Genomic DNA, 70,729 nt, shown 5'->3' with positions numbered 1-70,729 from the left:
GTTGAAACATTCACAAGTGTGGATGGGAATAAAGAAGGGAGGAGGCTTATGGGAAGGACTTGGGGAAATATCAAAAAAAGTCTGGGTGACTAGGTAGTGCAGTGGATAAAGCACTGGCCTTGGAGTCAGGAGGACCTGAGTTCAAATCGGGCCTCAGACACTTAACACTTACTAGCTGTGTGACCCTGGGCAAGTCACTTAACCCTCATTGCCCCACAAAAACAAAAAAACAACCAAAAAACAAAAAAAGTCTGGGTGAGCAAGCTTGGTAGGAAATAGGGTGGACAAAGGATTATGGGAGCAGAGATGTTGAGTTGGGTGGGATCTCAGAAGCCACCTGGACACCAGGATGTGCTATGCCCATGTCCTCTCCTCTCTGGAGGGCATTTGGTTGATTTTGTAAACCAAAAGAATGGAAGGTGTCCAGGATGGAAACTTCTGTTGTTTGTTTAGGAATAGAGCAAGGAGCTAGGCAAAGGGTATTTAAAAATAGAATGTAAACCTATCTTTTTGTCTTTGTATTCTGCTGATTGGCACATAAGGTAGGGATTGGCCCTGGGATGTCACTGATAAAGGGAATTTCCCGATGACAAAGTTCCCTCTACCGATATAGGCTGGCACTTTTCTCTGCAACCTATAACCTTAGAGAATTGCTCAGTCACTCGGTCAGATATCTCAGAATTTGAACCTGGGTCTTCTTGGCTCCCAGGTCAGCTCTGGCCTACTCCAGACACAGAAGACATGATTAATAAATGCTTGTCGATTGATTATTTGTGCCATGGAAATATTAGTAGAAGACTCTTTGTTCATGTTAGGGTTAGAGCTCAATCCTGGGGGCTTATTCACTCAGCACGGCCCCTCCTCTCTCCCCTCAGCTCCATACTCACATTGTCCTCTAGGTTAAATTCCTTCTCGCTCACTACAGGAGAGCTGGGCTTCGACTTGGCAAAGTCCTTGAAGCTGCTGGATCGTTGTAGGGAGAGCTAGAAGAAGCAAGAGAGATAGGGTCATGAGCCCACACAAGCGAGCTTCCCTGGGGCCATCATTGGAGTCAGGCAGCTCAGGATGGAGAGCTGTGGGTAAATGGTGCCCTAGGTCTAATTCTCCTGCAGGCTCTTGCCCAGGCCCCATAGTAAGAAGGAAACTTGGTTAACCTCAACACCTGGGAAACCATGAGTACTGATCAGCTTTAAGGTTTGTGAAATGTTTTACATATATTATCTCACTGGATCCTCACAACAACCCTGGCTTGTTAGATAGGGTGCTGTCTATGTGTCCCTAGTCAAATCACTTAACCTCTCAGGGATCTAAGCAATGCTCCCACTGGCAGAGAAGGAGCTGTCCCTGCATTGGGAGGAATTTCCTCCCCTGGGAGCTCCCTCTGCCAGTCAAATCACAGGGCCAATCCCTATCCTTAGCCCTTAAACTTCTTCCTAATCTGGCTCCAAAGTAGATTTCCAGGTCTTCCCCATTAGAATTAAACTTCTTGTAGGCACGGACTGTGGTGGGTTTTTTTGCCTTTCTTTGTATCCCCAGCACTTAACACAGGGCTTGGCACACAGTAAGTGCTTAATTAATGCTCGTTGACTGATTACACCTCTCTCCCCCCCATTCGTCCCAAATGGCCCACTAGCTATTCCCTATAGGTGCCAATCTTTCCATTTTCCATTGCCTGGCCATTGCCTGGGCCTGGAACCTTCTCCCTCCTCACCTGGGCCTCTTAGAAAACCTCATCTTTTCAAGACTCAGCTCAAGTGCCTACTCCTACAGGAGGCCTTTCCGGAACCTCTCCCTCCTCCCAAGTACTTTGTATTTTTTTTTTTTTTTTTAGTGAGGCAATTGGGGTTAAGTGACTTGCCCAGGGTTACACAGCTAGTAAGTGTTAAGTGTCTGAGGCCGGATTTGAACTCAGGTACTCCTGACTCCAGGGCCGGTGCTCTATCCACTGCGCCACCTAGCTGCCCCAGTACTTTGTATTTTTACATGTTTTGTACTTACTCATCTGTGTACATGTTCTTCCCTCCCAAGAGAAACTAAGCTTCTTGAAGACAAGGCCTGTTTCATGTTTGACTCTGCCTTCTCAGCTCATAAGCTTGCTTTTTTAAAAAAATGGTTGTTGAATCGAATTGAATTAATCAAAGAAAGTTAATTATATATTACCATTAAAGTTGTAACTCTAGCTACCATCAGTACCAGCTAGGTAAGCTTAGCTTTGGCCAACTAAGTCAATTTGGGAAAATTTGTTAATGTTACACTTCTTAAAGAACAACAGCGGAAGGTTTGTTCACAGGGGTGGCACTCACAGGTTTGAAATGCATTATAGCTGCTGGTCATAGAATAGAATCCTAGACTATCAGGTCCAAAGAAGGGAAAGGACTTGGCCAAGGACACTTAGCCATTAAGCAGCCAAGCTGGGATTTGAATCTGTGTTCTGTAACTTGAAGCCCAGTGCTCTTTCCGATGCCTCCTACTTCCTTTCTGGTCCTCAGCAGGGCTAATTTCATGGCTGGAAGCTGATGGAGCCTGCCAGGGCCCAGGACCCATCAGGATGGATGTATTAATTGCTTTGTCATTGCTGTTCAGTTGTGTCCAACTCTAGGTGACCCCATGGAGTTTGTCCATGGGATTTTCTTGGCAAAGATGCTGGAGTGGTTGGCCATTTTCTTCTCTAGTGTGTCCCCATTTTGTGGATGAGGAACTGAGACAAATAGGGGTTAAGTGACTAGCCCAAGGACATGCAGCTAAGGCCAGATTTAATTCAGATCTTCCTGACTCCAGGCCTGGCTCTCTGTCCACTGCACCAACCTAGCTGCCCTATCCAATGCTAGGTTAAGACAAACTGACCTTGAGCTAGGATAGGGAGAGAATTCTGGAGCAAGGGGAAGTTTAAGGCAAGGCAAATTAGGAATAGACATGACTCCAAGAGGTCTCTTACCGCAGTGGGAGCTCTCATTTCTTTGGCAGTTTGGGGTATCCAAAGCCATTCCTACCCAACAACCCTGGGAGGCAGGTAGGGAGAGTATTATGGTTTCCATTTGCTAGATGGGGAAGCTGAGGTACCAATCTGCCCTCAGATCAGAACTCCCCCAAAGTCACAAACTGACTAAATGACAGAGCCAGGATTCGAATCCAGATTTAGCTCTCCTTCCATGTTTAGCATAAGCAGCTAAGATGTGGGGATGGCAAAATTACCAAAGAAGGCTAGATTCTAAACTCCAGAGGGGGGCTGAGACCCCACCCCTAGCCCAGGCAGGAAACCTCATATCTTCATCCAGTGGGACAGAGGATGAGGGGTTCTCGTAACTCATGACTGAGTGTCCCACCAGAAAGCCTGGTGGGCAGTCAGAAAGAAGGGGATCCTCTGTTCCAGCTGGAGGCCAAGCAAGAAACCCAGCAAGGAGTAGCTTGCACTAGCAAATCCAAGGTCCCACTGCCAAAGAGACTCAAAGTACTTGCCTGTTCACTGACCCGGAGGGGCTGAGGGGAGGGCAGCACATTGCAAACCTTAAAGTGTTATGGAAATGGGCGCTACTGTTATGAAGCACAACAAGGATAAATGTTATTGCAAACAAATGTGGTAACTCGCTGTTCCTTTTCCTTATTTCTCCCCCACTTTCATGCCTTTCTCTTGAATCATTAGGATGTAGCTGCTTTAATGGCTTCATCAGATCAGAGAATGCCAGAATACAAGAAATGGATGGGAGCTCAGATATCATCTAGTCCTGCTCCCTCTTTTTGGAGGGGAGGAAACTGAGGCCCAGAGCAGAGGAAGGGACTTGCCTAAGGTCACATAGATAGTAGGGAGCAGTGCTAGAAATCCAAGCCAGGTCTTCTCTACTCAATTGAAGTCAACAAGCATTTATCAAGCACTAGGTGGCACAGTAGATAGAGTGCTAGGCCTGGAGTCAGCAACACCTGAGTTCAAATGCTGCCTCAGATGCTCACTAGCTGTGTGACCCTGGGCAAGTCACTTTACCTCTGCTTGCCTTAATCTACTGGAATAGGAAATGGCAAAGCACTCCAGTGTCATTGCCAAGAAACCCGCTTTCTATGTTCTACAGAGTCACAAAGATAACAATAGGGATTCTGCCGTCTTTGGTGCTGGGGAGACAAAGACTGAAATGAAACCGGCTGTACCCTCAAGGAACTTCTGTTCTACTGGTGGGAAACAACACGGACACCGAGAAGTCAATACAAAGTATGTAGAAAAGAAATCCAAAGTTATCAGGAGGGAGCACTAATGACTTAAGGATTCTGGGAGGCAGAGGTGAAGAGGGAGAACATTTGAAGCTTAGGGGACAGTCTGGACAAAGGGACGGAGAAGGGGGTGATGGTGATGATGATGATGGGTAGAGGGAAATGTGTGTGTGCATGTGTGTGTACGTGTGTGTGTGTGTGTGTGTGTGTGTGTGTGTGTGTGTGTGTGTAGAGGGGCATGGTGTGTGATGAACCTGCCCAGGTAGGTTAGAGGCAGCTTAGGAAAGGTTTAAATGCCAAGAGAGGAGGAGTTGATATTATGTCCTGGAGGCCAAAGGAAGTCATGGAGTGGTGCAGTCAGATCTGTGCCTGGGAATAGCACTTTGGCAGCTGCTTGGAGGCTGGATGGCAGAAAGGAAAGATAGGATTCACAGTGCCCTTGCAATAGTCCAGGCAAGAGGTGATGGAGACCGGAATTAGGGTGGTTGTGGTATGAGGGGAGAGAAAGGGAGAGGCAGGGGAAATGTGGACGTGCAATTGAGAAGACTTGGCAACAGAGTGCATGGGGGTGGGATAGAGAGAGTGAGGAGCTGGGAATGAGGCTCAGATTTCAAGCCTAGCTGACTGGAAGGATGGTGGTGCTAAGGGAAGGAGGGAACTGAGGAGGAGGGGAGGGCTTAGAGGGAAGAATAATGAGTTCTGTTTCGGACACGGTGAGTTTAAGATGCCTGGGCTAGCTAGGTTGTGAAGTAGTAGAGTGCTAGATCTGAACTCAGGAAGACCTGAGTTCAAATCCAACCTCAAATACTTTCTACTTGTGTGATCCTGGGCAAGTCACTTAACCTCTGCCTACCTGTTTCCTTATCTGTAAAATGGAAGTAATAGTTCGTACCTACCACCCAGAGTTGTTGGGAAGATCAAACGAGCTAATACTTGCAAAGCATTCAGCACGGTGCCTGGCACATCGTAGGTGCCAAATATAAACACTTGTTCCCTTTCCTTGCCCCATGGGACATCCAGGTGGAGATGTCTAGAAGGCAGTTGGAGATACAGAAGTGAAGCTAGGGCTTCATATATAGATGTGGGAGTCCTCTACGTTGAGCCGATTACGTTAAATGCATCAGAGCTGATGAGATCAGAAGAGAAAGAGGAAAAAAGGAGGAAAATGGAGCCTTTGCATACACCCACATGGAGGAGGCCTGGTGTGGGTGAAGATCCAACGAAGGGGACAGAGAAGGAGCGGTCAGATAGGTAGGAGGGGACAGAGCCACAAAGACCCAGAGAGGAGAGAAGATCCAGGAATGAGGGGTGACCAACGGCGTCAAAGGCCACAGAGAAGTCAAGAAGCCTGATGACTGAGAAGAGGCAAGGGAAGAGAGGGAAAGGGGGGGTGGTCTGCATGGCTGCAGTCCAGGTTGGGGAACTCCCTGAGGAGGGCTTGAACTGCCTGAATGGCAGAGTTGCTATTTATAGGTAGATGAGGCCTATTGTGGTCTCAGCAGTCTCCCTCTCCCCTCCGGGAGCCCTGTCCAGCAGTGCTGAGAACGGCAAGCAGGCTAGAGAGATGGCAGGGAGCCAGGAGTGGCCTTTGTTGGGCCACTGGTAACCTCACCTCCCAGCTTAGGCCTCTAATCGCTTCCCTTTCCCTCCACCTCTTCCTGTCATTAATCTGCTGTCTCTTGGGGCTTTGGGGTCCATGGTAGGATTCAGGGGAAGGGGACAGAGAGAGACTGGTTCCCAGACTCAGGTAGCCATGAGATAGGCCAGGCACAAGGGTGAGGGCAGCAGATGGCCCTCCCACCCTCCCTCCATAGGAGGTGGGGCTTCAAAAGCTTTGTCCCCCTCTCTCCAAGGTTGGGGAATCTCCAGAGAAGGGGCTCAGTCTCTTGCCCCTAACTCTTTCCAAGTCAGGGAGACAAAGATCCCAGCATGCCCTAGGGCCTATGGTCTCTCTGATTTAGGACTCTGGCTCAGCCAGTTTGGATGAGGCCAAGGAAACCCTTCATGAGATGAACTTAATAAAAACCAAAATAGCCAAAGTTAAAATAAAAAAAATAGCCATAGTTTATATAGGATTTTAAGGTTTGTAAAGTACTTTATAAATATGATCTCATTTGAGCCTCACAACAACCCTGGCCTCTTATTATTCCCATTTTTTGAATGAAGAAATGGAGGCAGACAGAGGTTAAGTGACCTGCCTAGGCATCACACAGCTATTAAGTATCTATGGCAGCATTTGAACTCAGTTCTTCCTAACTCCAGGAGGAAAGAAAAGGTCATCAGATCTAGCTATTAGGATATCATTGGTAGTAATATATAATCTATATCAAATAGCAAGCATGCTGCCCTCAGGAGTGGGGAGAGAAGGGAGGGTAGGAGAAAAATTTGGAACTCAAAAAATATTGAGAAAAATTAAAAATGAGAATAAAAAAAGATATCATTGGTGATAGTAGTATCAGTCAACCAATGATATGGGGATAGAGATTGAAAGGGGTCTTCTAGTTTGAGTCTATGAGTATTGCCTGTGGGCTAAGCCTGTCAGCCAGCCTTCTACCTGGCCCCTTTTTATGAAATCCTCCTGAAAGATCTCATCTCCATCCTTCATTCCTCAGTTGCCTTCTTTTCATCCCAAAGCACTGAGCATTTCCCTCTCTATGCTCAGTGCCTTTCAAATCATGCTCAGTTTCATAAAAGAGGTCAGAGTTTAACCCCTTCATTCGGTAACTGACAAGGGAACTGAAGCCCAGAAAGGAGAAGGGACTTACCCAAGGTCACAACAGTAGTGAGTGGCAGAGCTGGGATGGCCTTCTGGGAGTTCCTGTCTCACTTGGCCCTGACTCTGGTTGGATCCCCAGGCTCCTCCCCCCATCCCCCGTCTTCTTCTCTACCAATCCATGTCTTATTACTTCTTCAAAACCACCTTCTTTAAATAGTCTAAGGTCCTCCTGCTATAGGAAGCTTTGACTTGACTTCTGTGCCTCTAACCACCATTGCTGTTTGCCTCCTCAGCCCATTCACGCTCACTTTGTACCACCTTTATTGATTGGGCCTTTGCTGCCTTGTAAACATTCCTGACTCTCATGGGGTCAAAGGATCAATTGATCTCTCAATGGGCATTTATCAAGGACTCACTCTGTGCCTCCAACTTTGCAAAGCTCTGGGAATGTAAAGGAAGAGGGAAAGTTTCCCCTTTCCAATAAGCTTCCATTCTGATGGAGGAAACAAGAGAGAGAGAGGAGGGGGAGGAGAGAGAGAGAAAGAGAGAGATAAGGAGGGAGGAGGGAGGGAAGGAGGGAGAGAGGGAAAGGGAGAGAGATAGGAAGATAGAGAGATAAGGAGAAAGAGAGAGGGAGAGAGAGATAGGGACATATACACATGTATACATACACATATATAAGTATATGTTGTGTATGTGTGTATATATTATACATATACATACACATGCATACACACATCTACATACATATAGGTGTATGTGTAGAACTAGATCCACCCCAAGATACGTGGTGAATAGCTGGAAGGGAACCTTAAGTGGCAATTGGGGGGAGCAGAACAGGCCTTCTGAAGAAGGTCAAAGGTCGCTTTTGAACTAAGTCTTGAAGGAAGCCAGGAATTCTAAGAGATGGAAGTGAGGAGACAGAGCATTGCAGGCATGGGTGATAGCCAGTGGAACCATGGGAGATGGAATGTGATGTGTACCGAGGGGCAAGGAGGCCAATATGCTTGGACAGTAGAGCAGGTAGAGGGGAGTAATGTGTAAGAAGACTTTTGGAAAGGAAGGGGATGAGTTTTAAAGAGCTTTAAATGATAAACAAGAGAGTTAATATTTGGTCCTAGAGGTAATAGGGAGCCATTCAAGATTATTGAGTGGGGAGGTGACATGGTCAGACTGGTGCTTTAGGAGGATCACCTTAGCAGTTATGGAGGATGGATTGGAGCCAGGGAGTCTGAGGAGGAGAAACAAATTAGGAGACTGTTGAAATAATCTAGGTGAGAGGAGATGAGGGCCTGTGTGGATGGAGAGAAGGGGGCATGTCTAAGAGATGCAGTGGACGTGGAAATGACAAGACTTGGCACTTGGCTGGTTCTGGGGGGTGAAGGGAAGGAGAGTTTTCCTTGACCCATCCGCTCTGAGCAGTGGGCCCATCCAGGCTTTGAGTTTCCTCATTTCCCCTCAAATCACTCAGAAAGCCCTTTTTCTTGGCACCCTTTTTGTTGTCCTGAGCTTCACCAGCCAGCCTCAGGGGATTCTGACGCACGGGCTTATAGGACAGTGCGGTGTTATCATCCAGCCTCTGCTACCTGTCCTTGACGCCATCTTCTCCCTGTGCTCTTTAAAAATCGAAATGGGTTGCTAAGTTCTCTTCACATACGTCTGGATCTCTTCAGATCCTTGTTGGATTTCAGGAACACAGATGTGATTTCCCACCATGGGGGGAGAGGGCTGCTGTGGGGGCTGGGAAAGCGGCTGCTGGGTGACTCTGGGCAAGCTACTGCCTCTCCTGGTGTCCAGGCTCCCTTCTGAGTCCCTAAGCTGATTGGCTAGCAGGAGTGGGGAAGGGGGGAGCTTGCACACAGGTAATTCCCCACCTTGATGAAATCACAAATCAGGACAAACCACCAGCAACAAAACTTTCCAGAACAGGCCAGGCTCATCCTCCCAAGTGAACCCCCACCACCACCTTCCAGTCCCCTTGAGGGGAGAAAGGAGGAGGACTCATGCTGGTGCCCAAGACCAACACCAGCTCTAGGGGCCTAGGGCCACAGAGGACCAAGGGTGGGGTGGGAAGGAATGAGGAAGCACTCCTGGAAGACTCCCCTGCACACCAGCATGCACTTTGACAAGCACATATCCATCATTCTTCAGTCTTCATTCTACCCTTGTCCTCATAGGGGAACAGGGGCCCAGAATAAGGAAGTGCCTCACCTAAAGTCCCAGAGCAAGCTGGGGGAGAAGTGGGCCTGCAAACAGGGCCTCTGGCCTCCTGGGCCCATCACGACATTTCTTTCTTGGGAAAGTCGTCTGGGTACGAGTGAAGGAAAGAGGAAGGAGGGTGGAAGCAAAGGGTCCTTCGGCCCCAGAGACCCCGGCATCCATTCCCCAGTTTGGAGGTGGGCTCTGATTGGCCAGTTGATGTGGGGGCAGAACCCTGGAGGCTAAGTGAGGGAGCCAGGTGTCCACTGTGCCCAGGGACTTCAGGGCCTGATGGTATGCTACAACAGGGAGAGCTCAGGCCTTGGCATTAGAGGATGAACTTTGAATGTCAGCTCTGCTACCTCCTAGCTGTGTCACCACGGCCATGTCACTTCTCTTCTCTTGACTCCCTTTTCCTCATCTATAAAATGAGAGAGGTGTACGAGATGATCTCTAAGGCTCCCTGTAATGTCGTTCTAAGGACTCAGACATTCGGTTTTTATGCTCCCTCAATCTCTCTGAGCCTTGGTTTTACCATCTTTAAAATAGGCCTACTAGACCCTACCTTGTCTGCCTGCCTACCTTCCTGCCAGGCAGGGCTGGAGTGAAGATTCAAAGCATTTATCTGTGTAAAGCAAGCAATGGGAGCTGTTATACAAGTGGCAGGGAGGGCCTCGATTGCCTCCAGTTAGCTCTTTCCCACTCTTTGTCCTCTGGTTGGGGGCCAGGCCCAGGTGTGACTAGAAGAGTCTCAGCTTCTCCTCACCCCAGGGGAGCAAGCTAGGGGAAGTGGTGGCTTCAGAGGGAGAGGCAGCCAATGGCAGCTCTGCTGGGTCTAACACCTGGGAGAGTTTGGATGAGAATATAAAGTCCCCCTCACCCCCCTTGCCATCCGGTGTGGTAGAACCTCAGAGAAAGAGACACCGTTCAATGACAAGTGTACAAGCCGGAAAACGTCAGCCACCCCCGTCCCATCGACCTGAGGACCCCTCCCCCAACACACACACATACACAGACACACACTCCCACACATAGACATATACCCCAAGCAGGATTCACACCCCAGTGCCCAGAAGCAGGTGGCCCCAGTCACCAGCACAGCCTCTCTACTGCTCCACAATCCTAGCAAGCTTTTTCAGTGAGGATTCCAATTCTCTCCTAGAATTGGATTGATCTGAGAATCAAGTTGTGGAAGCATGGGATTCCAGAAGACTGGCAGAGAATACAGGCATGGAAGCCTAGAATTATAGGATAAGATCAAAGAATAAGGTCAGGGAGTCCCAAATCCCTATAACAGAGTCCTCGACCCTAACCTTCAATCCTGGAGCTGGGTGACCTCAGGTCAGTCCCTCTCTCTTTGGGCCTCAGTTTTCTACTCTATTAAATGGGAGAGTTAGACTAGATGGCATCTGAGGTCCCTTCTAATATTGATGTTCTAGGATTTGAAGTTCCTTCCCCTCTCCAGGCCTCATTTTCTCCTTGTAAAATGAGAGGGTTAGACTGGATGATCCTTTCCTGCTCTGTCATTCTGTGACCCAAAGTCTTTTCCTGTCTCTGGATCTCAGTTTCCTCCTCTGTAAAATGAGGGGATTGGGTTAAATGACCTCTGAAGACTCTTTTTACTCTGAAACTTTTGTGGTTCCACAAATAGATCATCTGGTCTAGGCCTCTGCCTTCAGAAAGGTGAATGTCTAAGCTATTTAAGACAGAATCTCCTTTTCCTGACCTTCAAAATCCCCCCTCCTCCTCACACTATATAACACGTGTGCATTCACATGCATACATATCACACGCACACTCACACACTCACACTCCCAAATACCTCTCCTAACTCTCTCTGAATCTCCTTTTCTGTTCCTCTCAAACTCATACCCATCAATCAGTCAACACGCATTTATTAAGCACCAACTATTTGCTAGACCCTGTGCTAAGTACTGGGTATACAAAGAAAGGGAACCCTTCCCTAAACCCATACCTGCCCTCAAAGATCTCCTCTTGTAATGGACCCTTAAGCTTCCTGGTACTGAGCATCTCATGGAATGTTCTAATACCTTTGATCCCCTATCTCTATATCTCTTTAGCCCCCAAATGCTTGTCCTATCTTCAGGGAACCTGAGAGTTGAGATAGAACTGAGCCACACGTACTAGAGACTTGTGTGTGTGTGTGTGTGTGTGTGTGTGTGTGTGTGTGCTGGAGGCAGGGACTGGTGAATGGGTGCCCTTGGAGCATCATGTCATCTCCCAGTGGAATAGACTCCAAGTAGGTGAGCTCAAATAGGAGGGGAAAGTGACTGTTAGGAAAGGAATCTAGTCGGAGAGAAGCCCAGCTAAAGAAGAGGTTGTAGGAGTGCCCAGGTGGTAGAGGCAACGTACTAGACAAAGCTCTAGGATCCAAGGCTAGAACACAAAGGATTTCTTCTAGAGCTCTCAAAGTCCATTCTAGAATTTGAATCTTTTTCTTGCGGACTCAAAAGTCTATTCTAGAACTCCGAAATGCTTTTCTAAGGTTCTAGTCACCTATTTCAGCATTCTAGGGTTCTAAGCATTTAGACTGGAATTCCAGCATTTCATTCAAGGATTCTATGAATTTATCACAGAATTCTTGGTTTCTTTTCTATGTTCTAAGAGTCAATTTGAGCCTTTGGAGGTTCTCTTCTAGCATTTTAAGAGTCAGTTCCAGAATTCTAGGCTTTTCTTCTAGGGTTCTAAGTGTCTACACCAGAATTGTAAGATTTTCTTTTAGGATTCTAGTAGGCCCTGGCCACCTGATTTCTTGACCCCCAAACACTGAATGCTCTCTGGCCTTTTCTACTCATCTGGGCCATTGGGGGTCACAGGGAATAAGCAGTGGGATTGTTCCTCACCTTCTTCTTCTGGGTGGGCTCCTTCTCACTGGCGTTGGAGGGCTTTCGGCGCAACATGGTTCCTTGCCCTGACCAGGACTCTGTCTCTTGTCCACCAGGTGCTCAGCCTCTACAGTCCTGCCCAGTGGGCACAGCGTGGAGTGAGCCCTCCGGCTACTCTGGGCTCTGGGTCTCAGACACCCAGCGGGCGGGTGGCAGGCGGGCAGGAAACTCAACCACGTGACCTGCTCTTACAGCAATCGCAGCCCCTGGGGAGGAAGGAAGTCCCGCTTGAGTCTCCAGAGACTTAAGTTAGCTTTGGGGTTGAATGAGCAGAGCAAAGTCCCAGTCTTGTCTGGGCCTCCAGTCTCCAGCCCCCCAAACTTTTTCCCTCTGCCTCCTAGGAAGTGGGAAGGCCCTTCAGCATCCTGAGGCCTTCCTTCATGGCCTACCTTCCTTCATGGCCTACCATCCAAGCACCACAAACTAGGAGGATGTCAGTGCTCTTGGCCACCATCATTAGCTCCATCTTCACATTTACAAAGCAGAGTCAACTCAGTTATCTGCAAGTTTGGATGATCTACCTTGTACTGAAGTCTAGGCTTTCTGAATTCTGATTCGGCTACTTCCTGGCTGTGAAACCTTGTGCAAGTGCCTTTCTTTCTTCCGTGGGCATCACATATAAAACAAAGAGATGAGACTAGATGATCTCTAAGGCCCTTTCCAGCTCTAACATTCGAAGATCCTCTTTTACCCTCCACAACAGCACTGGGCTCCTTCCCCAGTCAAAGTGGGCATGGGCTCAGGGAGAGGGTAGTTAATACTAGTGTAAGCAGAGGCATGTGGCAAAGAGCACTGGAAACCAGGGCCTGGCTCTTGCTTCTGCCACTTCCTTGCTATGCAACCTGGGCCAAACATATCCCCTCACCTATAAAAATAGGAATAATAATACTTGTGTTGCCTACCCCATAGGCTTGTTATGTAGTAAGGCTTTCTATAAACCTTAAGGGTCTACAGAAATGAGAGCTCTTATCATCTACTAGGCCGTAAACTCCTTGAGGGCCAAGGCTGTTGTCTGAACTGGGTGTCTTTCCCATTGCTCAGAACAAGGCTCCGCTGTATACAATTCTTTGGAGCTATTTCTGGGATTGAAATGAATGGGGCCGTCCTTGAATATATACAGAATGGGTGGCCACCTACTTCGCACAAGGCTAAAAAATCCGTTTGCAGAAAGAGCTGTTTCCCACCAGCCTGTCGGCCTACCCACCTGCCTGCGATCCTCTCTATTGGCAAGACTTTCTTGGGGGCTGAATGGGGTAGAAAGGAGGGGGTGGTGATAGAAGGGAGCTTAGGAAGGGGAGGGGGAGTGGGTGTGTGAGGGCCCTGGCCCAAAGGATGGTGCCCCGGCTTTGCCATCTTGCCCGGCCCCAGTTCTGTGCACTGCATGCGGGATGTGTATGGCTTCCTGTTTGCTCAGCCCAGGCGGCAGCAGCAGAGCTCACAGGGAAACCACAGCGGCTTCAAAGGGGCCAGAGAGGGAGGCTGCAGGGTTGGGGCCCAAACCTCCCTGGGAACGAAGGGGGGAGAAACAAAGTAGCATTCAAGTTTACGACCTGGGCCCTCACTAGCCTTCCATTCCCCATTGGTGGAAGTCCCTCCCTGGGGGGGGGAACGTTTGTTTTCAGGAGCCCCCTCTCCCACTCTCTCTGGACTTCCTGGCCTGGAGCACTCAGCTCTGGGCTTTCTTGCTATCTCCTTCCCTCCCATCCCCCAACCGAGGTCCCCCCTGACTCCCCATGTCAAGTCTTCTCCCTCCCCAGTCATTTTCTCTACTTTTCCATTTTCTTTGCTCTTTATTCCAAATTCAACACATGCCAAATAAAAATGAACAGTTCCTTATGTATGTGAAGTTGTGACTGTACATGAAACTGCCAATCATTATTTGTGTTAAGGTGGCTTTTCTTTTTAGGTATCTAAGAAATTCAACATGTAACTTTCAAAGCTGTCCTGCTGGTCTGTGATTCCTTCTGGCCTTCCTTCTGTTCTCTTCTAATTTTCAGGGGGGTCCAACTCTCCTCCCCCCATTAAAAAAAGACAGGGCAAAAACCCCCTGTGACAAATACACAGTCAGGCAACACAAATGTCAACATTGGCTGTGTCTACAAATGTATATCACATTCGGCATCTTGAGTTCATCAGCTCTCTCTTTGTCAGGAGCCTCACCAGCCATTTTCACAGGGGCCTTCTGGAGACAGTGTCCCCACCTTTGTTATCCAACCCCTCAGTGGTTTCACCAGGGGACTCTCAGGGGGAAGGGGTCTCTGGATGATGGATTTTCCTTGTCTCTCATTGTGTGGGCAATCTTCCTCAAATCACAGGCTGGACACTGCTGGGGCTTATATAGTCACCGTATGGCTCTGCTGACTAAGAGCTGCCAATGCCCCAGGCAGGACCCAGGCTTTGGCCTACTTACCCCACCAGGCAGGGTGAGTGGGCTTTGGATCCAGGACACTGACCTTTAGAGAACGTGACAGTTTCACACATGCTTTCCTTCAGCACCATCGAAGACACTCTAGTTGTTGGGTCCTTCTCCCAATCGATTGCATCTGTCTTAATTACTTCTCGTGTTATTGTATGTACTCTTTGTATTCTTTAATGAGAGATGGCCATGGATTGAGAGCCAGCCTCAGAGTCAGGAAGACTTAGGTGCCCCAGAGACCCTGGCAAATCATTGTACCCCCAGCCAATTGTCTAAGACCATCCACTGCATTGGGGAGGGAGTTTCTCACCTAGAGCTCTGTACACAGGGATCTAATGATCAGCCAGCTGGTTAATTTTTTTTCTTAATTTTCACATCATGAATTGTTGTTTCAATTGTGTCTGACTCTTCATGACCCCATTTGGGGTTTTCTTGGCAAAGATAATAGAGTGGCTTGTCATTTACTTTTCCAGCTCATTTGACAGATAAGGATACTGAGGTCAACAGGATTAAGTGATTTGCCTAGGGTCACACAGCTAGCAATTGACTTAGGTCAGATTTGAACTCAGGGAGATGAGTCTTCCTGACTCCAGGCCAGACATCTATCCACTGTGCCACCTAGCTGCCCCCTCATCATAAATGACAAAGGTTTTAATTTTAGGACTTGTTTTATGCTACTGTCTTGGGCATCAACATTGTGAGTTAGGACACTGGCCCCAGGTATTTTCTTAGGGAAAAAATGTCTGGGACAATGGGTACAGGTGCTGATGGAAATGAAATGATCTCTGATGATTTCCCCCCCACCCCCAGCCCCACCTCTCCTCTGCAAAAAAAAAAAATGCAAAGGTGAAGCAGTTACAGAAAGTAACTCAGAGGGGAAAGGATGGAGTCTAGGCCACAGATAAAAATCTGGTGAGGCTGCCTTAGGAAACCCAAGCTCCTCTGACTACAGGTGTTCTTACCAACTTCACGTCAGGGGAGCAACAGTATAAGGGCTGTGGACATCAGAGAGGGGTATAGTGTTTCCCTGGAGGTGGCCTCATTTGGCCTCCAACAACCCTTAGAGGTAGGTAGAGACAGGACGCCACACTGGAGAGGTAAGTGGAGCTGGAAACAGAGAGCCTGGATTCGAATCCTATCTCTGCTACTTGCCAGCTGTGGGACCTCAGGCAGCTCACTGCCCTCCTCCATGTCCCAGCTTCACCATCTGTAAAAGAGGGTTCAACTAAATGACTTCTCAGGTTCTTTCCATCTCTAAATCATTCAATAAGCACTTCTTAAGCGCTTACTGTGTGTGCCAGGTACCTACTTACTTGGTATATGTACTGAACACTGGGAATACAAAGAAACAGCAAAAATGGTCCCTGCCTTCAAGGATTTTACATTTGAATGGAATACAAATTCTAATTCTAGTCTATGGTCATTATTCCCCATTCGACAGATGAGGAAACTGAGGCCCATTGAGTTCGAGAGACTTGTCCAAGGTCCCATGGGAAGTAGAGGCATTAAGACAGGATTTGAACTCAGGTCCTCTCATTCCAGATGCAGAGAGGCCTCACAAGGTAGCAGTTTGTGTGTATTTTTTTTTTTTTTTGCAGAGCAATGAGGGTTAAGTGACTTGCCTAGGGTCACACAGCTAGTAAGTGTCAAGTGTCTGAGGCTGGATTTGAACTCAGGTCCTCCTGAATCCAAAGCCAGTGCTTTATCCACTGTGCCACCTAGCTGTCCCCAGTAGCAGTTTGTCTGAAGAAGATTGGGGGAAGAGAGAAAGGGGGCTAGGGAGGTGGTGGTTATTGCACTGCCCATTATAGCCTTCAAGAAAATGAATGTAATCTTTGGCTTCGGGAAGAGGGGCATAGCTTCGAGGAGCAAGCAGGTGCCCTCTGTTCGGTCAGAACACATCTGGACCATTGTGCTTTTTCCCGGGTGCCACTGTTTAGGAAGGCCTGCTATCTATCTATCAGCCGGAGGGTGTCCAGAGCAGGGCAAACAGGACGCTGAGGGGCCTGAGATCATACCAAGGGAGGATCATTTGAAGTAACTGAAAATATTGAACCTAAGGGAGATGAGACCCAGGGAGAGGTGAGAGGCAGCTCCAAGCTTTTAAAAGTCTCCACCACCAGCGATTTCTGCTTGGCCCCAGAGGGCAGAACCAGGCAAGACGAGTGGGAACTGCAAAAAGGCAGAGGGAGGCTGGATGGCAGGCAAACCTTGCCAATGCTCAGCACAGTTCCTGGCTCCCGGTAGGCACTACAGCCAGTGCTCTTCGTGATGGAAGCTGTCCCAGTGTGGAAGGGGTGGCCGTGGGAGGCAGTGGCTTCCCCATCTACTGCACTTTGGAAGTAGAGGCCGGATGCCCGACCACATGGAAACTAAGCTGGCTTGCTTTTCAGGTACTGGTCTGTCCCCCAGCCCCTAAGTGATTGGGCGCCACTTTTCTGCTTTTCACCTGTGTTTGCTTTCCCTGGGCCAAGTGAAGGGCAGCAGCTGGGGCTGCCGCCATGGCCTGGACTTCCTTGGGGCTCAGCCACCCCACCCCAGCCGGCTCAGGGTTCCTGTTTCACAGAGAAACAAGGAAGTGAGGAGACCTGGCCCCAGCACCAGGGGAGCCCCTCCCTCGCCCAGCTGCACCAGGCCAGCCCCTGTTAGGGGAGGAAACAGTTGCCATTGCATTGTCTCCAGTTCTGACTTAGTTTTTGGCACCGAGTGACCAGCTCGTGATTTGAGGAAGTGCCCGATGAGTTGATGAAATTCCCGGGGCCCTGGTTAGTGGGGGAGGAGCAGCCAGCAGTTCTGGGATTTGCTCAGTCCCTCCCTACTCCACCCCCTCCCCCCGCCCATGAACCTTCTTTGCCCTCCATCTCAGCCCTGGTACCAAAGAATGGCAGAACTGGAAGGGCCCTGGATGCGATTTCACAGGTGCCAAAACTAATCCCAGAATCCGAGAATCTTAGAGGTCATCTGGTCCATCTTGCATCTGAGCAGGGAAGCCCTACAACATCCTGCGTCATTTGGCCTCTGTAGCATCGTATCGTGGAAAGAGGCACTGGATTTGGGGGTCAGAGGGTTAGGGTTCAAACTCTGCCACTGTCACTCGTTACCTGTGTGACTTAAGTCATTTCACCTCGGGGCCCCTTCTGCAAAATTAAGTTGTTGTCCTCGATGTCCTCCAAGGTCCCTTCCATCTCCAGAGCTGGGATCCGAGTGATGATTTTTTTTTCTTTTTGGCGGGGCAATGAGGGTTAAGTGACTTGCCCAGGGTCACACAGCTAGTAAGTGTCAAGTGTCTGAGGCCGGATTTGAACTCAGGTCTTCCTGAATCCTGGGCCAGTGCTCTATCCACTGCACCACCTAGCTGCCCCACGCCACCTAGCTGCCTCGAGTGACGATTTTTAATGATGGGGAGCTCACTAGCTTCGAAGACAGCCCATGTAATTTTGAGATAACTTGATTGATTGGGAAATTATTTCCTGGATGAAATTGAAACCTGCCTCTCTGCTCCTTCCATCCAATGCTCCTCATTCTGTCCTTTGTGGCCAAACACGACAAATTGAACCCTCTCTCCCACATCACATCATTACAACGTGGAGGGAGCCTGTGATTTTACTGGTGTGGGACTTCCCTCTACCAAGGTGGGAGTCAGGTGACTTCCAGCCTGAGAGAGACGCCTGACACTCAGAGAGGTTCTGTGGCTGGTCCATGGGTCGGCCAGGTCTTCCCGAGTCCGCATCTAGCGCCCTGTCCCTCTTTGGGCACATTGGATGGCAAAAGGAAACATCCTGGAAACATGTCCAGTATCTGTGCAGATACAACATTTAAAAATCTGCCAACAATGCCATTATGTACCGCTCCTTGGGGCCATCTGAGCTCTCCAGACACCTGTCGCTAATTGGTAATGACAAGGCCGGGGCAGAATCCTTTTCTCGAAAGCTTCCTACTCCTCGAAGAGGCAGGGGCAAGGATGGAAGGCTGCCATGTTCTTCTCCAGTTTGCATTTACTCATCTATGTGCATATATTATAGGACATATGTAAGCTTCCTGAGGTCAGGAATTGTTTGGTTTTGTCTGTGTTCTCGGTGCCTAGCAAGTGCCTGACACATCGTAGGTGCTTAATAGATAGATGCTTATCAAATGAATGAATGAATGAAAGTATAGCCCTTCGTCTAGTGGGAGGCAGTTTTCATATCTTGGCTCACCCATTCTCAATCTGCTCTTCAGGTTGGTTAGCAGGAGCCCCAAGACTCTCCTGGGCATGCTCCAACTTGTCGGTGTCTTTCCTGAAATGTGGCCTATAGACATAGGCAGAGGACAGTGTAACGATTACAGCCCTCCTTGTGATCACTCCACTTCTATCAATGCAGCCTGAGATCTTGTCAGCCTTTTTTATTTTTAAATTTTTTTTGGTTTGGGGCTGCCAGGTCGCGCTGTTGACTCATATAGAGAGTTTAGAGCTCCTGAAACCCCGGAGGTCCTTTGCATAGATCTGTTGTGGTGCCTTCCCTCCTTGGGCCTCCTGGGCTGGGTTTTCTGAGCTTATTCTGAGACCGTGAACCAGGCAACTCCTATTGCTGTGTGACGGTGGACAACTCAGATGGCTTCTCTGGCTCTCCTGGGATGGGATTGTTGATGGGTCACATTGTCAGTGTTGGAAGCTACCTTGGACTCCATCTAGTCCCCTCAGTTCTTGTTCTCAGGGCTCTCATCAGTGAGCGGTACAGAATCGGGAAGCAGGTACACAATGGACAAAAGCCAACCCTTCTAGGACCCCTCTGTAACATCCCAGACCCACAAAGGTCACCCAGCTGGGGAGTGACAGGGTTGAACTTTGAACCCAGCTCCTCCTAGTCTAAAGCCAGCGTTTTTCTCACGGCACCATACTTGCTCTGCTTGGCCTTTCTAGTCTTCACTTAGAGACCTCCAGTTCAGAGGCGCCCACTTCCCCCGCAGAGGCGAATCACTTTGGGACAGCTCTCCTTGGTAGGAGGCTTCTCTTGGTCTCAAAACGAAAGCTGACTCCAAACTACTTACTTCTACCCCATTGTAGGGGAAGTTCTAGGAAGTTTTGCCTTCTCAAGCCACGGGAAGAACATTGGCTTTAGACTAGGAGAAGCTGGGTTCAAATCTCACCTCTGTCACTCACCAGCTGGGTGACCTTGGTTGGGCAAGTCACTTAATCTTCCTTGCCCTCAGTTTTCTCATCTATAAAATGAGAGTTGGATTCAATGACCTCTGACCTTCTTCCTCATGACAGTCCCCCAGTTACTTGAAGATACCCAGTGTGTTCTCTCCTCCAGGCTACAGCACCCCCCTCCCTGCCCCCATCCTCACATGGCATGATCTCAAGGTACTTCCACATCCTGGCTCCTCCCCAGGATGCCCTCAGGCTTGTTGGTGTCCTTCAGAATTCTGAAACCTTGGGTGAAAGGCACCCAGCCAAGGGAGCAGGAGCATTCGTTGAGGGGATTAGGGAGGATCCAATGCTCATGAGGCTAGTGTCACAAGTTTTATCAGGGGTAGTGAGGCCAGTTCTGACCCCCAGCACCAGAATGAGCTCCTGATTCTGGCGTAGCACCCATGGGCACACCAATACACCCAATTTGGGTGCCTGCCACAAAAGCCACATACCCAAGTAAGAAGACTATGCAGGGACCAGAGCTCCCCTTGTCATCAGTGTGCAGTACAGGATATGGGCACAGGTGTGAAATGGGGGATTTGGGGGAGGTAGGAAGGTGGGAGGGAGGGGGGAAAGGCACTACATGAGACTGAGTAGGCAAGGGGTTCCCATTCCATTTGAGTTTAGTGACTTCCTTAGGGAAGTCCTGAACACTTCTCTGAATCCGAGTGGTCCCTTCTACTCAAATGAGGATGACGATCTCTGATGTTTCCAACCAATGGGCCAATGGAGAAGATAGCTGTGAACTTCCTTTGAAAAGTTTCAATATTTATAGTGACTCTCTTTGTGGTGGTAAAAAAATTGGAAACTGAGGGGATGCCCATCAATTGGAGAAAGGCTGAACAAGTTGTTTTATATGATTGTGATGGAATACTGCTGTGCTGTAAAAAACAATGAGCAGGATGCTCTTGGAAAAACCTGGGAAGACTTATATGAGCTGATGCAGAGTGAAATGACAGAACTAGGAGAACAATTGATACAATAACAGAAACATGGTAAAGACAAACAACTTTGAAAGACTAAAGAGTTCTGATCAGTGCAGTGACCAGCCACAATTCCAGAGGACTCATGATGAAATATGCTACCTACCTCCCAAGAGAGAGGAAATGGACACAGAGAGCAGATTGCGATATATTTGGGGAGGGGCATGGCCAATGTGGGATTTTGTTTTGCTTGATTATACATGTTTAAAACAGGAAAAAAAGTCGCAAAAATGTTGGTTAGTTTTGCTGACGTGTTTCTTGTTTTTTTAAATGTTTGTCACGACACCTGGCACTTGGTCCTAAGTGGATATCTGTGACATGATTTCCATGGAGCTTTTTATGGTGGAGAGATCAGTGGGCTAGGAGACTGGGCATGACCTGGGTTTGAGTCTTGGGCTGCTACTAACTTGCTATAGGACTTTGGGAAATTACCTTTCTCTCCCTAGGGTAGGGCTTGACCATTTCTTGGGTCCCTCTCAGCTCAGATGTTCTGTGTTCTATTTTCTAAGCTCCCTTCTGGCTCTGATATTTTATCCTAGCCCTGCCATTTCATTTTCTGAGGTCCCCTCCAGCTCTGACAGTCTCTGTTTTAAACTCCTTCCAAGTTCTTGGCATTCTGTGTTCTAAGGTCTTTCCCAACTCTGGTATTCTCTGTTCTAAACTCCCCTCAGCTCTGTAGGTCTCTGGTCATATCCTCTCACACACTGCAGAACTCCTCAGCCTCCTCTCTGCCCCACTACCTTCTTTCTCTCCCTATCCTCAGCTTCCTTCCCCCACCCCAGCCTCATTTCCCCTCCAGCCTCCTCTCCCCCAGCCTTCTTTATCATTAAGCCTTTCCTGCATTGCAATTAATTCCAAAGAGAGGTGAAGGCTTAGGGCTGGAGAGGGAGCTAGCAGAGGAGACAGGAAGGTGATGGTAACACTTGGCACCAGCTGAAGATGCTGAAGATAGCTGGGAGCCCTCAGCAGGGGATGAGCATTGCTCGGAGCTGGACCAAAGGAATTCTCCCCTCCTTCCCACCATGGTCCAAAGACAGGTGGCAGTGAGAGTTCCCTGAAGCTGAGGAAATCTTTGATGGGAAGCCAAAAGACTTAGCATCAGCTGAGGAAGAACCACCTCAGGTCAAAGAGAACAGGTAGTGGAGAAGGTCCCCAGAGGGAACCTGGAAGAGGCCCCTGATCAGGTGACCTTGACCCAGGGAGGAAGGGGTAACAATGCCCTGAGATCTGGACATTCCTTTCCATGCCTTGACCTTCTGGGCATGGATCCTAGAGTTCTAGAAGTCTCGATGGGAATTCTAGAATCCTGACCTAGTCTTACTTTATTTAGGCTCTTAGACCAGAGATCTGGAATCCTAGGGCTCTATATTGGATTCTTAGACTAGATTCTAGGCTAACCCTCTCCCATCCCAGCCGGAGGATCATTTTAGTGCCCAGGATTAGAATTTTAGAATCCTATCTTTTTTTTTTTGGCAGGGCAATGGGGGTTAAGTGACTTGCCCAAGGTCACATAGCTAGTAAGTGTCAAGTGTCTGAGGCCAGATTTGAACTCAGGAACTCCTGAATCCAGGGCCAGTGCTTATCCACTGCACCACCTAGCCGCCCAGAATCCTATCTTTCGATCCTAAATCTAGAGTTTGAAAGGTCTCCAGAAGCTATCTTGTCCAACCCCCTCATTTTAGAGATGAGAAAACTAAGGGCCAGGGAGGGGAACTAACTTATCCAAAGTCACACAAGTTAGTAAGTCTCAGAGGTAGGATTTGGACTCAGGTCATCTGACTCTAAAACCAGTGGGCTTTCCATTGTACCACAATGTTTATAACGGCAAGGAATTGGAAGGAAAGTGGTTACCCGTTGGCTGGCTGAGGAAACTGGAATACAAATGTAAGGCAATATGATTGTACTGTAAGAAATGTCAAATATGTAGAATTCAGAGAAACTTGAGAAGACTTGTGTGAACTGATACTGCAAAAGGGAGGGAGCAGAATCCAGAAAACAACAACAATAATGTCAAGGAAAACAATAATGGCAAACTTTGGAACTGATCAATGCAGTGACCACTCAGGACTTCCAATGACTTTTAGCAAAGAGCTGGCCAACTATTAGTGTGGAATGAATGGGCTACAGCTACTTTGTCATGCATGGCTAACACATAGATTGGTTTTGCTTAAGTTGTTACAAGGGGGAGTTCTGTGGAGGGGAGATCATAGGAACATCGATTTAGAACAAGGAAGGGAATCACTGAAGTCATCTAGTGCAATCTTCCGGTTATTTCACAGATGAGAAAACTGAGGTACAGAGAGATTGTCATATGCCCAAGGTCACACGGGTAGCAAGTAGTGGAGTTAGGATTCAAACCCAAGCCCTTTGATTCCAGACAGAGAAATCTGACAATTTCATTGAAAAGTGAGAGTAAATGTAAAAAACAAATCAATTTTTTCAAAGTAAAACCCACCTTAGGTTCCTAACCCAGAGGCTTAGACTCCTGGGAAGTGCCTAGACTCCTCTGGGTAGAACAACCTGGCTTAGGGCCAGGTTCAGGAAGTCCAGGATGAGAAGGCCTCTGACTTGGTATGGGGAGGGAGAGGGAGAACCAGTTTCTGGCTGGCATTTTCTTCCCTGAAGGTTGCAGATTGAAGGATTTGAGGCAGGGGCTGCTCTCAGCTCTGGGGGGACTGGGGGGAATGCCGTGAGGTCGCCTCACTATAGGCTCTGGCCCAGGGTGGCCACGAGGGCAGCCACCAGCAGGAGGGTCAGTGAGGTGGGAAGGTGGGCCCTGCTGCTGCTGCTGTAGGCCAGTGGCTGCGTATTCTCCAAAAGCCACTCATGCTCTTCTTTCAAGTTCCGCTGCTGTAGCTCAGGACCAATTTTCTGCCGGATGGTCTCATAGTATTGGTTCAGGTACTTGAGCTGGGGGTTGCCAAAGAGAAGACAGAATTGTGAGAGCCAAGGTGGTTCAAGGTGAAATGTTGTTTGAGGGAGGAGGGGAGCAAAGCTGGGGATCAGGCTCCCTCAGAGCCTCCCCGTGGTCCCTTCTGCTGCCCTCCCCCCAGCTCATATGCCCTCCCACTCTGGCCAGGCTATCTGAGTTATCAAATCAGGACCAGAAGCATCCTCTCACCCATTCTCAAGTGACATGGGCGTTTTCCCAAAGGCTCTGGGAGATGATATTTCCCTCCTGACAAATATGTAAACTGTCAGTGACTTTCGTTGACCATGGGTATCATGGGATCCTAGATTTTGAGCTAGAGGGGATCTCAGAGGCCATCCAATCCAACCTCCTTTTACTTTTTTTTTTTCAGGGCAATGAGGGTTAAGTGACTTTCCCAAGGTCACACAGCTAGTAAGTGTCAAGTGTCTGAGGCCAGATTTGAACTCAGGTCCTCCTGAATCCAGGGCCGGTGCTTTATCCACTGCTCCACCTAGCTGCCCCTTTTTTTCCAACCTCCTTTTACAAAAGTGGAAACTGAGGCCCAATGTTGCACAGATAGTATACATCAGAAGTGGGATTTGAACCAGTCCCTCTACCTCCCAAACCAGTGCTCTTTCCACTGATATTCTGATGCCAGGAAGGAGGAGAGAGCAATGCTGGGGCAGGCTGGCAAGGTGAGTGTATCTATGTGACTACTTAGCGAATCCTATACTGTCAGAACTAGGAGGGACTTTGGGCCATAGAATATTGAATGTCAGACCTAGAAACAAATTTGTAAATTATCTATTTCCACCTACCTAGAGAAGGGAAGGTAGCTGAGCAAACTCACCCAGATAGGGTGAAAAAGCAGAGGAAGTGCTCAAATCCAGGTCCAGCCCAGCCCACTAGGGCACTCGCTGCCTATGGACGAGGGCTCTGGGGGCTTTGAGGACACAGTTTTTACCTGATCTGGCAGCAGCAGGCTAGTATCGATGAGGTTCCGACTGTAGGGTACCAGGGACAACACCTCAAAGGTCAGGTAGGATCCTCCATACTTGAGGGAAGAGACAGCAGGAAGAGAGTAAGGAGGTGAAGTTAGGGCAGGGCAAGCAAGACCTCTGTCCAAGTCAGCCTCAGGATCATAGCCTGCCTCTGTGTGTGTGTGTACCAGAAAATACCATCAGCCCAAGGGCCTGGGTGGTGGATGGGGTAGGGTCTTCTGGGTACTTATTTCCCTACTACCAGCTTATAGTAACAGAAAAAATGAAAACAACAGCTCCTATTTCTGTAGCACATTATACTTTATAAAATGTTTTCCCTATGAAGTAGTGAGTACAAATACTCCATCATGCTCATTTCGCAGATGAAGAAACAGTCTTATAGGAAGGGAAGTGACTTACCCAGGGTCACAAATCTATTAAGTGTCAGACAAATGGCCTCCTGATTCTCTGTCCAACATGTTTTCAGTATAACAGGCTGTCATTCATAGCTCCCCAAGTTTTAGTGCCTATCCCTCCCCTCCATCTCCCAAAGATCCAAGAAATTCCATCTGTTTTCTAGTAAGCCAAGTAGAACTCACAAGAAATGCTTGTCCACTGTCTCTCCCTCCCCACCCACTTAGCCCATGACCGTTCCCACACTTGGCTGGATCGTTGGTATATACAACCCCAGTGGTAAGTTACCTTGGTCTGAGCTTCTACCACCAGAGCCACATCTTCGATACGGATCCCAAATTCTCCATCTTGGTAGTAACCGGGTTCTGGGGGGCAGAGATAAACCAGTGAGATCATGGAGGGTGGTAGGGTCAGGGAGAGAGCAAGGGGGAGGCCTGAGATGCTGACAGACTCAGGCCGGCCCTCTGGGCCTAAGAATGAGCACCAGTGGGTGACGGGATCCTATCTTTAGAGATTTTCCCATCCCTGCACCCATTATTTTAAAGAAAATGAAACCAGAGAGGACATTAAGTGACTGGCTTGGATCAAACCCCAGCTCTTTTCTTTCTAAGTCCAGTGCTCTTTCCTCTATGCCCAGAGGGAAAACTAGGGAGGTGCCTCTTGAACTCTGTCCCAAGGCCTAGGCTACCTGCCACAGGGAAGAAAAAGGGGCCAAATTTAACTCAAATACTCCCTCAGCAGCTAAGAAGTCCTTATAGTTATTGGTCTGTATAGTCAAGCACGGTTTCTCCAGTGACAACATATGGCAGGAGAGCCAGACTCTAAGGAAAGCTGAGCCCCGCAATTGGTGCTTTGGAATCACAGGGCTGGAGAAAGCTTCTGAGAGTCCCTTGGACAGCAAGGGGGTCAAATCAGCTGATACTTAAAGAAAGGTCAAACACTGAAGCTGGGGCCCGATGTGTGGACATGACTGAACCCCCACCCCCACCCCGGCTTCAGAGGAGCCCTAAGAGTGACTAATGCCTCTCCTCCTCCACTGATTTTGGCTTAATTACTCCTATTGCCACATAATGATTCCAGAGTTGATTAGAAGGGTATTTCTTGCTGCTTGCCCCATTGCTAATTACACTTGGGGAAGGACCATTCTCTCTGCTCTCTACCGAGCTAGGGAGAGTTGTCTCATAGACCACAGTTAGGGGAACTAGGGGTCATACCTATGGATGTGAACATGCCTTTGGTCATAGCAATGTTATTGGATTGGAAGCCCACTGGCCCTGGAAAGGGAAGAGAGACATGGTGACCAGGGTATCTTTCTGGGTACAATGTAGAAGGCTCAGTGCTGGGAAATAAGGGCTCAGTGATGGGTGGGGGGAGTCTCAGGGAAGGGGAGAGGAGGGGAGCACAGTGTTAGGAATGATGGCTCACCAAGAGGATTAGGGGCTGGGTAAGGGCACCAAGGGTTTGGTGAAGAGATGTCAGGCTGGTTGAAGGGGATGGGGGCTCGATAAGACCTGCTAGCCTAGGCCAAGGGACTGGCAGCTAGGTGCCAAAAGGATTGGGGGCCTTGGGAGGCAGATGAGGGCATCTGATGGCCTGAGGCCTGGGAAGGTTTCAGAGGAAGTCAGTATCCTGGAGCTGGGAGGGCACTCACTTCCATGCTGCCCCAGGCTCAAGGAATCCTGGGACAAATGGGGCGAGGAGTGAGTGAGGAGGGCAGCTGGGCACTGCCTGCTCACTGGTGTCTCAGGGCAGGACTGGCGGGGGGTGGAAGTTGGGCACATAAGGGGAGGGTTGGGGAACAGCATAGTTCTAGAACAGGAAGGGGCTCTTTGAGGCGTCTAGTCCGACCTCTTCATTTTGCAGATGAGGACACCGAGGGTCATCTGACCCTTGTAAAAAAAGTAAAGTAAGCTGCCCAAGGTCTCACAGGTAGGGAATGGAAGATCTAGCACTTAGAGCTCTGAGCTCCCAGCCAGGTCACCTACATTCATGTACGGAGAGGAAGTTGCCAATGCCATGCCCTGTGCCATGGCCATAATTGAGACCAGCTTCCCACAGGGCTCTTCGGGCAAAAGCCTCCACTACTCGCCCTGGAAGAGAAATGGTACTGAGTTAGGGATGTCCAGATGTGGCTGTTGGCCAGGTATCCTCTGGCCTTACTGTTCCAAGAATAACCCTCAAGTGATTTGTACTCATTGGAGGGAAGAAAACTAAGCATGGGGCAGGGATGGTGATGCCATGGGGGATGGGCAAAGGGAGGAAGGGCAGTAGAGTCTAAGCTAATTGCCTGGCATTCAAGGTTTGCTCCAGTTAGGCCTTGCTGGGCCCCTTCCCCCTTCCTTGCCCTTTCTCCAGCCAGGCTGGCTTCCTCACTGGCCTTTCCACCCGCCCCTACCCTTCTGCTACTCTTGGCTTGGCTTGGGCCCTTCTTCCTCTCCGGGGCCTCCTACCTGGCCTTCCAGAACTAGCACAACCTCCCAGCTCCCTCCAGGAAGTCTTTTCTGACTGCTCCCGCCCACGAGATCAGCTCTCCTTCCTCTGACTTGCGAAACAATCTAGCACTTATTAAAAAGCGTTATTTTCTATCATTCTCTCATTATTCACAGGCTCCTCAGAGGCCATCTAATCCATCACAGAGGAGGAGGCCCAGGGAGGGGAAGGTCATACAGAGGACAAGTGACAGAGCCCAGGTTGGAATTGTTGCTGCCTGAATATTGGGTCCAAATTTTATGTTATGATGTCTTTTAAGAACTGGGTGGTGGGACAGCAGGGAGCACAGGCCCAAGGCCTCAAGGTGGGTACCCTGGGGGGTGGGGGGAAAGGGAGACCACAGACCCATCTGGCCAACCTCTGAACTGTCCTGAAATAGAATCCCAAAGCTCCCTCTGGGACCCACCTGATGTGGAGGAGGGGAAGACAAGTCTAGACAGGTCGATGTTTCCCATCAGCACCCTGGTATAGGCTTCCTAGAGGGGAAAGGATTGGTCAACATACAGGAGATCAGTGACAGAAGTAGAGCAGGGAGACCTTGGAGTTGGGGAGCCAGTGACAAAGGAGACTACCAGAAATGGAAGGGCTCTCACACATCATTGAGCCCAACCCCCTCATTTAATAGAAGAAGAAACTGAGGCCCAGAGAAAGAAAAGAACTTTCCCGAGGGCATATAGTTAGGCAAGCTCAGATGTATGATTGGAACCCAGCTCTGCTGACTCCAGAACCAGTGCTCCTTCCCCTGTATCACAGCGCTTCTTTCTTGTGGAGGATGAGGCAAAATTAGTATCCAAAATTTGACAGGTAGTGGGGTCAATGTGTGTATGCATGTATTGTGTATATGTGTGTATGCTGTACATGCATGTGTGTGGCACATCCATGCATGTGTATATGTGTGCATGTGTATATGGTGTATATGCACACACTGTGTATTATACAGGTGTATGTATATGTATGAGTCTGTGTGTATACATGTAGGTACATGTATATGTATATAATATATATATGTGTGGTGTGTGACCTGAAGTTCTATTCAATTTTCCAACTTTGACTAGCCTACAAGGTACTGCCACATGGCCATACTCAGCTGGCAGCAGGAGGGAATACTCAGGACACGGCATGTGGGGCAAGGGTTGTGTGGCTGGGGGCTGAAAGCTTGACCCTAGGGCATTCATCAGGCCTTAGTTGGATTGAACAATTGATGGGGTTTCCTTAAGCTCACACATTCCATCTGAAGGAGTGCCAGATAGGAGAAACATGGGGGATGACCACCCCATCATCTTCAAGAAGAGGAAATCACAGCCATTTAAGCAGTTAGGTTGGCCCCAGCCAGACTGTGGATGCTGAGGAACTGACATTTTACCCAGGGGCAATGGGAACCTCCTGATGGTGCTCTAGGAAGATTACTTGGGCAACTGTATGGAAGATGGGTTGGAGAGGGAAGAACCTGAGTCAGCATATTATTGTTATTATTTTTTGGGGTGAGGCAATTGGGGTTAAGTGACTTGCCCAAGGTCACACAGCTAGTAAATGTCCCGTGTCTGAGGCAGGATTTGAATTCAGATCCTCCTGAATCCAGGGTCGGTGCTCTATCCATTGCGCCACCTAGGTGCCCCGTCAGCATATTATTTTAACAGCCCAGGGGAGCACTGATGAGGGATTAGATGAGGGTGGTTGGCTGGGTGAGCATCAAGAAGGGGACAGATGGGAGAGACGTGTAGAGGGTCCAATCCTTTATTGTCTACAGTTATTTTAAATGGAATTTCTCTTTCTATCTGTTGTTGCTGGGCTTTGTCATCATATAAAGAAATGATGATGATTTATGTGGGTTTATTTTATATCCTGCAACTTTGTTAAGCTTGTTTCAAGTAGTTTTGGGGTTGATTCTTTAGGATTCTCTAAGTATACCATCATATCATTTGCACAGAGTGATAGTTTTGTTTCCTCCTTGCCTATTCTAATTCCTTCAATTTCTTTTTCTTCTCTTATTGCTAAAGCCAACGTCTCTACTACAATATTGAATAATAGTGGTGATAATGGACATCCTTGTTTCACCCCTGATCTTACTGAGAACGTTTCTAACCTATCCCTATTACATCTAATGCTTGCTGGTGGTTTTAGATAGATACTGTTAATCATCTTAAGGAAAGCTCCATTTATTCCTATGCTCTCTAGTCTTTTTAATAGGGAATGGGTGCTGAATTTTGTCAAAAGCTCTCTCTGCATCTATTGAGAAAATCATATGATTTCATTTAGTTTTGTTATTGATGTGCTTGATTATGCTGATAGTTTTCCCAATATTGAACTAGCCTTGCACTCCTGGTATAAATCCCAGGTAGAATCCTTTAGACCTAGAAAATAATTGGAAATTGAGGAGGAGGCAGAGGGAAGAGCCAAAGGTGGCTCCAATGGTTTTCAATCTAGGTGATTGGAGGGGATGGTGGTGTCTTTGACAGAAAATGGGAAGTTTAGCAGCTAGGTGGCACAGTGGATAAAGCACCAGTCTTGGATTCAGGAGGACCTGAGTTCAAATCCAGCCTCAGACACTTGACACTTACTAGCTGTGTGACTCTGGGCAAGTCACTTAACCCTTATTGCCCTGAAAAAAAAAGATAATCAGAAAATGGGAAGTTTGGAGGAAGGATGGGTTCAGGTGAGGAGGAATGAAGAGAATTTGGTTCGGACACATTGAGTTTGAGATGCCAATACCATATCCAAGTAGGCAGTTGGTGAAATGGAAATGGAGTTGAGAGATGAGATGTATAGCGGTCTACATAGAGGTGAGTAGATGAGCCCACTGAGAGAGTATTGAGGGAGATCGGAAGGGGGCCCAAGAAAGAGCTTTCAGGGTGTCCTTAGTAGGCAGGAGATGGATGATAGAATGGCAGAAGGAACAGTGACCTACAGAAGGGGGAGGAGAACCAGGAGTTTGGTTGTATGAGGAAGAAGATGAAGAATGTGACACACCTCCTGATGGACAAGTGATAGCTTCATTACGCACAACGAGACACACATTTTTGGACCTGACCAATACGGGAGTTTGTTTTATAAGATTATGCATATTTGTTACAAGGGTTTTTTTCTTTTTTCCCAGTGAAGGGGAGGTGGGAAGGAGAGAAAATTAATGTTTAATTGAAAATTATTAATTAAAAAAAGAAAAGGAGGGGGAGGGAGGAAGGGAGGGAGAGAAAAGAGGGAGAGGATGAGACTATGATAAAGGGGGTAAGGTCCCAGAGGAGCTGGGAAGGAATGTGATAAAGGGCCCAAATGGAGTTTTCATCTCTCCCTACTCCAGTAATATCAGGTTTCAAAGCTGGGAGCTGAAAGTACGTATAGGGGGAAGGGGCTGAAATGCTAGGGTCTGCTTTGTACCTTTTGGAAAGAAGAAGGGATCCCCCAGTGGACTGTCCTGGTGATGTCTGTTGTTCCATCCCTGCAGGAAAAGGAAAAACCCTTTGGTCACGTTCCAACCCGAGCTTTGTGGCAGTGGGAGCCCATATAGGTGAAGGAGCACGGTCTAGTCATGGACCTCCATTGCCTGTAGGGTCTTGACCCAACTCCCTTGGCTGAAAATGGGCAACTATGGGGGCAGCTAGGTGGTGCTATAGTGGATAAAGTACTGGCCCTGGATTCAGTAGGACCTGTGTTCAAATCTGACCTCAGACACTTAATACCTATTAGCTGTGTGACCCTGGGCAAGTCACTTAACCCTCATCGCCCTGCACCCCCCCCTCCAAAAAAAAAAGAAAGAAAGAAAGAAAAAGGAAAAAAAAGAAAATGTGGAACTAGATGAGGAGAGAGTGGAGAGATCAAGATTAACTATCTTGATCTATGGGGCTGGAGGAGAGAGCTTGCTTGATAGAATTGATGGAAAGAGGGAATAGGGAGAGGATTTGTGATTTCATTGGGACAGGGATATCCCTGAATGGAAAATTTCCCTCTAGCAATGCAGTTCAGCACTTGTGCAATTTATCCTCTTAAAGAATTGTCCTGGGGCAGCTAGGTGGCACAGTGGATAGAGCACCAGCCCTGGAGTCAGGAGTACCTGAGTTCAAATCCGACCTCAGACACTTAACACTTACTAGCTGTGTGACCCTGGGCAAGTCACTTAGCCCCCATTGCCACACTTTAAAAAAAATCTGTAAAAAAAAAAAAAAAGAATTGTCCTGAGAAGTTTAGTGACTTGCACGGAGCCAGATAGCCAGGATGTGCTCCAGAAAAGTCGGGTGTAAGATGAATTGTTGTAAGTTGAGATTTATTTGAAATTCAATAGAGACACTGGATGTCAGAGTTGGAACGGCCCTTAGAACATAAAATGTCAGACCTGGAAGGGACCTTAGAGATCACTTAGTCCAATACCCTTATTATTTTACAAAGGAAGAAAGGCCTGGAAAAGTCAAGTGACTTGCCCAAAGTCACATAGCTGGTAAATGAAAGAGCTAAGTTTCCTGATCCCCGATGCACTGGGCTGTACTCTCTATCTGACTTGATCTGTAGCTATGGACAAAGGTTACCAAGGCAAAATTCTCAGTTCTGGAAGCTCTCCCTGCCCCATTGCATCCTTGGAGGAGTTCAGGATCCATGGGTTCCCAGGAATCGGGTCACTGGAGGGGAGGGCTCTCACTTGGATGAAGGGAAGAAGAGGAAGAGAGATGACTGTGAACCAACCCAGCCTCTCCCTGAGTTGAGTAAGCCTGAAACTCAAACCAGCCTCTCTCACTCATCACTCCCCCGGCTTCCCTTCCCTTTACTAGGACACTTTCCAAGATTTCGACACTCATTGATGGATGGAAGTGGTTGATTCATCTCTCTGGGGCCAAATGGTGCTCTTGCTTATAGGCTCTGCTTGGGGGCCGCCTCCTCCACGGAGCTCACCCTTAGCAACCCAGCGACCAATGTTCTTTTCCTTTTCACATTTCCCTGGTCTCCCTTGGTCTCGGTCACGTTTGCTCCCCTCTGCCCTCCTTGCTTCATACTCATCAGGGTAAATACTGTACCTGCCTACTGAAAGGCTTGCTGTTTCCTATGTATTTTTCTCTATCCTCAATCTTTATTTTTTATTCTTCTTTTTCCTTATGTGTTTGACAAACACCAGCAGAGATGAGCATTTCCACATAGGAAGAACAGAAAAGCAGGATTATATATGACACTTTGAATTTGTTATATACACTTTGGGTTTTTAAAAAAACATATTCATTTTAACCAACAGTGTGACAACAGGACCCTACTCATCTATGCCCCCTTCTAAACTTCCTTTTGCTCTCTTCTGTATACTGTAAGAATGGTTCATTGACAAGCTTTTCTCCCTTTGGCATCTCTACTTCTCAAAGCTCTACCATGGCCATAAAGTTTGTAGGTGCCTAGATCCAGAGTTGAAATGAAGCTCAGAGGCTGTGTAGTCCAGCCTCTTCATTTTATGTATCAGGAAAGGTAAGAAACTTGTCCAAGGTCACATAGGTGGAAAGTCTCAGAGGTGAGATTTGAACCCAGGTCCTCTGACTCCAGGGGGAACGAGGTGGCACAGTGGATAGAGCACTGGACTCATCTTCCTGAGTTCAAATCTAGCCTCAAACACTTAATAGCTGTGTGACCCTGGGCAAGTCATTTAGCCCTGTTGGCCTCAGTTTCCTTATCTGTAAAATGAGCTAGTGAAGGAAATGGTAGCTCCACTATCTCTGCCAAGAAAAAGTCAGACATGACTGAAAAGCAACTGAACAACAACAAGCCCTGATTCCAGAGCTAGGGTCTTTCTCACTGTACTTAGCATGCTGCTTCCATATTTATATTCATGTATCTTGTCTCTCCCTCCTCCCCCCCCCCAATAGAATTTAAGCTCCTTGAGGACAGGGGCTGTTTTGGTCTTTGTCCATCTTTCCCCAGTACCTGATTCAATTGAAGGGGTTTTTTTGGTTTGCTTTTATTCTTATTTTTAAGGAAGAGGGAGACAGGACTACATTTGTAGGCATCAGGGAGGGAGCCAGTACAGAGGACAAGACTGAAAGATGACAGAGAGGGTGGAGGGAATGATTGATGGGGCAAGCTCCTGAAAGAGGTGCTATATTAGAACATGGAGTCAACGGATGTTAGAGCTGGGAGGGATCGTAAACCAGAGAATGTTAGAGTTGAAAAGACTTTAGAGACCATTTAACTTAACCCATTCTGTACAAACAGGGAAACTGAGGCTCAGGGAAGGGAAGGAACTTGCTCCAGGATTTCATTGATGTAGGGAACTCCCAGTGGGGAGACTCCCTCTACCAATGCCTAATGACAAGTGCTCTGTTCCAAGTCATGCAGTGAATCAGTGGAAAAGCCAGGCCTAGAACCCAGGACCCCAGGACCCAAGCCAGAGTTCTTTCTACTACCCTAGAGGTTCTTGGAGATTTCAGGAGTCCAGAGGACTTGGATGGAGAAAAGATTACATCTTTATTTCAATATATTTGGTTTCATTTGTGGTTCCATGTATTTTATTTCATGCATTTCAAGACATTATTATGAACAGTGGGGGTCCACAGACTGCCAAAATGGCACAAAACAGTAAGATGCCCTTACACCACACCCAGTTGCATCTTGGTATATCTATTTTGTACAGGATGCTCCCTGAGGGCAGGGAGTGGAATGGTAGTCTTTCCTCAGGTCTGAGGCAGGGGAGAAGGGAAGAGAGAGCACCTATGTGAGTTGGACAGACCTGAGGAGGGGGGAATGACTTACCAATATTGCCCTCCAGAGTCCAGCAGGTACATCTCGTCTCGTGACAGGTTGCGGTGGATCTCCTTGGTTGGACTGAAAATGAAAAGGGGACCTGGTAAAAGAGCAGTTTAAACTTGTTCTCCTGGGGACAGCTAGATGGCACAGTGGATAAAGCACCAGTCCTGAATTCAGGAGGACCTGAGTTCAAATCCAGTCTCAGACACTTGAAACTTACTACCTGTGTGACCCTGGGCAAAGTCACTTAGTCACTTAACCCTCATTGTCCTGAAAAAAAAACTTGTTCTCCTGCCCCTTCTTCATGGAGCCCCAGGACTGCACTATCAATCTAGGGCTGGTCTTATGTATAGAAAGACCATAGGACCACCCATGTGATACGAAGATCACAGTAGGGAGTCCTTGGTGGAGCCAAAATGGCAGATTAGGGGCAGCCACCCAGTTAAACTCTCCCAACATACCTCTCCAACAACTTTAAAATAGCACCTCAAATCAAATGTTGGAGTGGCAGAGTCAACGAAAGGTCAGGGTGAGACATTTTTCAGGCTCAAGAAAACTTAAGAGGTCAGCAGAAGTCTGTGACACTGAGGTGGAGGCCTGTCCAGAGACCCACACACATGGAGACAGCAACAGTAGCTACAGCAACAGCAGCAGCTTCAGGAGCTCTCAGCCTGGAGATGATAAGGGGGTTGGACAGCTGGTCCAGAAAGAGATTATAGGGGACCCTTTGCTGGAAATAGCTGATGCTGATTGGCAACTCTATTGCCCATATGTGTTTCTGGGTTTCAGTTCTGGTGCAGAGAGGAGCACTGGTGGTCGATCACAAGGGAACAAGGGCCCTGGTTGCAGTTCCAAAGCAAAGAGGAGTGCTAGCACCTGTGGCTGCACAGGACCAGGGGTTCTTCCTTGATTAAGACCAGAGTGCAGACCAAGAGAGCCATGACCATACCTCCCCCAGGATCACACTATGTTGGAAGCACCAAAAACTTGCAGACCTCCAGAACTAGCTCTGAAAACAGCAGCATGAAAAAGCCCGAACCTTGGGACAGTGCCTCCCCACTCCCAGGTGAGGAGAGCCCACCTTTAACATAAAATTCAAAGTTAAGAAATAGGCTAGAGGGGCAGCTAGGTGGTACAGTAGATAGAGCACCGGCCCTGGAGTCAGGAGGACCTGAGTTCAAATCCGGCCTCAGACACTTAACATTTACTAGCTGTGTGACCCTGGGCAAGTCACTTAACCCCAATCGCCTCACTTAAAAAAAATTAAAAAAAAAAAAGAAATAGGCTAGAAAAATGAGCAAGCTACACACACGCACACACACACACACACACACAGAACTTAACCATAAAAAGATAGTAAAATGGCAGGGAAGATCAAGATATAAACTCAGAAGAAGACAGCATTGTGGAAACAGCTACAACCGAAGCCTCAATGAAAAATGTGAATTGTCCCCAAACCCATCAAGAATTCTTAGAAGAGTTAAAGAAAGAGACAAGAGTGGTAGAAGAAAATTGGGGGGGGGTGAATGAGCATGATGTAAGAAAATTATGAAAAGAGAATTAACAGCATTGTAAATTAGTCTCAAAAATACTGAATAAAAGAACACCTTAAAAACAGAATTGGTCTAATGGTAAAAGAGGCACAAAAATCCACTAAAGAAAACAACTCCTTAAATAGCAGAATTGGCAAAGTAGAAAAAGAGGTATAGGCAGTTTTCAGAATAAGAAATCAAAACTCTCTATAGTCATATAAAATGCTCTAAATCACTAATGATTAGAGAAATGTAAATTAAAATAACTCTGAGATACCATCTCACACCTATCAGAAATGACAAATGCTGGAGGAGTTGAGGGAAAAATAGTAGTAATGAACTAGTCCAACCATTCTGGAGAACAACTTGGAACTATGCCCAAAGGGCTATAAAACTCTGCATAGCTTTTGGCCTAGAAATACTAGGTCTGTATCCCAAAGACATAAAAAAGGAAAAGGACCTATTTGTACAAAAATATTTATAGCAGCTCTTTTTGTAGTGGCAAAGAATTGGAAACTGAGGGGATGCTCATTAATTGGGGAATGGCTGAACAAGTTATGGCATATGATTGTGATGGAATACTACTGTGCTATAAGAAATGATGAGGAGGGTGGTTTCAGAAAATGGGGCAAGACCTATATGAACTGATGCAAAATGAAGTGAGAAGAACCAGGAGATCATTGTGCATGGGGACAGCAATGTTGTCATGATGATTAACTGTGAAAGATTTGGCTACTCTGATCAATACAGTGATCTAAGACAATTCCAAAGGATTCATGATGAAAAATGCTATCCACTTCCAGAGAGAGAACTTATGAACTCAGAGAACAAATTGAAGTATAATTTCCTCACTCAATTTTTTTGTGTTTTTAAAAAACATGGTTAATATGGAAATGTCTTTGCATGATTTCATATGCATAATGGAAATCATATTGCTTGCCTCCTCAATGGATGGGGAAGGTAATGGGAGGGAGGAAGAGATTGGGAACTCAAAATGTAAGAAAAGAATGCTGAAAAGAAATAAATGTTAAAAGAAGAAAGGACTCCCTTCTCTTTTCCTCCCTCCCCCAATTGTATCAGCAGTTCCCTGCCTTTGAACTCAGGTCCTCCTGAATCCAGGGCCCGTGCTTTCTCCACTATGCCACCTAGCTGCCCCACCCCCTTTTCTTTTTTCTTTAGAATTTTTTATTTTCCCAAATTATGTGTAAAAGGAAGAGTTATTCTTGTATGAATTAGTGAACCATGTTAGTTAGCTGTCAACTAATAGAGGAGGGCCCTGAAAGGACAAGACACAAGACATATCTGCTAGTGTTGATGAGGGAAAGGAAAAGGAAGGGAGACAGAATCATAGGATGAGATGGGGGAAGGGCCTTAGAAATTTTCTAGTCCAATCTCCTCATTCTACAGACTGAGAAAATGTAGTTGGGGGAAATAACTTGTCCAAAGTCACACAGATAGAGCAGAAAACATGAAATGTGAGGTCCAGAAGCGAACTTACAGAACTTGCAGGTTGCCTAGTCCAACCCCCCCCCCTTTTTTTTTGTAGGAATGTGACTTAGCCAAGGCCAGGTGGAGTCAGTAGCAGAGCTAGGGGAGGGCTGTGGAGTGTGTGTGTGGGGGTGGGGTGTAGGGAGCTTCAGAGACAAATTTGATCCACATCATCACTTAATTCAGGGCTGACCTGACTGAAAGCAGGACCGGGAGGCATCCAATAACCTCCCATAATGGGAACATGGATAGAGGAAGCTTGTCTGGTAGCAAGGGAGGGACTTGCTTGACACAACCGCAGGCCGGGCCTTAGAAGACTCTGGCCAACGCCTCCCTATAGCCCAGCACAAGTCCTGCCAAGTTGGAATAGGGGGGCTGGGCTTGGTGACAGACTGTGGGTGTCAGGAGCCCCCACTATCCCTGGCTTAGGGCAGAGAGATTCATCACCAGACTGGCTTTAGGGGTTTGTTCGTGTGTGAATTTTTCTGCCCTAATAACTCATGTAGACCATCCCCTAAGGTGGGCATGAGCTAGGAGGTGTCTCTGCAGAGGGAGAATCCCCTTCCTCTCCCTGCCCCAACTAGGTCATGGGTACACTAGAGTACAGATGAGTGAGAGAGCAATGAGCAACAGACTGGGAGTCAAGACCAGTTCAGTCACTTAGCTTGGGGTCAGATGATTTAGAGCTGACAGGACCTTAGAACAGAAATTCACAACTGGGAGAGCCCTTAGAACCGAATCAAAGCTGGGAGGGACTTTTGAACAGAGAATCTCAGAATGGACATAGAATGCCAGCATTGGAAGGAACGTTCGAGTTTGGAGAGAACTTGTTCTAAGCTCGGAGCTCAGAACAGAGATCAGAGAACAGACAATGTTGGGGCTGGGGAGGGGGAGGACCTTAAAGATCATGTTGTTGACCTCTCATTTTACAGGAAACCCAGACTCAGGATTGGGGGCAGGGAGGTGCTCATCCCAGGCCCCATGAGTTCTCTACTTCCAGATTCCTAGCTATGTGACCTTGGGCAAGGTACTGAGCCACTTTGAGTCACAGTTTCCCCATCTGTGAAATGGAAGAACCAGACTAGACTGTGTGTGAGGTCTCTTCCAGCTTTAACATTCCTGGTTGCTGGGATTCCCTGACTGTGTTTGTGTGATGTTGTGAGCCATCTGGGCCAAAGAATTCGGCCAAGCCTCCAGATGTTTGGTCTAGAAAGGTGCCAAACATCTGGCTTGCCTGCCCCCTCAGACCTGATCTTGTGCAGCTCGGGCCAGACTAATGGGAAGGTTTTGTGGCTTCTTTCCACACCACAGGTTATCCAACAGAAATAAACGAGAAGAAAGAAAAGATTCAGCCATCGCTTCTGAGCTGTCTCCCGCTCCCCCAGTCCCTCAATGCCCCGGCTCTCACGCAAAGTCCATCCCAAATGACTGGCCTCATGGTTTCTCCCCCCTGAGAGAGCCCACAGTGCTCAGGGTCCCTGACTTCTAAGGGACAGTTAATCCACGCTCATACCTGTAGTGGGCCAGGGCAGCATTCAGGCCGCTGGCTGAGATGGTTTCAAAACTGGGCCCTGCTGAGAATTCTTCTTCTCTGCAGTGAATAAGAAGAGAGTGGGTCTGGAGCTTGACTGGGAGGGGAGGTGTAGGGGGCAGGATCAGGAAGGCTGAGGGGCCAGAATGAGGGCTCCAATGGGCCACTATGTAGTGCAGAATGGGATCTTGAAGGCCATCACCAGACAGCCCCGGTGGAAAAAACACCCATCCCTGGATTTGAAATCAGAAACGCCAGGGTTCAAATCCCAGCTTTGCTGTTGGCTACCTGCATGACCTTCATCAGATCGTTTAACCACTCTTGAGACTCAGTTTCCCTGCTTAGAAAATCAATAATCAATCAACAAGCATTTCGTAAATGCCTGCTCTGTGTCCGGCCTTCTGCTAGGCCCTGGGGATAGCAGAGAGAGGTAAAGCCTCAGGGGGCTTTTTTCTCTCCGGGAGGGAGTTTGACTAGATGATTCTGTGGACCTTTCCAGCTTAGTTGTAGTGTGATTCAACCATGCCTGCTATATATAGCTCCCCCCTCCATTCCATTCCATCTTCACCCTCCTTAAACAATCCCCACTTTGAACACCCAAGTGAATGATTAAAACAGCCTCCTAAGAGGTCTTCATGCCTCAGCTGTCTGCATTCCAACCCTCTCTCCATGTGGCTGCCAGTACAGCTTGGATTTTACAAAGATCTGATCATGCCACTCTACCCAAAAGTCCTCAAGGGCTCCTATTATCTACTGATGCAATTTTTAATTCAATTGCCTGGCATTCAAGGCCTTTCATGAAGTTACAACCTCCCAACCTTTCGCTGGCCTTAACTAGCACTGTTCCCTTCAGTCAAACTGGGTTATCTCTGCTCTTTCCTTAGTCCCCCTGCCTTTCTCTCCCAACATACCCTGAGCCTTCCTACCTCTGTATTCCTGTTCATTTATAATGTCTCCCACCCCAACTCCATTCCAGGCTGGCATTCTGTTTGCTCCTTGCTAACACCTTAACTATGCAGTAACATGTATTGATGTTGCATCCCTTCCTAGGCTAGGAGCTGGGGTGGGGGGGTGGTAGGGATCAGGTTTGGTCTATACCTTGTAGCATACCCCCAACCCCCTCCCCAGCCTTGGGCTCTGCACAGAGCTATCACTTTAGAATGAATACTGGTACAATTGAACCAACCTGGACTGCTTGGCCCCAACTGCCTTGGCCCCCCAAATCCTCCTACTGAGTCCTCCCTACTGAGTCCACCCTACTGGATGTCCTCCAGTGGGGAGAGGGATAGGTTTTCTATTGAGCCACTTAATGTTTAGAAGAAATCCACTCAGGGGGCAGCTAGATGGCACAGTAGATGGAGCACCGGCCCTAGAGTCAGGAGCACCTGAGTTCAAATCTGACCTCAGACACTTGACACTTACCGGCTGGGTGACCCTGGGCAAGTCATTAACCCCAATTGCCTCACACACACAAAAATTAAATTTAAAAACTTTTAAAAAGAAGAAATCTACCCCTATCCATTTAGGACTAAATGGGTCATGGGCTCACGCTGGAAGGGACCTCAGAGGCCCACAAGTCTACCTTCCTCATTTTACAGATGAGGAAACTGAGGCCCATAGAGGGGAAGGGTCACCCAAGGTCACAAAGTGGCAAGTGGTAGAGCCAGGGTTGGATCTCAGGTTATCTTTTCCTATTCTTTCCAAATCAGCCACAGAAGGGGAAACTGAGGCCTAGAGGTATTAGCCAAGCTAGAGCTCAGATCCCAGTCCCCTGGCTCCAAATCTTTTCTCCTGCCCGCCCCTTCCCCACCTCTACTTGGTCTGTACTCTTAGGTGGGCCCCGGAAGCAGGCAGGTGTATCTCTGCTAAACAGGGCTAAGTGATCCAGCCTGAGCCCTAATGCCCACTAATTGTGTGGGCATTAATTGTGCCTAATGCCACATTCCCAAAGCAGCCACTAGGTGTCGCCGTGACACTGGGAACCCCGGGGACAAGAAAGGGGCCAGGGGCGGGGCCAGGGGCTGACCAGACGTGGTCAAGTGTATGGGAATGGAGGGGGTTGGGTGGGGGAAAGAGCCACTTACCCCCGGAACTTGTTCACCTGTTCTGCCCCTGAGAATTCATCCACGGTGCCCTGGGGCACATTCTTCTCCAGCCACACCAGGTACCTGATCACAGCCACAGCATCCCGCACCTAGAGGAAGAAGAGGCTCACGGGTTGCAGGGCTGGGACCCAGGGAAGGGCGAAAAATGTGGGCCCCCTGAGGGAGGAAGGGGTTGGGAAACACAGGCCTTCCAAACCATCTCAGTGGCATAACCGAACCTCCAAATCCACTTCCCCAGCTTCAATGGAGAAGCCCAGAGGGTCTGTCAGGCTCAGGCTGGGGGTCAGAGCCATGAGACTGGGAGGTTTTGCATTTCTTTTCTTTTCAAAAACCACATTTCTATTGATCTTTTGTTTGTTACTCATTTGAGCTTCTCCCTGTATCATCCCTCCTACCTCCCAGAGAGCCATCCCCTCTAACAGACTTTCCCTTTGCAGCTGCTCTTGTGGATGGCTCTGAGGTGTCCAAGCAGGCCGCACCGTGGCCCTTGGTGCCACTGACTTACATGGGCAGCCCTGAGTAGCTCCTGCTCCTTCTCGTTCTTCACTGATTTGGCCACCATCACGGGGGAGTAGGAGTCCTCTACAAGTTTCTCCTGTGCAGGGAATACAGCATGGGAAATAGAAGAAATGATGGTCTCGGGGGGGTACCTTCAGGCCAGTGACCCCCCTGCCCAACCAAAGGTAGGTAGGAAATGCCAGAGCATGGCTGGGGAGAGGGTGACCGAGGTATTCCCCTCACTCTCCAGACCTTCCCCTCAGCTCAATGCCATGCCAGGTCCCCCAACTCCCAGACCCAGAGCCAAAACACCATATCCAAGAAGCAGCCCCTGACTAATCCACCAACTGGGATCACTTCTTCCCTCCAAACTTTGGAACTCCGTCTGCTTGGCACCCGTTCGTCTCCGTACATGTTCTCAAACCTTTTCATGTATGTGTGTGTTTTCTCTCTAGCTCTGTGAACTCCCCAATGGTAGGGATTTTATCTTTCCCTTTCTTGACCCCGCCACTGGTGATTAATAGAATCAAGGTAGCCAGGTGGCACAGTGGATAGAGCACTGCAGGAATTGGAAAGATGTGAATTTGAATCTTGTCTTGGACACTCCCTAGCTGTGTGACCCTGGGCAAGTTACTCAACCCTTGCCTCAATTCTTCATCTGTAAAATAAAATCTGTAGGATGGTCTTATGAAGGTGCTTATCCAATGTTACACAGCTAGAAAGTGGCAGAGACAGGAACTAAACTCACCCCCCTCTAATTCTAAGCCCAGTGATTTTTCTAGTGGCTTTCCTCATCAGGGGACATGGTCAAGGTGTGATGGCTTCAGCACTGGGGACAGAGGCAAGGTGAGTGGAAAGACGGGGACCTTGGAATTTGTCAGGTAACAATAGCATTTGGCATGCCCTTGGCATCCTCACCTGGGGTATGACCCCATAGAGCCCATAGGTGGTGTATTCAGTTCCAATCCAGACCCGTACATCTCCTGCGGCATACTCCTGGACTCTTTCTTGGATCCGGCCATAATCTTCAATTTGTACACACAACGGGCCTGTGCAATCTGAATTCAGGTACTGTAGGACATCACTGCTCAGCCGGCTCGCATTCACAAATAACCTGACAGAAATGGAGAAAAAAGCAGAAAGGCCCCAGATGGGGGGGCTGAGGGACCAGGAGGCAAAGAATTGCTTTCCCTGAGCTGAGACTGGAAAAAATTCCCTGTGGGGTTGGGCCAGGTGGCAGCATCTGGTGAAGGGAGGTTTAGCCCTGTCTATGTGACCTGTGACATTAGAGCCTCTCTCAGATCATCATCCCTTGAGAATGGGATGCTCAGGTGGCTGACACTAGGTTTCCAATTCAAGCTTCCTGAAGAGGTGGAGGCAGGAAGAAAAGGCTGGTGAGTGGACCTTTGGTTCTCCCAGAGATCCACCAGAATCTCCGAATCCCAAAGTCTCAGAATTAGAAGGGCCCTCAGAAGACATTTCATCCAACCTGTGCCTGAATGGGAATTCCCACAATACACCTGTCAAGGAGAGGGGCAACCCACTGCCTCTAGAGGCAGCCCATTCCACTTTTTCCTGACATCAAACTGAAATCTCCCTGCACCCCCCCCACCCCATCAACCCTGACTATCAGGCATGGAGTGGGACCAGGGAACGGCAAACACAAGGCCACAGGGAAAAGGGAACGAGGACTTGTGATCATTGATCTAGAGCTGCCAGGGACTTGAGAGGCCATCTGGTCCAACTCCCCCTATTTTGTAAAAGAGAAAACTGAGGCCCAGGGAGGACCCAAGACCCTGGCCTTTGACTCTAGAGCTCTTTTCTCCCATATCACGGAGGGGAGCTGGCACAAGGAGTCAGAGGAACTTGGTTTAAATCCTGCTTCAGATGCTTAAGTGCATGCATGACCTTGGGCAGGTCACTTAACTTGCCTGGGTCTCAGTTTCCTTTTCTGTATGATGAAGAGGTTGGGCTAGAAGGCCTCGGAGGTCCCTTCTATCTCTAGACCTCTGAGCCTACAGAGCATTGGCTCTGGAGTCAAGTTTGAAGACCTGAGTTTGAATGCCGCCTTGGACATGGCATGCCTGTGTGACCTTTGGCGAGTCATTTACCTTCTTTAGGCCTCGGTTTCCTCACCTAGGAATAAGGGCATTAGACCAGATGGTCTCTAAGGGCCCTTCTGGTTCTACATTGGAGGAATTTCTTGGGGAGACTGGAGGAGATCTCATGAGCATGGCCTTGGGCAAATGAGAGGAGAACATTATGGACGGGGGCAGCATCTAGGTGATGCAGTGGATAAAGCACCGGCCCTGGAGTCAGGAGGACCTGAGTTCAAATCCGACCTCGGATACTTGACACTTACTAGCTGTGTGACCCTGGGCAAGTCACTTAACCCCCATAGCCCCACACAAAAAAGAGAACATTATGGGCTATTGAGAAACACACAGACAGGGTGGGCCACTGAGATAGTAGAGCCAGCTCAAGGTTAAACAAAGAGAGGTCTAGTCCCAAGGCACACCAATGCTAAATTTAGGTCAAGAGTCTGTAGCCATCATGTCAGCAAGCCGGGATGCGTGAGCTTGCTTCAGCCCAGAGGCAAAGCAAGCCCAAATGGGAATGAGGAGCTCATAGTTACTAGAGGTCAATGGGAGGGGAAAGCAGATCAGGGCAGACTGTGACAAGGAGGAAGAGGAAAATGGTACCTGATGGAGGAGTTGGTCAGTAGGGTGTAGGAATAGAAGAAGGGGTTGTAAGGAATATCATTGCTTCGAAGATTGAAGAGCCCTGGGGAACAATCAAGAGTGGCCTTATTAGAGGCTGAACGTGCTGGCAATGGTCATTTCTCAACCCCACTGTTGGCCTTGCTCCCTAAAGACTTTTCTCTAATTCTCCCATCCCCCCTTTACCTAAATGCCCGTATTATTGCTCTCTGTCAATAAGAGAAACTATTATTATTTTTGGGTAGCTAGGTGATGCTGCAGCGGCTAGAGTGCAAGGCCTGGAATCAGGAAGACTTATCTTGCTGAGTTCAAATCTGGCCTCAGACTAGCTGTGTGACCCTGGGCAAGTCACTTCACTCTGCCTCAGTTTCCACATCTGTAAAATGAACTAGAGAAGGAAATGGCAAAGCACTCCAGTATTTTCGCCAAGAAAAATCCCAAATGGGGTCATGAAGAGTGGGACATGACTGAAAAATGACTGAACAATAACAATTATGATCATGGTGATGATGAATGTTTTTGATAGCTGGAATTTTATAGTACTTCAAGGTGACTCAGTGAATAGAGTGCTGGGTCTGGCGTTCAAATCCAGCCTCAGACCCTTGCTTATTGTGTGACCCTGGGCAAGTCACTTCACCTTTGTTTTCCTTAATCTACAGGAGAAGGAAATGGCAAATCCCATGAGTCTAGAGAAGCTTGGACTAGGTACTATGGTAGGGGTGCTAGACTCGGTGTCATAGAGGACAGAACATTTTAGAGGAGGCCTAGACTTTGTACAATACAGAGAAGCTAGGTTGGGTCTCAGAGGGGCCCAGATTGGATCTTCTAGGGTCCCTAGGCTAGGTAATGGGGAGAGGGCTTATGCTGGGTGTCACAGAGGAGTTGGACCAGATGTTAGAGAGTGGCCACAGATTAGAAGTCATAGAGTAGATAAACTCTCTGTGCTCTGCAAGATAAGGTTGTTGGACTTAATGACCTTTGAGGTCCCTTACAACTCTAGGATCTAGGATCTAGGATCCTTTCTGGGCCTTAGTCTCCTCTGTCAAACTGGAGGGTATAGTTGGCTTACTAAGTGACCTCTGAGGACCCTTTCAGATTTCTATTTATGATCCTATGTCTGACCATGAGGGAATCATTTAACCTTCTTGGGACTCAGTTTCCTCATCTGTCAAATGAAGGAAGACCTCAGAGGCCAAGGTCTCTCCTAGCTCTAGACCTAGGATCTACTGTGGGCCTCAGTTCCATCTTCTGGAAACCAAGAGGGCTGGACTCAACATCCTAAAAGTTCCCTTCCATTCCAAAATCTATGATCTTATGAGTAGACTGTAATAAGGGCCAGGATGGATGACTGGGTGTCATGGTGGCAGGGTTGGGGGTTGACACAGAGTGGGGCTCAACTGTGTGTTAGAGCAGATTCCCTGGTCTGGGAATCCAAGAAGGGACTAGACTGTCAGAGAGTAATAGAGGGGTGTGGGGTGGGGGCAGCCAAGGTGTTTTAAAGGAAACAGTCTGGTTTTATAGACGAGATCCCCATAGGCAGTGGAGAAACTTTTGTTTCCAATCATCCTGTGACTAAGACAGGAAAGGTGTTCGGCTACAGATTTGGGGGGTGGGCATAGCCACGGCCCAGGAAGTTCTCCTGGTTTCCTTCCTTTCAGGCTTTTTTAGCTCCTTTGTGCTGGGGGACTTCCTGAGAGAATGGCTTCATGGTGCCATAGTCCCCTTCCCCTTCCTATTCATTCTATCCATGATGACATAGCTTGAAGCGTTTGGCATTTTGGGAAAAAAAGCTGGAGGTCTATGTGAGTGGATTTTGGAGAGGGGAATGGAGCAGAGTCATAACTAGGGCAGGGCAACTGGGCCTTTGCACCGGTGCGTGGGATTTAGAGGACACTGACCTCACTTGTAGGCTTTTGGTATGCTGGAGGTGAGTTTCTCCCTTTCTGGAACTTCCCCCTTTCCCCCCACCCCACCCCTCCTCTACCCTGAAAGCAGCTGCCCCAGTAATAACCTCTCAACTGTGTCTTTGTCTCTGCCTGTTACGATATGGTATCCTGTTCCCCTTCCTCAATTAAACGTGCTTTTTAAACCATTTGCCCTGGGTGCAACCCTCCCCCCCCCTCTCCCCCCAACCCCCACAGTGTTAGCAACCCTGCTTACAAGCTGTCTCATCCAGAGCAGATAGCAGGACGGCTGTGGGGGCTTTTGTGTGCTTTTGCATCTGGTTTCGGATTCCTGTGACTTTATCCTGCCACGTGCTCCCTGGAATCAGAGAGGTCCAAAGAATTCATAAGAGTCCACTGACCTGCACCCAGCCCACCTGATTAGGTACATTCTCTATGGAAGATTCATGGATTCAAGAATTCCATAGGAATCCAGAAGATTCAAGAATCACACAGGATGAGGAGGAGGTGTGGATGAGTGGTGATCTGCACCATTGGAGGGCATACCCGAATTGATGAGATCACTGATCCATTAAAATATTGAAGTATAAGCATAGAGCTGGTGATGTCACTCCTCTGCTCAAAAATCTTCAATGACTCCCTATTGTCTTCTGAACAAAGTTAGAATTCCTTTGCCCAGCCTCTAAGGATTTCCAGAATGTGGCATCAGCTGACCTAGTTCCTTCTATGCAATCTACATACCAGTCAAACTGGACTACTCTCTGCCTTCAAAATATGTCCTGCCACTTCCTGACCCCCCGACTTTGGTGATGCTGTTGCCTATTCCTGGAATTCTCTCCTTTCCCCTCTTCTGGTGAATTCCTACCCATCTGTTAAAGCCCAACTCAAATTCCATTTTCTCAAATGCCTTCTGGGCCATCCCCCCACCCCCTCCTTCCCCCCTACATCCCCTCCACCCCCACCCCCACCCCGGCTCATCTTTTAGAGAAACTTGGTATCTCTCCACGAACCAAGTACAGGACTTGAATAAAAAACTGAATGTTTATTTAATGAATGAATGGCTCAATAACAGTGTTGGGAAGCTCTGTATTCATTGGACTGCCAGTGGCAGTTTTGTGGTGCCAACATTTTGGAGGCCAAAATTTTATTCTTTAGTAACTGTCCCTGCTATACATGCATGCTATCGCTAGGTGGTAGTGGAGAGCCACAGCCATAGAGTCTCTAGCATAAAAGTTCCCAGCCTCTGGGAACTAGAGAGAAACACGGATTCCTATATGCATGTATAAACACACACACATACACACTATATAATTTGTATTTTTGGTCTGGACTTGTGGTTTTATTTGTTGTTTTTTGGTGAGGCAATTGGGGTTAAGTGACTTGCCCAGGGTCACACAGCTAGTAAATGTCAAGTGTCTGAGACCGGATTTGAACTCAGGTCCTCCTGAATCCAGGGCCAGTGCTCTATCCACTGCGCCATCTAAATGCCCCTGGACTTGTGATTTTAAATAGCATGGGGATCTCCTGGTATGAAAACTCCCTCCATTGATGCATATCAGAGTTTCCTGGGGCCCTGAGCAGTTAAGGGACTTGCCCAGGGTCACATAGCCAGGATGGGTCAGAGGCAGAACTCAAAACTCGAGTCTCCCTGACTCCAAGGCCAATTTGTCTTTACTTTCTATGGTGCTATTATATATTTATTTATACATGTGTACTTGTGGTTTATGTTGGTAGAGGAAATTCTCACCCTGGGAATTCTCCATGCTGATGAAATCAATCACAGTCCTGTTCACGGATTCCTGTGCGTATCTATATTTGGTGTGTACCTGCGAGCTCGGCATGCAGGGAGCTCTTGTGAGAGAACTCTCTACTGAGGCAGGGGACAGAGAATCAGCCTGGAGTAAAGAGGACCTGGGTTCAAATCCTGCCTCTGACCCATCCTGGCTGTGGGATCCCGGGCAAGTCACTCATCCTCTCATTGTCCCAGACACATATACCTATATGATATGTATTCTATATGAAAACTCTTCAAAAGAAGAGGGACTTTGATAAAAAAAAAACAAAAGAAGAGGGACCCAAACTTAAAGGGAAAACAGAGAAACATTTGGATAAAATTAATGTAACAAGATGAATGACTTAGTATAGTGCGTGGCACAATGTAAGCTTTTAAAAAATACTCATTCACTCTACCTGTCTATCTATTCTATCTGTCTGTCTGTCCATCCATCCATTCATCTATCCATCTATGTATCCATCCATCCATTCAGTCATCCGTCCTATCTATCTATTTATCCTAGGCGATTATCTTTTCTAAGTGTAACTTCCCTTTCTTTTCACCCTAAAAATGATAACCCTCCTCCTAACTTTAATTCATTTCCGAGTTCACTCCATCACAAAACCCCAACCTGGCCTCTCTACCCTAGGCTTCCTTCTCTCTTGAGTTCTTCCTCCAGCCAGTCCCCAAAGGTACCCCCTTTGTACTCTCCTCCTCTTTGCAATGGCCATGCAAATCCCAATCCCCTTTGGTATCGTTTCCTCTCTAGGAGAGAGATGAAGAAAGTCCATGTCCTCTAACTTCCGATTCCGCAGAGATTGGGGTTAACTCCCACTTTATCAGCCCATGCCTGGCAAGTTTTCTGTAGAAAACTATTTTAAGATACAGAAAGAAGAATTTTTCCAGTTGCAGAATCCAATTTATAAGAGATCAAAAGCTGGCAGGTGTGAACTTGTTATATCACACCTGGTATTTTGAAATCTGTCCCTCCCCCCTTCTTTGCCTCTCACCCACTCAGGAGACTTGTGATATTCCTCACATCCAAGCGGGCCCAGGATTATCCAAGGAGCCTGCTGGGATGGCACTCCCTTGGTGAGTCAGTTAGAGCCCCAGTGCAGGCTGGGACACAGTCATTTATAACTGGGAGCCTGGCCCTATTCCTGCTTAGTGTCATCACTTAGGGGAGTTAAAGGGCACGACATGTTAAAATTACTCCCATGGGGCTGTTTCTGAGCCACGGGCTGACCCCAAAGCCAGGGCCCTAGATGGAGCCCTGACCCTGGTCACCCTAAGCCCAGGCAAGGTGAGGGAATTTAGATGATTCGGTCCAAGCCTGTCCCTGTGGCTAGGAAAATAACTCAGAGGAAGTGTTTATGGTGGGCAAGAGGTAGCATTGCTCTTTACGTCTTTGTGTGTGACGTGAGACAACTCTGCCACAAGTTTTCTCTCTTAACAAGGATGACTTTGGTAGCAAGTTTGCCCTCACTGCAGTGGGCACATTTCCTCTAGGGGCAACACAGGCTGAGAGGAACTGGCCCTTCCCCCTCCCATCTCCCCACGAGGGCTTCTGGGTTCGAATGGCCTTCTCTTTTGGTCTATGCTGCATGAGGCCACTATGGTTAGAGGGGCAGATGAGAGATCTCATGAGAGGACAACTGGCCACAGAGAAATGAAGCATTGATGGGAGAGAGACTGGCATGGCCAGGACTGGATCAGAGAAGCCAAACTAAGGGGAGACAGATGGACAGATAAACAGCCAAGACCTAGGACTGGAGGGAGTACCATAACAGGGGACGCTGGAGCTGGCATAGAAGCCAACCTCAACCTCTCCCTACAGCGGGGCCCTATTCAGGAAAGTTCTCTGAGTCATAGATACTGTGTAGGACCCTGAAAAGGGGAGTGCCACTAGAAGCAGAGAAGTAACTCTCTTGATTCTCTCTGGACTCAGGTACTAGTCAATTCTATGTTCTTTATTATACAACAAAAATGTTTTATGTTTGGTGTCTTGTTAGTCTGAGTGCTTGTAAGGGAGCCAATGACCATCCTTTGGGGGAAATACCAAATTACTCACCTGTAGGGAATCACTCCCAGAATTCACCTGAGTAGGGTCTGATAAGCCAGAGGGATATGAGAGATCCTCAAGATGTTCTTTGTGACTGACAGAGAGGGAGCCTCTGATACAAGGATTAACCTTTGATTCAATAAGCATTTAAGTGCTTACTCTGTGTGAGCTTCCACTCTCTCTTTGAGATTTCCTCCCCTATTCTCACCATGATTTAATGCCTTTTATAGGAAAATTCCCAGCTAAAGGACCAAGCAAATATAGCCTGTATTATACGAGGGACTAAGATACCTGTGAACTTCTCCTGAAGGTAGAAAATTGGCTCACTGGGAATGGCAGGCCTCTCTGTCCCCCAAACCTGGTCCACAAGGTTGTCTTTGATGGACACCAAGCTTCTGTTGGAACCTTGAAGGTGAAGTTCAAAACTCTTCCATGTGTCTGAGGAGAGAAAGGAGGAAATTATGTCCTGCCTGGTGCTCTTCCTTCCACTCCTTTCCTGGGCAGGGCTAGACTCAAGAAAAAGGATGAAGCAAATGAAGAATTATAGAATCATTCCTTGTATGTATTAGCTTTACAGGTTAGAAAACATGTTGACATTCATTATCCAGTGAAATCCTCTCGCAATCCCAAGAATTGGGCACTTGGGCATTGTCCTGTATCTATAGATGAGGAAAAGGAGGGAATGGGACTGATCCAATGTGAAAGGCCAGTGACAGCACCAGGACTCAGATCCAGGGGTTCCCAGAGGAATGAATGACATTCTACCTTCCCCACCTCTTCACCCCCAAGTTATCTATCTTGTAAATCCTCATGGGAAACAAGGGGCAAATGCCAGAGACAGAGACTACCCATGGCGGATGGCAGAACAGGGACCAGGAGATGGGCAAAATAGAATGCTAGATTTGGACTCAGAACTAGGATCCAAGTCCCATCTTCTACTTATTTCCTTTTGTGACCTTGGGCAAGTCACTTCTCTCTGGACCTCAGTTTCCTTCTTTGGTAAAATGGAGAATAGACTGGATGACTTCTAAGGTTCTCTTCCAGCTCTAAGTCTATGACCCTATGATCTGCTGATTTCCTGCCTAGGTGATACGGGAGGAAGTCATCTGCATGGAGGGGAAGAAACGGGAGCAAATAAATGAAGAATATGATACAATGGAAAGAATACTGCATTTGAAGTCAGAGGATCTAGGTTCAAATCTCTTTCTTTTTTTCCGGGGCAATGAGGATTAAGTGACTTGCCCAGGGTCACACAGCTAGTAAGGGTCAAGTGTCTGAAGCCAGGGCCAGTGTTTTATCCACTGCACCATCCAGCTGCCTCCTGGGTTTAAATCTCAACTCTGCTATTTATGAGCTCTATGATTTGGGGCAAGCCCATTAACCTCTCTGGGCCTCAGGTGCCTCTTGGTTAAAATGTACTAGATTATCTCTAAGGTCCCAGCTGCAAATCCCATGGACGAAATGCTGAAAACCATTCCCAAGCCTTCATCAAGGCTGGATCCTTCTTAGGTAAGATGGATAGATAGATGATAGATAGATGGATGGATGGATGGATGGATGGATGGATGGATGGATGGATGGATGGATGGATGGATGGATAGATAAGGTTGGATAGAACATTCATTAATCACTTACTATGTTCCAGGCACTATATGCTAAGTGCTGGGTATAAAAATACAAACAGGCAAGATAACCTCCACCCTCCATCGAGAAGCATACATTATATTGTACTGAATACAGGTGAGAAATGGGAAAAGGGGCTCTGAACCCTTTTCCAAGTAAAAGGCCAGGTACCATTCAGCTGCTTCACCAGCAACATAGGCTTATTCTATGTTGGGGGCTCTTAAGCTGGTGTCTGTGAACTTTAAGAAAAACAATTCATTGCAACTGTATTTTACTACAGTTGGTTAATTTTGTGCTTAAAAATTGTGCTTAAAAATCCCTACTGAGAGGGGTCCGTAGGCTTTCCCTGATTGCTAAAGGGGTGCAGGAGAGGATTCTGGGAAGATGGTGGAAGACAAGAGCTTGCTTTCCAAAATTTCCCCACAAACAATTTAAAAGTGAGCAATTTAAAAGTTGCTCAAAGTGAACTTTTAGTGTGGCAGAAATAATTAAAAGATGTGGGTAAAGCAGTCATCCAGTTTAAAACAATTTGGGAGTATGTTAGAAAACACCTGACATCCCAGTTGGTGGTTTCACCTGACAGAAGTTCAGATACCTGGTGGGGCGGGGGGAAGAGGACAAGGGAGGGGGCTACAGAATCAACAACAATAAGCCCTGGGGGTAGCTGTGTGGGTGCCCCACAGACAGTGCGGGGCTGGGGGAGTGTTAGGTGGCTGATCAGGGAAGACTGTGGGGGTCCTCCCCTGGCACAGGAACCAGCACGTAGGGTGTGGGACTGTGGCTGTGGGCAGAAGGAGTGAGCATGCGCCTGACTGCCATCGCTGAGGATGGGTCACTGTGGCTCACTGTGGTCATTCCCAAGAGAAGGGAGAACCCGGTTTTCAGTCCAGGATAGAGGGTGAGCTGTTGCTTGCGGCAGCCTGAGGGACCAAAGGAAGTAAGAGCCTTGCGGTGGCAGAGGCGTTGGGGGCTCTGGTTGTGACTCACGGGCTAGAGAGGAAGAGCACCTGAGGTCGGGCCCCCAGACAAAGCTCAGAAAACAACAGCACAAAAAACTTGAAACCTGAGACGTTGTCCTCCACACCTTGGGACCAGAGCCTGACCTTACCCTAAAGTTAACAGCCATGAAATAAGCTGCTAAAAAAATTAGTAAGCAAAAGGGAAAGAAGCCGACTATAGATGCCTCCTATGATGATACAGAAGATCTGGGTTCAGATTCAAAGACAGTGAAGTCAGAACAGCTACTTCTACTTCAAAGGAAAATGTCAAATGGGCAGGAGCCCAAAAAGAGTTCTTGCAAGAGCTTAAAAGGGACTTCAAAAATCAAAGAGAGGTTGAGGAAAAATCAGGAAAAAAAAGTAAGAGTAATGCCAGAATATTATGAAAAGAAAGTCAACCAATTGGAAAAAGAGATCCAAAAACTTACAGAAGAAAAGAATTCCTTAAACATTAGAATAGGGCAAGGGGTAGCTAATTACTTCATAAGACACCAAAAAATAAAAGAGAACGAAAAAATAGAAGAGAATGTGAACATCTCATTAGAAAAAGAACTGACCTGGAAAGTAGATTGAGGAGAGACAATATAAGAATTGTTGGATTACCTGAAAGTTGTGATAAAAAATTAGTCTAGACACTATACTTCAAGAAATTATTAAGGGAAATTGTTCTGAAGTTTTAGAACTAGAGGGCAAAATAGAAATGGAAAAAAAAAAATCCACTAATTACCACCTGAAAGAGATCCCCAAATGAAAACTCATAGGAACATTATAGCTAAGTTCAAAGCGCCTAGGTCAAGGAGAAAATGCTACAAGCAAGTAGAAAGAAACAAATCGAATATTGTGGCGCTACAGTCTGGATAACACAAGATTTAGCAGCTTCTACATTAAAAAACTGAAGGACGAGGCGGGGCGGGGCAGCTAGGTGGCGCAGTGGATAGAGCACTGGCCCTGGATTCAGGAGGACCTGAGTTCAAATCCGACCTCAGACACTTAACACTTACTAGCTGTGTGACCCTGGGCAAATCACTTAACCCTCATTGCCCCGCAAAAAAACAAAACAAAACAAAACCCTGAAGGACATGGAACATATTCCAAAGAACAAAGGAACTGGGTTTGCAACGAAGAATAACTTACCCAGCAAAGCTGAATGTAATACTGCATGGGAAATAGGATATTTAATGAATTAAAGAACTTTCAGGTATTTGTGAGGAAAAGAACAGAACCGAATGATAAAATTTAACCTACAAGAATCAGGAGAAACAAAAGAAGGTAAATATGAAAGACTAATTATAAGGAATTTATTTAGTAAGGTTAAACTGCATACTTCTTATGTGGGGAAATATTATTATTAGCAAAAAATCATACAATTATATCACTAGATGCAGAAAAAGCTGTTGACAAAACCCAACACTCATTCCTACTTGAAACACTTGAAAGCACAAGTATAAATGGATTTTTTCCTTAAAACAACGAGAAGCATCTACCTAAAACTACCAGCAAGCATTATTTGTAATGGGCATAAGCTAGAAGCCTTCCCAGTGAGATCAGGAGTGAAACAAGGATGCCCATTGTCGCCAATATTGTTCAGTATTGTATTAGAAATGCTAGCAAAAAGAGGAGATAAAGAAATTGAAGGAATAAGAATGGGCAATGGGGTAATAAAACTATCTCTTTTTGCAGATAATATGATGATATACTTAGGAAATCCTAGAGATTCAACTAGAAAACTGATTGAAACAGTCATTTTAGCCAATAGCAGGATATAAAATAAACCCACATAAATCATCAGCATTTCTCTATATCACCAACAAAACCCTTCAAGAAGAGATAGTAAGAGATATACCATTTAAAATAACCATAGACAGAATAAAATACCCGGGACTATACCTTCCAAGACAAAGCCAGGAATTACTTGATAGTGGGCAGCATGTTTTCTCACATTATCCACAGAGTAGCTATTGGTCTGGACATGCTGGGGCTACCACAATCTCCTGCTTGAGCTAAAACTAACTATACTTCCTGTACAGTGGTACCTGGAGCGAAGGCTTGACACCATTGAGGTTCGAGATTCTGCCCAGAAATCAGGATCTAGCTGCATCCCAAGGAGATTGGTCATAAGGAGTGGTGTGTTTTGGAAAAGGGGCATGCATCCAACCTGCCAAACTCATCTTTTTTTTTTTTTTGGTGGGGCAATGGGGGTTAAGTGACTTGTCCAGGGTCACACAGCTAGTAAGTGTCAAGTGTCTGAGGCTGGATTTGAACTGAGGTCTTCCTGAATCCAGAGCTGGTGCTTAATCCACCGCGCCACTTAGCTGCCCCAAAATCCATCTCTTAAAAAAAAAAGACAAAGAAAGAAGATGTCACCCCCTCCTTTGTTGTCCTCTATCTGAAAACTGGCTGTAGGAGAATTTAGGTAAATTTATGGGGCTAAATATGCAGACCTTCCCAGTTTACTTAAAAAGAGGCGAAGGGCAATCTCTATACGGAATTTCCAGATGGTTCAAACGATTGTCTTTCTTTTTTTATTTTAATTTTTTATTTAGAATTTCCCCCAAGTTACATGTAAAAAAGGAAAAAAACCCAAATTTTTTCACACTGATTTTCAAATGATTTTCTAAGAGCAAATTATCTGTAAACTCTCCCACTGGAAGGAGTTCTACACCTGACAAATTCTCTAAACAGACCAAGGTTGGAAACTGAGGATTTCAAACTGGGAAGGTATGGGACTGGGATTCACTTCGGGGACCTGGGTCTAGTGCTTCAATTGGCCAGTCTTGCATGGTTCTTCCCTTCACATCCTTAAGCTGGTGTAGAATTCTGGGTTAGCCCATGCCCAATGTCTCTGATTAGCTTCATACGTTCCAGCAGATGGATGTCACCTACTTGAAAGGCAGCATGGTGTAGGAGACAGAGCCTGGAATCAGGAAGAACTGAGTTCCTATCCCTCTTAGGACATTTAGTAGCTGTGTGAAAAAACTGGGTTTGAATTCTGCCTCTGACACTTACAAGCTGTGTGAATACACAGTACGCAAGGATTTGATAGCTTAGAAGCCCCAGCATCATACCCACTTTCTGGGCTGTAGCCCAGGTCATCCTAGCTGTGCCCTGTCATTGCTAATCATGGTATTGTATCTTGGAATGCCCCCTGCTGCCATCAGTGCCCAGATCAAAGCTAAGTACCTACCGATGGAGAAGAGGAAGGGGTCAATGCCAATTTGGCCTCCAGCTGGAACCTCTGCCAGGATCCATGTTGACATGGGCGAAGTACCAACTGCCAAACCCAATGAGAAATAGCCCTTAGATAAGTGTGATTGCCCAGCAGGCCATCCACCCCCATCCCTGAGGTCTTTCTAGCCCAGGATTCTGTTATGCAACAAGCATCCCTTAAGGGGACAAAGTGAGAGTCTATGCCCTCAAGGAATTTAAATTCTACTGGCATTGTGGGTAAGTTAGGCAAGTTAGGTTGTTTTTTTTGGGGGGGGGGGTGGGTTCAATCCCAAAAGTTAGGACCTGTCTCAAACACTCTGAGCTTCTTGGAAACAACCCTCTGGTACCCAAGGGTTTAGACCTCCCCTGAATCTCTGCACGCCAATGCTGGGACTCCCAGTCAGAAGGGTCCTATGGATGCTTTTCCTTGGGTATATCAGGCCAGCCAGTGTTTGGTCTGGAAAGATCAACCTCTTGAGGCCCCAAGGGGGTCTCAGGGGTTGTGCTATACCCAGAGGAGAGGGAAGTGTTTGTTAGCAAACCTAAGCCCTAATGCCCCCTCTCCATACCCTGCTTATGCAGCTCCCAGTTGCAATCCATTTGCCGTTCAGCCTGAATCCAATAGCGGCTGTCGGTCCACAGAGCTGCTTTCCCCTTGGTCACCACTGCATTTCCTGGGATATAGGGAAGGCAAAAATCATGGTTTTAGATATGAAAGGGTCCTCAAAGGCACTGAGTCCAACCTTTATTTTTATTTATTTATTTTTTTGCGGGGCAATGAGAGTTAAGTGACTTGTCTAGGGTTACGCAGCTAGTAAGTGTCAAGCGTCTGAGGCTGGATTTGAACTTACCCCTCATTGCCCCACAAAAAAAGGAAAAAAAGAAAAGCCTCATAAACAAATGCAGAAATGCAAAAAGGAATCTTTCACCAGGTCCCAAAACAGTTGGGGAGGGGAGAAGGAAGTGGGGACATGGCAGACCAGCACACAGTTTAGTCATGGTTCAGGAGAGGAAGAAGGTCTCCTGAGGGAAGGGTTGGCAACCCAGAGTCCTGCAAGGGAGTCGGAGCTATGTCCTCCAGAGTAAGACCAAAGAGGACCATGCTGTAGGGAGGAACTATAGCATCCCCCACCCTGGCCCAATTCCCAAGTCTGACCTCTGGGAAATTCCCTGGTTATCCTGCCCCAGTTATGGATCTAGTGGTCTATGCTAGCCCTCAAGAGGCTTGGATTTCCTCAAGCAGTACGTGGCGGGTGTGTGTAGCTTTGATGCATGTTTCAAACGGCATTTACTATGAAGTATTCCGAGCTGCATTCTTTGTAGGAGGCAGAGTGTACAGCAGAAAGCAGAGGAGTTCTAAAGGCAGAAAACCTGGGTTTGAATCTCATCTCTGATGCTAGCTTGATGACTCTGGGCAGGGCCAAGCTAGGGACATCGGGGGCCTGAGGGCCTGGACACTGGCCCACGGCAGGTGACCCCCTGGCCAGGAGGATGTTGGGGGAGATGAGGATGAAGGTCATCACCTGCAGAACCACTGAAACCGGAGATCCACCTGAGTCTCTCATCATGTTTGGCAATGTACTCGCTCTGAAAAATCAAGCAGATGCCTTCATGAACTTTCTGCATCCTGGGTCACCTTTTGCCCACAATGGCCTAGGATGCTCTCACTTCTCTCCCTAAATTTAGCCTTCCATTGCAGCCTAGTTCCCATTTGGCCCCTCTGTGAAGCCTTCCTTGGTCATGATGCTGTGGAAAGAATGTTGAACTAGGTCCCAGAAGATGTGGGTTCAAGTCTGGACTCTGGTACTTTTTAGCTAGCTAGTCCTGGATAGGGTAGTTCATCTCTCTGAGCCTCAGCTTCCACATCTGCAAAATGGGTCTAATAATCCTTGCATTACCTACTTCCAAAGAGTTTTTTGTTTTTGTTTTTGTTTTTTTGGTGGGGCAATGGGGTTTAAGTGACTTGCCCAGGGTCACACAGCTAGTAAGTGTCAAGTGTCTGAGGCTGGATTTGAACTCAGGTACTCCTGAATCCAGGGCCGGTGCTTTATCCACTGCACCACCCAGCTGCCCCCTTCCAAAGAGTTTTGAATGCCAAACAGAGGATTTTATATTTGATCCCGTAGGTAATAGGGAGCCACTGCAGTTTAGTAAGTAGAGAGGTGACAGGTTCAGACCTGAGCTTTAGGAAGATGACTTGAAGACCCAGAAAAGAACATTTTTGTGACCAAAGGTCTTGGCCGTGTCAGATGGTTCAACATAAGAAACTACTAAGATTTTGCCAGTGGAAGTTTTGTCAAAGCAGAGGCCTTGCCATTTGCTTTGCTGCTGCACCCTAAGGATCCCAGGACTTTTCCTTCTCTCTTGCAGTTGAAACCTTCTACAGACATTGTCTCTCTCATTAGAGTGAGGCTCCTTGAGATTAGGGACTGTCTGACTTCTCCATTTGTACCTCTAGGACTTACCACTTTACTTTGCACATAGTGAGCACTTAATGACTGCTTCATCCATTCATTTACTTTATTTTATTTTTTGTGGGGCAATGAGAGTTAAATGACTTGCCCAGAGTCACACAGCTAGTAAGTGTCAAGTGTCTGAGGCTGGGTTTGAACTCAGGTCCTCCTGAATCCAGGGCTGGTGCTTTATCCACTATGCCACCTAATTGCCCCTCATTCATTCATTCATTCATTCATTCATTCATTCATTCATTCATTCATTCATTCACTCATGTAGTTCTTCCCATTTCCAACAAACCTGTGCTTTCATGTCTTCCTGTGTCTCTTCCACATGCCTCCCATGATATGAGATCTCCTCTCACCCTCTTTTATCTGCAGCTTGAGTCTTCTCTCAGTGACTAGCATTGGACAGGGGGGAGGGGGCGGCCACTCACCATGTGAGCGTCCGTGTCAGGAATGATGTAGGCATCAAGACCGTTGGCCTCCAACTGCTGCCGAAGGTCCTTGAGCCGGGCAGTGGTGTTGACAGCTGTGACTGGAAGATACTGACATGCCCCCAAGGTTCCAGGGAGATGGATGGAAACACAATGGTTTGTTTAGGTGAGGTAGGGCCTGGGACCTTGGCCCTTCCAGCCCTAATATGGATCTACTTGCCCCGCCCCCCACTTCTGGCTCTGCTGGGCTTGACTACAGAAAAGGGCCCCGGAAGCTCTGAGTATGTTCTCGTCCTCCCTGACCTCTGTGCAACCTTTGATAATGTCCTCTCCTCCCGGATCGTCCCTCCTCACTAGGATGGTGGTACTAGCCTCTCCACCTACCTGCCTGGCTACTTTCTCCCAGGCTCCTTCACTGGTTTATCATCCATATCATGCCCCCTAATTATAGTCATCTCCCAGGGCTTTAGCCTGGAGGGACAAGAGCCCGTACAGATGTTTTGGGGGTAGAGGAGGTGGGAGGAGAGAACAGTCTGCACATCTGGACAATGACCCATGGTCTGGATGCCTGGGGTTGACTTGGGAAAGACGCCATTAATTTTCCCATTTCTATAATTAGAACGCTCCCCTCCACTCCTCTCTTCTCCCCTCCCAACCCTAATCCCCTAGGCAACTGACGGGTTCCAATAGACGAGTGTTTAGCAAGGGCCTACTATATGCAAGCTGCACTTGGAAACATGAAAAGCAATGGCGGGGGGGGGGGGGCAAAGTCGGGGCAGACATCTCAGACTTCAGTCCCTTCTGTAGGTCCAGCCCAATGTGGCGCCCGCTGTGGGCACTGATGCCTTCTCTCCCCTATTCTTTCTTTCCCCTTTTCCCCTCCCTCCTTTCAATTCTTTGCCTCCCTCCATCTTTCTCTCCTTCCACCCTTCCTCATTCTTCTTTCCCGGTCTCCTTTCCTCTTTGTCTCTCCTTCCCCATGTCCTTCTCTCCTGTTCTTTGTCTTTTCCTCACTCTTTACCATCCCTCTACCTCTTCCTTCCCTTCTCTTCTTTTTTCTCTCCCTCCTTTCTCTCCCTCTCCTCCTCTCCTTCCCTTTGTCCCTTCCTCCCTCTCTCTGCCCTTCCCTTCCCCTTCTCTCCCCTCCCTCCCCCTTCCTCTTCCCCTCCCTTCCCTCTTCTCCTTTCCTCCCTCCTTCTCTCTCTCCCCCTCCCTCCCCCCTTGTCCTCCCCCTTCCACTCCCCATTCCCTTTGTTTTTTCTCTTTACTCCCCCTCCCCAACCTTGCCGTAGCTTGGGGCTTGCCAATGACCCCCGTGGCATCCCCCAACCCCATTGGTGCCTCTGGAGGTGGGAAATTGATGGAGCCAGAAAGGACCAGGGAGGAATGACTGATTCTCAGGCAGTTAATCAGAAACAGAACCCCTGAGCCAGGAAACCAGGAGCAAATCTGGTGGAAGGGGGAGAGTCTGGGGGCTGAGAGAATTGTCCTGGAAAGGGAGGCGTTGAGCACAGGGGCGGGCAAAAGGCACGTGGTGAGAGGGGCCCCGCTTTGGGAAGGGGGTCAGCCTCACCGGTGGGGTCACAGAACAGTTTCTCATATCCTCTCCTCCAGATGTTGTTTGCTTTGGGTGGCCTAGGACATAGGCTAGAAAACAGCAAGAGAAACCATCACCTCAGCATGGTTTTTATTTTTTTAATTTTTTGTTTTAGTCTGGGAATCGTGCAGATTCAATGGATTGCGCTCTACAGTTAGAGGTGGAAGCCCCGAGTTCTAATTCTAGTTCTGACACATCAGCTGTGTGACCTTAGGCAAAGAGCTTCCTTTCTCTGGGTCTGCTTCCTCTGGAAAAGGGGGAGAGGGAATTGAATTAGAAGATCTTCAGATAATCTCTGATTTTACATCTCTTCCAGCCCCAACAGCCTATTCCTCCTCTTCCTCCCATCCTGATCCCTTTGTCTCTTTTACTCTCACCCAGTGGGATATACCCAAAAGGCAATGGGGTGGGGGGAGCCTGGAATTTTCAGACGCCTGGCTGCCTCGGGGGAGGTAGGGAGGGGATGTCCCAGATCTGATCAAAGCTCAAGGGGGAGATGAGACATGTATCGCTGGTGGGGGGCGGGGTTGGTTTCATTTTTTTAAAAGATCAACCTTTAAACAGAAGAAACATTAAAAAATCCCAGCCCAAGATTTTAAAGTGATAAAATAAAGCAAATCATAAAGGCATATTCCCCTCTCTTAGGGAACTTTAATATCCCTAGAAGTTCCAAGAGCAACTGGAGGGGGGTAGGGGAGGAAGAGTCACCCAGAAGAGACTGAGCCAATGCCTGGGTGAGGCAGGTCAGCTGGGAATCCCACCTGACTGCATTCTCCTCTTTGTTGTGTCCGACTCTCTGTGGTCCCATTTGGGGTGTTCTTCGCAAAAATCCTGGAGCAGTTTGCCATTTCCTTCTCCAGCTCATTTTCCAGATGAGGAAACTGAGGCAAACAGGGTGAAGTGACTCGCCCAGGGTCACACAGCTAGTAAGTGTCTGAGTTTACATTTGAAATCAGGTCTTCCTGACTCCAGGCCTGGTGCTGTAGCCACTTCAAGTGCTACCTCACTTTCCCGGCTTCCCCTCTACTAGACAGAGTTACCCAGTTAACATGAATCGCTCTCCCGGCACAAGGGGATCAGCCATGAGCGCTTTAGAACAGATTTGTCTATAAGAGAATGTGCTGCCTACCTGTCACCCAGCACAAAGTAGGGGCCTGCTGAATAGGGGCCCAGACTGCGTAAATTTGGATGGAGAGGAGAGAACACAATAACTCATCTGGAAAAACTCCCATTTCTCTAATTCAAAGCACTTTTCTCTCCACTCTGGGGGGGGGGGTAGGCAGTAGGAAGAACCAGCCTTCTTCTACTGGTGAGGGGCCACCAGATATAAACCACTTCTTCTGGAAATTTTTCTGGGAAGGAGCATTCCAAAGCTCAGGTGGTAAGTGATGAAGTCATTCCAAGCACTCATAGGTTAAGTAGTTTGCTGATGGTCACACACTGCCAAGAGCCAGATCTGGTTATTGCAGGCCCAAGGTAGTAGGATGCTATCCGGGTTGGTGTTTGGCTTGAGAGCTCTGGGCACGGGGACAGTCAGGGCAAGGCTGATCATGATAACAATCGTAATGACAGGAACAGTGATAACAATTCACATTTCTCAGGGCAGCTAGGTGGTTCAGTGGATAAAGCACCGGCCCTGGATTCGGGAGGACCTGAGTTCAAATCCGGCCTCAGAGACTTGACACTAGCTGTGTGACCCTGAGCAAGTCACTTAACCCTCATTGCTCGGCAAAAAAAAAAAAAAAAACCCAAAACAAAACCAAAAACAATAATACATTTCTCTATAAGGAAGCTACCATATGTATTATTATTTTCATTTTCCAGATGAGAAACTGAGGCATAGAGAGGTAGAATGTGCTAGAATCATAGATTTCCAGCTAAAGGGGACTTTTGACACCATTTAGCCCACTCCTCTCATTTTGCAGGGTGGGGGGAGGAACCTCCTTAATCTCTGAGAGATTCAGTGATTTACTTAGCTAAGGTCACAATGCAAGTCAGTCACCGGGCCTGGATTTGAACTCAGGTCTCCTGACTACAAATCCAATGCTCTTTTCCTTATACCAGGCTTCTTATTTGGTATACTAAATGCCTGTCAGTGAGGCTGGCACCGAAAGGAGTAAAGGTTTCTTCATCATTCTACTCTCTGGACCTCAGTCTCCCCATTTGTAAAATGAGAGCACCTGGGCAAGATGCCATCTAAGGGGGTTTCCAGCTCTAAGACTGCTAGGCCCATTTTCCCCCAGTGCCTACCCTGAGGAGAAGTTTTCTTGGGAAAGATGGAGAAGGAATGGAGAGGGGGCTGGGTATGGGTAGAGAGGGTACCCTTGGACAGTCACCTAAGGGAGAGGAACCATCAGCCACCCTGTCTAGGCTCCTGAATGGAAGAAAGAGGAAGTCATCTACATACCCCACAGAAGGACAGCCCAGAGGCCAGCCAGGACCATCCTGCCTCCGTGGCGGCCGCAGCCCTTCTCCCTGGAGGGCTTCCTGAGGGCCTCCCTGTGACAGCAGGACTGGGCTGGGTCTGCTGGAGGGGATGGGGCCTACAGACGGTCCAGCTCCAACTGGAGCCTCGAAATTAGTCTAAGGGCCTTTGTAGATTTCTGGGAGCCCTAAACTGTCTTTGCTGGCTCCAGGAAAACAGGACCACGGTATGTATACTGTGGCCAGGGACAAAGTGCAAAGGTCCCCAAGGGTAGAGAAAACACAGCTGTCTTGAATCAGCACACCTCCCCACCCCTTTCTATTACAGCTTCCAATGGGACAAGGCCCAGACCTGCTTTGCAAATCAGGCCTTCCCTCTGCAACAAGCTGTTTCCTATCACAAGGCCCTCACCCCCAATCTCCGGATGGACTTGTTTTCTCTTCCCATTGTCCCACTTGGCTTCTCTCTGACTAACAAAGTCTGGCCTCTCTCCTTCCAGGGGGCCTGGGAAACCACACCGGACCCCTTTGGAAACCTCCCCATCACATGGAAGTTGGAAGTTTCTCTTGAGGAACGCAAAGCACACTTCGTTTGGAACCAGAGGACCTGGCTTTAAAATCCTTGGACTGGGGCAGCTAGGTGGCACAGTGGATAAAGCATCGGCCCTGGATTCAGGAGGACCTGAGTTCAAATCTGACCTCAGACACTTGACACTTACTAGCTGTGTGACCCTGGGCAAGTCACTTCACCCTCATTGCCCTACCAAAAAAAAACCTGCTTAAAAAATAAAAATAAAATAAAATCCTTGCACCAATGTCTTCCCTTTTTTGGGAAATGTTTTCCCTTTTTTTTCCCTCTGGAAAATGAGGGGTTTGAAACAAATGGTATTGAAGGTCCCTTCAGACTCTAAATTCCATGAGCCTGTCAGGCTTCCCCCACCCCACCCCCCACTACTTTTCAGGAGGTTGGTGCCTGAAATCCCCCCATTAGCACTTAATTAAGGTTTGAGTTCCTTTCAACTACTGTGGAAGGGTCGATTCATATAGCGGAAGGTAAGCTCTCTATGCTGCATGACTGCTTTTCACTATGTCCTTGGCATCTGCTATTTGACACTTCATCTCCCACCTCTAGGCCTTTGTTTCCATACCTGGGACTCACTCAGATCTTTAACAAGGCTCTATTTAAGTGGTACCTCCTGCAGGAACCTTTCCTGATCCTCCTAGTTATTCACCTCTTTCTATGTTCTATGCCTCAAATAAAATGCAAACTCCTCTAGGTCAGGGGGCTGGTTTTCATTTTGTTTTTGTGAAGAAACAGGTCTAGAGAATTATGAAGCCAGTTTTCCAAGATCCCATGAGTAGTAAGCAGCAGAGCAGGGATTTGAACCCAGGTCTTCTGACTCCAAATTGTGTTCTTTCCATACCGAGGTCTTTAGGGGGAAAAGGCAGCCAGGTAGCACTGCTGTGGATAGAATGCTAGGTTTGGAGTCAGGAAGACCTGAGTTCAAATGTGACCTCAGCACTTACTGGCTGTGTGACCCTGGGCGAGTCACTTTACCCTGTTTGCCTCAGTTTCCTCATCTGGAAAAGTATCTGGAGAAGGAAATGGCAAACCACTCCAGTATCTCTGCCAAGAAAACCCCAAATGGGGTCACAAAGTCAGACACAACTAAACAACAACAATGGCAAAATATTGTACTGGAATCATCAACATTGAGTGTTGATCTACTGTGATGGACTAGATTCTTCTCACCAATGCCATGGTACAGGAGAGTTCCAGGGAACTCATGATAAAAGAGGATCTCCAAATCCAAGGGAAAAAAAAGAACTGCGGAGTATAGATGCTGAATGAACCATACTATTTCTTTTGTTTTTGGTGCTGATGTTTTTTCTATTTTGAGGATTTTCATCATTGCTCTGATTCTTCTCTTATAACATGACTAATGCAGAAATAGGATTAATGTTATTTTATATATATATATATATGTATATATATGTATATATATATATATATATATATATATATATAAAACCTATATCAGATTACCTGCTGTCTAGGGGGGAAGGGAGGGAGAAAAATCTAAAATTGGAAAGCCTGTATAAACAAAAGTTGAGAACTATCTTTACATGTAACGGGAAAAAAATACTTTATTAATTAAAAAAATATATTGTACTGAAGTCAGAAGTCCTGGGTTCAAGTGACCTTGGGTGAATCACTTGCCCTCTATAGGCCTCAGTTTCCTCCTCTGTAAAATGAAGGGGTTGGTTTAAATGACTTCTGATATCCCTTCCAGCTCTGAGTTCATGATCCTATGAAGGTCCTTGAAAATCATCTCCCCTTCCTGCCCCCCAGTCTCTCCCCACCTGCCTGCCACATTTTACCACCACCTGTGCATGTTCATGCTCATTAATGCCTTACCAAGGTTAAATTTCCCGGGTTACCTGAGAGTGGGGGCTGAAGCGATGGGGACCTGGGGGTGGGCGGCATTTGGAGAGGACTTGTAGAAGGACTAGAGCCCAGGCCTCTGCCTTGGGGGAAGGGAGGGCTGGAAAGGACATGAAGCAGCCTCGAAAAGGAGCCCGAGGGGGCAGCTAGGTGTCGCAGTGGATAGAGCACCGGCCCTGGAGTCAGGAGTACCTGAGTTCAAATCCGGCCTCAGACAATTAACACTTACTAGCTGTGTGACCCTGGGCAAGTCACTTAACCCCAATTGCCTCACTAAAAAAAAAAAAAAAAAGAAAGGTAGCCTGGGAAAAGAGCTGGAGTCAGAGATGATGAGCTGGGGAGGGGGCAAAGATGCACCCCCCCCATGAGACCTACATAACTTAGCTTCTATCTTACTGCATCTTATCTTCCTGGAACTGTTGGCCTTTCAGTCTGGGCTCTAGCAAAGAGCACGGAGATTAAATGAGTTTGTAAGCTAGCAGGCCAGCCTGGGCAGACTAGTAAGTGTTCTGTGTCCCAGGCCCTGGCCCCTGGCCCTTTGTGGGCTGGACTCGGCACTGTGGACGTGCTATTAATTATGCAATGCGCCATCCAACCCAGGGCTCTCCTGTATCCTGGCAACCCTCCCCATGACGCTGGTGATAGCAGCCTCTCCTCCTCCCCTTCCCTCTCTCCTTCTCCCTTATCTCCCTATCACTCTCCTCTCAGCTCATTGGTTTCCGGGATGGAGCCCTGGCTGACACCTGGTTTATGTCACGGAAATGACCTGGGGAGTGGATATAGCAAAGGGCTAAGGTCTACGCTTTGCTGCCACTTCTGCAGGGTCACAGCCTGCTGTCTTCAGGCTTTGGTCTGGGGCCAAGTTATGGGCTAGGTGAAAGCATCAAGCAGCTCTCCTCTCCTCCTGACTCCCCATACTTGGGTCTGAAAGTGGCGCCTTGGCTAGCTGGGGATGGGGCGGGGAAGCCCCTATGCGGGTCTTTTTCTGGGCTCCTCGTTCCCCAGCTGTTACCCTCCACTCAGCCCTTGACCCCTACTCCTGAGCCTGGACACGCTAGGGTCAGAATTTCCAAAGCTGTGCTATGGGCCAGGGGAGGAAGGTGAGTCATCTCCCCCTCTAATATAACCCTAAGCCTATCTCTTCTAGGTGTCATTGGTCAGATGGGAATTCGGGGGGAGGAGATGAGCCTCCTGGCTCTGCCCCATACTTTCCTAAGCCTGGTCCTTTGTGCCACAGGCAGGCCTCTGTCTCTGTGTAAGCATGGCCCATCAGAGGTCACAAGGGTCCAGCTCCCAGCACCACAGATGCTCAGATGTCCCTTCTACAAGAATCCCTTCTGCAACGTATCCACCTTCAGCCTTTGCTTAAAGACCTCCAGTTGTGGGGAAGCCATTACCTCTGAGGTGGCCAGCCCTAATTGTTGGGAAGTGCTTTCTGACGCTGAGCCTTTGGCCTCTTTGCAGCTTCCTCACTGGGCCTGGTTCTGTCCTGTGGGTTACCTCCTGCCCCCTACGCCGACACCAATGCTCCAAGTTCTCTCAGCACCCAAGGATGGAGGTTATCTGGGGCCAGTGACTTGAACTCTTCAAAGGCAGCTGGTTAATCTCTTATTATCTCCTTCCTTATCTTGGACATCAACTCTCCATCAGTCACTTTTGCTCTGGCCTTTCCAGTGCAAAGGTCAGTCCCCCTTGCAGAGAAAACAAGCCACATAGGCCCTGGGCGGATCTGCTTTCTCTCTTTTCCATTATCATTGACCCATCTGCCTCTAGCAGTGGCCCCAGTGCTTTAAAAGAGGTAGCATGCCACCCCTGGGAGGTACACTGGTGAGACAGCAAGGAACCTGGAGTCACATACCCTACTTGGGTGGCCTTAGCCTAGTCACTTCCCCTCTTTGGGCCTCTGTTTCCCCCCATGGCCTTTCCATGCTATCTCTAGGATTCTCCTTTTGCCCCTATCCTCAGTGGATACAGAACTGGCCTCTAAGCCAGGAAGACTTGGGTTCAAGTCCAGTCCCTGGTTGTATGACCCTGAACAAGTCACTTAGCCTCTTAGTGCCTCAGGCAACTCTAGGAATATAAATTGTGAACCAAATCACAGGCCAGTCTCTCTTCCTAGAGCTTTTACCCTCTCCCCCCCCCCACCCCATTTTGGTTTTCCTTTGCTCTCCTCATCAGCCTCAGCTCACCCTGAGCTTGAATACTTCTGGTACGATTTTTTTTTCCATTTTGGTTTGTTTTGGGTTTGTTTGTTTGTTTTTTGGTGAGGCAACTGGGGTTAAGTGACTTGCCCAGGGTCACACAGTTAGTAATTGTTGTGTCTGAGGCCGGATTTGAACTCAGGACCTCCTGAATCCAAGACCAGTGCTTTATCCACTGTACCACCTACCTGCCCCTGCTACTATTCTTACAGGACCATGCCCATAGCATGTAACCCTTCCTTAGTGAGTCACTTAGGTCTCCTTGGACAACTTGTGTTCTTCCTTCCTGTTGGAGCTGTTGTCATTTACAATGGTGTATCTTTTGTTGTTCAGTCATTTTTCAGTCATGACCCCACTGGGGATTTTCTTGGCAGAAATACTGGAGTGGTTTGCCACTGGATCATAGATCTAGAGCCTAAAGGCACCTTGGGGCAGCTAGGTGGCGCTGCAGTGGATAGACAGCTGGGCCTGGAGTCTGGACGACTTATATGCCTGAGTTCAAATCTGGCCTCAGACACTTACTAGCTGTGTGACCCTGGGCAAGTTACTTCACCCTGTCTGCCTCAGTTTCCTCATGTGTAACATGAGCTGGAAAAGGAAATGGCAAAACCACTCCAGTGTCTTCACCAAGAAAACCCCAAATAGAGTCATGAAGTGTAGGACATGACTTAAAGGCATCTTAGAGCTCATATAATCTAAACCTCTTATTTTACCAAGGAGGGAACTAAGGCCAGAAAGGCATAGACCCCTAGATATGGAGCCAGTGGAGTGACTTGCCCAAGGTCACACAGGTAGGAAGTGGCAGAACTACCATTTGAACCCAGGCTCTCTGACTTCAAATATACCACTCATTCTACCTTACCATGTCCTGATGGGAAGGAAGGGGGACCTTTTGACCTCTGAGACCCTAGCTGAGAGGGACTTTGGATACCATCTAGTCCAACTCCTCAGTAGGAAACTGAGGTCTAGTGAAAGAAAGTGACTTGCCTAAGGTCCCACTGCTAACCAGTAGTATGATTTGAACCCTGGCCCTGATTCTAAATCCAATGCTCTTTCCAGTAAGCCACCATGCTGCCCATCCCCTTGAGTTCCCAGGCTCTAAAATGAGCTATTAATACTAAGTCGCTGGTTCTTCCTGGGAACACTAGGATGTCATGGAGCCCCATGCCAGTCCCTCTCCAGAAGTGCCAATCTAGATCCCGGCCTTCGTTTCCTGTCACCAAGGTGATTTTAGAACCGGATCAGATGGTGATGGGCGATGAATCATTCTGTATTCTCTTATTTATTTTCCTTTGCTTCCCTGGCCTTCAAGAGTTGTTTTTTCCCCTTGCTGTTTATTCTACGTCTTATTCCACTTGCGTTGGTTTCTCCCCCATCCATGTCTTACAAAAAAGGAAAGGAAGTGACAGGATTCCAAAAGCATACCTCCTTCCCTGAGGAACTCAGCACTGCACCTGCTGCGTGGCTGGGCTAAGTCGTCAGCAAGACCTCATTAAAGGCAACTCCGCTTCATTCCAAAACACTGCTTCCCATATTTGTCAGAGAAATGAATGATTAAATGAATAAGTGAATGAATGAAGGAAGGAAGGAATGGGACTGCTTGAAAGGGTCTGCTAAGCCACTGAGAGACCTTAGAAAGGATCCAGCCAAATCCCCTCATTTTACAAATAAGGAAACTGAGACCCAAAGGGGATGAACTTCCAATCCCACCTCAGGTACTTACTGTGTGCCTGACCCTGAGCAAGTCACTTCACCTCTGTTTGCCTCAGTTTCCTCATCTGGAAAATGAAGGGGTTTGACTTAGTGACCCCAAAGGCTCCTTCTGTCAAGCTCTGTGACCCTGGGCAAGTCATTTCACCTCTCTTTGCCTCAGTTTCCTCATCTGAAAAATGAAGGGGGTTGACTTAATGACCCCAAAAGCTCCTTCTGTCTCTAAATTTGTGATCCCATGACTAATCCGGAATCATGCAGCTAGTATCCAAGGATGGATTCAAACTCAGGCCTCTTGACTCCAGGCCTCTAGAATGCCTTAAGGGCACACGGGTAGAAAGTGGCAGAGCCAGGAAGGAAGGAAGATAAGGGGATCCTAGATCTGGAGTCAGTTGAGTGACTTGCCCAAGGTCACACAGGTAGAAAGTGGCAGAGCCACCCTTCAAACCCATGCTCTCTGACTTCAAATTCAGTACTCATTCCATTTTACCAGGTCCTGATGGGGAAGAAGGGGGACTCCATGATCTCTGAGACCCTAGGAACATAGGACTTAGAGCTGAAAGGGACCTGAGACACCAGCTAGCCAACCCCCTCTTTTTAGAGAGTAGGAAAAACCTACAGCAGGAGTGTCAGACACACAGCCCTCAGGTTAGCCCCCAACATTACTGATTGAGCAGGAACCAGATTAAAATGTAATTGAGAAATATTTGATAAAACAAATATAAATGCAATAGAATATAGATAATGCTAATTTGTGGTTTTCGAAGCCAATATGCCGTCAGCAGGGATCTTTCTATATGGTTTAGTGGCCCTCCTTTCTAACACCACTGGTTTATAGGTTTCCCAACACCCCCTGAGGGAGTGTGAATGTTATTACTTGTGTTTTACTGATGAGGAAACAATCTCTAGAAGGGTAAGTGACTTACCCACAGTCACACAGCAAGGAAGTATCAGGGCTCTAATCCAGCTCCTCTGCCTCCTAAGCAGGTCCTTTTTCTACTCTACCCTAATGTCAGTGACTTTCATCTATTCAGTCAACCATGTCTCCTCTGGTGTGTTATTTTGAGTTGCTAGAAATAATTTAAAGGCACAGAGGTATTCTAGATTGCAGTGTTTTCATAAATTTGGTTCCTTTCTCTCCCTGCCCCTCTTACTCTGAATTAGGGAGATTGGGTTGCCTCAGATTATTTCTTTTTTATGGTTCACACAACCTCAGCAGGAAGTTGTGGGGGCACATCAGTCCCTTCCCCACATCATGAGAATTTTAGCAATAAGCTGCCACCTTTGCTCACCATCAACAGGACTTCTATTTTGACTTGTATCTCCAATAGTGGGGATGGACTCCCACTGAGCCATCCCCACTCTCTCACTTGGGTGACTTTGTGAGGCTGGGACTACAGATGAGTCCATGGCTGAGACTAGGGTCTTCCTCTGCAGTTAGCTAGCTGTGTGACTTTGGATAAGTCACTCTTTTCATCTATCCAATGATGAAAGTGGATTAGAAGGTCTCTAAGGTTCGGGCAGCTAGGTGGCACTGGAGCCTGGAGTCAGGAAGACCTGAATTCAAATCTGGCTGCAGACACTTACTAGTTGTGTGATCCTGGGCAAGTCACTTAACTCTGTTTGCCTCAGTTTCCTCATTTGTAAGAATGAGCTGGAGATGGAAACAGCAAACCACTCCAGTATCTTTGCCTAGAAAACTTCAGATAGGGTCTTGAAGAGTCGGACATGACTGAAATGACTAAACAACAATAAGGTTCAGTTTATTTATAAAATTCTATATTTCTATGACCAGGTTGGATACAGTGGGGCCTAGGGGGTCCGCCTAGGGCCTGGGTTCAGAGTGCAGTCGGGGGCCCAGATAGGAGGTATTGACTCTCTGTCTGTGGCATCTCATCTGCATGGGCCACACCAGGCTCTGTCCTGGGAAGC

At 47.7% G+C, this 70,729-nt stretch overlaps 2 protein-coding genes across 2 annotated transcripts in view; both read right to left on the bottom strand.

Moving 5' to 3' along the window:
- Window positions 1-12,139, bottom strand: part of SASH3 (SAM and SH3 domain containing 3) — a 19,419-nt gene extending 7,280 nt beyond the window's left edge. The window contains 2 exon segments of the mRNA XM_043974276.1: window positions 888-983; window positions 11,977-12,139. Coding sequence (XP_043830211.1) covers window positions 888-983; window positions 11,977-12,033 — 153 coding nt within the window. The 5' untranslated portion in view covers window positions 12,034-12,139.
- A 10,461-nt stretch (window positions 12,140-22,600) lies between these two features.
- On the bottom strand, window positions 22,601-62,676 carry XPNPEP2 (X-prolyl aminopeptidase 2). The gene is made up of 21 exons (XM_043974868.1): window positions 62,424-62,676; window positions 59,993-60,066; window positions 58,420-58,530; window positions 57,053-57,116; window positions 56,099-56,203; window positions 55,507-55,593; window positions 49,993-50,139; window positions 46,122-46,223; window positions 43,944-44,025; window positions 42,160-42,355; window positions 41,249-41,338; window positions 40,723-40,832; window positions 38,621-38,698; window positions 34,094-34,165; window positions 30,758-30,818; window positions 27,792-27,861; window positions 26,881-26,985; window positions 26,110-26,169; window positions 25,184-25,260; window positions 24,466-24,555; window positions 22,601-23,500 (listed from the first exon to the last, which is right to left on the bottom strand). Exons 1-21 carry the CDS (start codon window positions 62,458-62,460, stop codon window positions 23,294-23,296), a joined length of 2,025 nt encoding a protein of 674 aa, XP_043830803.1. The 5' UTR covers window positions 62,461-62,676; the 3' UTR covers window positions 22,601-23,293.
- Window positions 62,677-70,729: the final 8,053 nt, after the last annotated feature.

The sequence above is a fragment of the Dromiciops gliroides genome, chromosome X, assembly GCF_019393635.1.
Source record: "Dromiciops gliroides isolate mDroGli1 chromosome X, mDroGli1.pri, whole genome shotgun sequence".
Classification (NCBI taxonomy): Eukaryota; Metazoa; Chordata; class Mammalia; order Microbiotheria; family Microbiotheriidae; genus Dromiciops; species Dromiciops gliroides.
This window is presented reverse-complemented; position numbering and strand designations above follow the sequence as displayed.

Bases quoted from the DNA above. Each gene is read 5' to 3' on its own strand.
- XPNPEP2 (XM_043974868.1), bottom strand. From the start codon at position 62,460: ATGGTCCTGGCTGGCCTCTGGGCTGTCCTTCTGTGGG. The intron at 50,140-55,506 runs GTAGGTACTTAG...TTCTCTCCTCAG, and splicing joins CCCCTTCCTCTTCTCCATCG to ACACATGGAAGAGTTTTGAA. The intron at 42,356-43,943 runs GTACCATTTTCC...CATTTCTGTCAG, and splicing joins CTGACCAACTCCTCCATCAG to GTTATTTGTGAATGCGAGCC.